Source organism: Pipistrellus hanaki (assembly GCF_964339955.1).
Source record: "Pipistrellus hanaki genome assembly, chromosome: 3".
In the NCBI taxonomy this organism is placed as follows: Eukaryota; Metazoa; Chordata; class Mammalia; order Chiroptera; family Vespertilionidae; genus Pipistrellus; species Pipistrellus hanaki.
This window is the reverse complement of record NC_140505.1, coordinates 160,152,788-160,224,876: the sequence shown is the minus strand read 5'-3', so window position 1 is coordinate 160,224,876 and position 72,089 is coordinate 160,152,788. Positions and strand designations below refer to the sequence as shown.

The window sequence follows — 72,089 nt, the reverse complement described above, 5'->3', positions numbered from 1 at the left end:
ATGCATTCATTGGTTGCTTGTTGTATGTGACCTGACTGGAAATTGAATCATCAATCTTGGCATAGGGGGAACACATCCTGTAACAAATTGAGCTACCCACCCAGGGCTTATTTTGGTTATTTGAACTGTTTCTTTGAGAGTCCACCCATATGTCAACACATTTTTCTATGTTGGTACAGATTATTTAAAAACATCTTTTTGATGACACATAATGTCCTAGCAAGTGACCATATTATAGCTAATATATTTTTCTTCTATTGATATAATTGAATTTCTGTTATTTCCCTTTTTCTACTATTTATAAAACTACTGTGATAAATATATCTGTCTCATAACTTTTTAGTTCAAAATATTTTATGGAAGGAAATGGCGGCCAGCAGGATGGCAGTGAGGGAGAGAGTGTGAGTAAGTGAGGAAGCAAAGGGGAGTACATGGATGTGTGAGTGTGTGTATGGGGGGTATGTGTGAGTGAGGGACAGTTAGATTCTGCACGACTTTTAGGGGCAGCCTCTGCTATTGCTACAATCTCTCCCAGGGTGGCCGCAGAGGCTGCACCATCTTCAAGGGGAGAGCTGCTGTGATTGGGAACCCAGCCTCACCTTCATCCAGGGTTCCCTTGGACACTATCCTAGACCCTACAGCCACTCTGGCCAGGGACCTGCTACCCCGGCTGTGGACTCACAAACACCAAGACTCCAGCCTCCATGACCATAGGTTCCTGTGGGTTCTGGAACACTCCCCTCCCACTGATCAGACACTTTTGCCCCAGGCGCTGCGACCATATGTGAACAGCCAAATCTTATGCAGCCAAGCCTTACACAGCAACCTGGATGCCACAACCGCACTAGCCACTGCCAAGCCCAATGCAGCAACCATAGGCACAACTGCTCGTGAAGAGCCAAGCCCTATGCAGTAACACTGGGTGCCTCATGCAGCAATCCCAAGTGCCGTGACTGCTGAATCACTCCCAAGTTCGACACATCAACCCCGGACTGGTGACCATGCAACCCACCGCCACACCTGCCACTGCAGTCACAGGCCCAGTGTGACTCATTGCCTAGATCCTTCAGTGAGAGCAAAAATGGGGAGACAAAGAAACAATCCCCAAAGGAAAGAAAAGGAGGGATTTCCAGAAAAGGAACTAAATGAAATGGAGGCATGCAATTTGTCAGAAAAATAATTGAGAATAAGGGTCATACAATTCATAAACTAAATGGATGAAAAAATCAACTTATGTAAGAATCAAGAGGAAATTTAGAGTGATATAGCTACAATAAAAAACACTATGGAAGGTTTCAACAGTAGACTAGAATTGGAGGATTGAATTAGTGAATCAGAAGACAGGGCTTCTTGTCAGAGTCTGGGGTGCACCACGGGATCCAGAGTCAAGTCCCCGCTCACCCACATGTGCCTCAAAATCGTGTGAGACCCATACCCAGCCAGGCCTCCCCCCCCTCCCACAATTGGGCTAGATCCAGACCTGTCTAGTCCCACCTTTCTCAAGCCCTGCCAGGCAGTGGACATAGCCTCAGGTCTCCTGGCCCAGTGCCAGGACAGGGGGCAGGGCCTGAGGTCCCCCAGCCCAGACTGGTGCGAGGGGCATGCCTTGAGTTCCTCCATCAAGCCCCACCAGTGGGGGGGTGGGGGGAGGAAGAGACATGGCCTGAGATCACCTGTCAAGCCCCGCTGGGTGGAGGGCATGGCCTGAGGTCCTATCAAGCCTCACTGAGGTGAGGGAGGGCATAGCTTCAGGTCCCTACTGATTGCTCATTAAGGCTCCTTATGGGAACTTGGCCTCAGTTGTGGGTGCAGCCATCTTTGTGATAAAGTGATGATCAATTAGCATATTCCCTTTTTATTAGATAGGATACCCATCATACTTTCATCAACATTGGGTTATTTCTTTCTCATGTGATTGCTTTTCTGATGTTTTTTAAGCTTGCCAGATCATATATTAGACATACTTCATTATTCTCATAAGAAAATAGTGACTATAACCTTAAATTACTTTGCATTTACCTCTTTTTAAAAATATATATATAATTGAATTTTTTACAGAGAGGAAGGGGTGGAGATAGAGAGTTAGAAACATCGATGAGAGAGAAACATCAATCAGCTGCCTCTTACACACCTTCTATTGGGGATATGCCTGCAACCAAGGTACATGCCCTTGACCGGAATCGAACCCTTTCAGACCTCAGGCCGACGCTCTATCCACTGAGCCAAACTGGTCAGGGCTGCATTTACATCTTAAAGAAATCTTTGATAATTACTCTTTATGATTTTTCCATTCTCTACTTCATCCTCATTTCTTTTTTTTTCATTTTCTCTCATTTTTTGGCAAGGCTGTTTTATATTTATTTGAGAATATATTTTAAAAGAATGAAACAGCCTGGCTGGTGCAGATCATTGGTTGAGCACTGATCAGGAGGTCACAATTCCATTCCCAATCAGGGCATATTCCCAGGTTGTGGTATTTATCCTCAATGTGGGGCATGCAGGAGGCAGCTAATCCATGATTCTCTCTCATCATTGATGTTTTTCTCTCTCCCTCGCCCTTCCTCTCTGAAATAATAAAAAAGTATATAAAAATAAAAAGAATGAAAGCAAACTCTCTACCCTGTTAACCTTGAGCACTTATTGCAATGGGAAGTGAAATAATTCACTCATAAAATCTCCTTCCCCCTTTAATTAATATTTTTTTTGAAGTAAAATCCAATATATTAAAAGGGTGATATGCAAATTGACCCCAATGGCAGAACAACCAGAACAATCGCTTGACCAGTCACTATGAGGCACACTGACCACCTCTTGGCCCTTCCCCCCTGGCTGGCTCCAATTGCCTGATGGTGAGTGGAGACCCAGGGGTGAGTGGCAGGGGACACGGGTGGCGCCAGGCCAAGGCCCCCGCCCCACAGTCACCCCACAGAGGGTGACCCATGGTGGGGGTGGGACCAGCAAGCAGGCAGGGAAGATTGACCTCTCAGTCCCTCCCACTGACTGGAAGGCTCAGATAGCTAGAGATCGGGGAACCAGGGGCACATGTGTCAAACACAAGGCCCGCGGGTGGCGACGGGGTGTGGGACCAGCTATGGGCAGCTGGGGAAGATGCCCCTGATCACAGGCCAGGCATAGGGACCATACCTGTGCACTATTTCATGCACCAGGTCTCTAGTAATAATTAAAAAATCTTATCTGTTCTGTACAAAATACCCTTTTTTAATACCTGAAGATAGATGTCTAACTATTCTCTTGGTAAAGAGCCACAGTTACTTTCATCTTTCTATAAGCAGTAACATTACAAAATGCCTCACTAACCTGCTCAACATTTCCTGGACACACTCTTGTTATTCTTTCCAAGAACCATCAGCAGAATTTCAGAAATGGCATTGTACATCATCTGTTAAGGTACAACTGAAAATAATTGCCCATTATGTTGGAAATATCCTTTAAAAATAGACTCAAGCCTGGCCGGCGTGGCTCAGTGGTTGAGCACCAACCTATGAACCAGGAAGTCACAGTTCAATTCCTGGTCAGGGTACATGCCCGGGTTGTGGGCTCAATCCCCAATAGGGGACATGCAAGAGGCAGCCGATTAGTGATTCTCTTTCATCATTGATGTTTCTATCTCTCTCTCCCTCTCCCTTCCTCTCTGAAATCATTAATAAAATATTTAAAAATATTCAATTGCCTAATATTTCCAAGTTTTAGTAAAAAGTTTTTCTCTTCTTGAAGAAAGCTATGTACCTCATTATGATTCTCTTTCACAGAGTATTTGTAAAAATTAATGATATTCGTAAAGTGCAAAGTACACGGGCTGGCCTTGGGTAATCTTCAATAAGTGACAGTAATTAACAATAAGTGTCAGCATATTAGTAGCTAACATATTACTTTAGCTCCCAGGAGGCACAGATGTAATCGGCCTAGATCTTTTGGTTATATTTATCTATTACTCATTAAAAGAGTATTATTCTTCTGTTTTTCTTTTAATGTCATATATTAATAGCAATCATCTAAAGGTCTTATTTGAACTCAGTTCAGTGCAACTACCCACTTTCCTTGGTTAAGGTAATACTCAACTATGTGTGTGAAAACATAGTTATGTATCAAAAAGAAAGAACATTATATAATTGCTGTTCAGTTTAAATACTCTGAGATTGTAAAATAATTAGTTCAGGGATTGGGGTGTCTTTTTTTTTTTTTTTTTTTTACCAAGAAACAAAAGATACTTGAGGAAATTTTATGTTTACATTAGATAGATATAAGTATCTACTATATTATTGCTATGCTGGAGTTTCATTTAATACTGTTCCTGAAAATATTTCATCTTTACTTGAGGAAATTTTATGTTACAATAGACACTTAACCCAAGTCAATGATCAGAAGATACCTACAACCAGACTTGTAAAAATGAAAAATAACCATATTAATGCCAATGCCTTTAGTTAGAATCTAAAAGATATATCTTCACATACAAGAATCTGAACAAAAAATACTAAAAATTTGAGCCCAGCTGGCATGGCTCAGTGATTGAACTTCAATCAAGGTTCAGTTCCTGGCCAGGGCCCATGCCGGGGTTGTGGACTCCATCCTCAGTGGTGGTGGTGGTGGTGGGGGGGATGTGGGAGGCAGCCCATCAAAGATTCTTTCTCATCATGGTGTTTCTAACTCTCCCTCTTCTTTCCTCTCTGAAATCAACAAAAAATATATTTTTAAAAATATTAAATTTGCTTTTTTCTTTAATTATAATCACTCTAGTGGTTATATAGTGACTCGTGGTTTTAATCTGCATTTTGTAAAAAAAATATATTTTATTGATTTTTTTTTTACAGAGAGGAAGAGAGAGGGATAGAGTTATAAACATCGATGAGAAAGAAACATCAATCAGTTGCCTCCTGCACACCCCTACTGGGGATGCGCCCGCAACCAAGGCACATGCCCTTGACTGGAATTGAACCCGGGACCTTTCAGTCCACAGGCTGATGCTCTATCCACTGAGCCAAAACGGTTTTGGCAAATTTGCTTTTTAATTCATCACTGCGTCACTGTGTTTCTTCCTTTGAATAATATTTCCATGCACATTTTCATTTGTATCAAGTTGAAAGAAAGTTCCATTGGTATGAGTCACAAAACAAAGTTCAAGGTTTTACAAACCCAATTGTGGAATGTTTGAAACTGGAATCATTAAACACAAAGGAAAAACTTGAGAGAATATCTTAGTGAACAGAAAGCCAACTCACAATCAGTCTAGTACCCTAGCAGTATAAAAGCATGAGGGGTTTTCCATTTCCCAAAACTATTATTAGTAATTTGGTTATTTCAGAATCATCATGAACTTCATATTTGCAATACAGGTAGTTAATGAGTTACTTGAAGAAGTTAAACACTCAGTGTAGAATTATAAGCCTTAGGTCATATTCCACCTTGTAGCTCACTATCACGTTACTGGGAAATTAAGCTCTTTTAGAACTGTTTATTGGCTTCACAGTAATAAATTCGTCACAGACTGAAGTAAACAGTGATTTTTAAAGAGCCAACGCAACTTAGGTGTTTTCCATGATTTTAATAGCTATGTGAGTGTCAGTAATTTTGTGAACAATAAATTTAATTATCAGTTCTGTTAGGTAAATCTCCGGTAACCTTATGAAAAAGGGTCTCAGTAACCTAAACTCATTCAGTACTTCAAGTTCAGGAACATAACGACTTCTCCAAAATGTGTTAGTTATCAAAAACAGTCAACCTTTAATGATGAGAAGAAATACATAGGCCTTAGTTATAATAATTCATTAAGTCAACCACTTTTTAAATGACTACAATGTGTCAAGCATTGTGCTATGTAGAGGATACTAAAACAAAATCTAGTTCTTAAGAACATCCAGTTAGGGAAAAAAACATATACAGAGAATTATAACATAAAATGATACTCTTAACTTGACTAAAGGTGATACTATTTATACTGGTCTTTTTCCTTCCTTTTTAGTTATATGAAATTGAAATTATATAAAATTAACCATACAAAACAGTGTCATTTAGTACACATAATGTCATGCAACCACCACCTCTATCTAGTTCCAAAATATTTTTATTCCCTCTGCCCCCAGCTTTATTAAGATACTAGAGGCCTGATGCACAAAATTCGTGCAAGAGCAGGCCTTCCTTCCCCTGGCTGCTGGCACCGGCTTCCCTCTGGCACCCGAGACCTGGGCTTCCCTCGCAGCCCTGGCTTTGTCAAAAGGATGTCCAGTCTAATTAGCACATTACACTTTTATTATTATAGATAATTGACATATAGCATTGTGTAGTTTATGGAATACAATATAATGATTTGAGGTACGGATAGGTTATGCATTTTGGTTAGTTAACACATATAAGGTTGGTTAACACATCCATCACCTAACATGGTTTCGTGTGTGTGTGTGTGTGTGTGTGTGTGTGTGAACTTCTAAAACTTATTCTCAGCAACTCTCAAGTTTACAATACAGTATTGTTGACTATAGTCACCATTTTGTACATTAGATCTGCATAACTTACTCAGACCTGGAAAGTTGTACAACCTTTAACCACCTTCACTCAGTCTACACCCACTCCCTGCAATGACCAAGCTGTTGTTTCTATGATTTTTTTTTTTTTTTTTTGAGATTCCACCTCTAAATAAGATCATGCAATATTAGTCTTTCTCTGTCTGACTTATTTCAAACAGCATAATGCCCTCCAGGTACGTCCATGCTGTCACAAAAGACATGATTTTTTTCTTTGCTTTGTTATGACTGAATAATGTATATATCAAACTTTCTTTACCCATGGAACCTCAATGGACGCTTAGGTTGTTTCTGTTTTGGTTATTGTAAATAATGCTGCAGTGAACATGGGGGTGAAGTTGTCTCTCCTATTTCTTCAAGATGGTCATTTCATTTTTCCCCCTCAGATATATACACAGAAGTGAGATTACTGGATCATTTGGTAGCTTTATTTTGAATTTTTAGAAAACTTCATACTGTTTTCCATAATGGTTGTATTACTTTATACTCCCACCAAGCGTGTACCATGTTCCCTTTTCTCCACACTTACCAGCGCTTGTTATCTCATCTTTTTAATTGCAACCATTCTAACAGGTGAGAGGTAATATGTCACTGTGGTTTTATTTTGAATTTCTCTGATGATTAGTGATGCTGAATACCTTTTCTTGCAACTGTTGGCATTACTATGTCTTCTTTGGGAAATATTTTTCCAGGTGCTTTGCCATTTTAAACCAAATTATTTGACTTTATTTTTTCACAGTTGAATTGAAAAAATAAAGTCAAATGTGTAAGTTGCTTGCATATTTTGGATAGTAATCCCTAATCAGATATATGGTTCACAAATATTTTCTTCCATTCTGTAACTTGCCTTTTATTTTGTTGATCTGGACTGGTTTTGAAATCTGAGTAGGCATTTTATTCAGGCACAAACTGAAGGAGGGACATACGTCAGATGTTCTACTGTTTTTGTTATAAATTATTAATCACAGGTCACAAGTACTATTTCTAGCATGATAAAATTGAGACAAATACTGTGTTAGATTTGGCACACTGTTTGTTACTAATGTAAGTATTGAAAGGGTTAGACAGCTAGCTTAATTAGTCAGGTTTAGGTTAGGAATAAAAAAGGGGTCTATAGGCGAGGAATACATAATGGAGACATGAAGACACCAGGGTGTTTATCTTACTTGTACAGAGAATAAAGAAATGCCACAGGAAAATGTAAATATATCTGGCCTGTGCAGTTAAGACAGCCATAAACCAAGGACAGGAGTATCTCTGGCCTGAGCAATTAAAGTGACCATAAGTGAGGCCAAAAGTAGCCCTGGCCTGAGTAGCTGGGAGGCTATAAGATAAGGCTTTCTCTGCCAACACAACTGGGAGAGCTGTAAGATAAATCAACAGTGACTCCAACCAACAAGGTAAGGGGAGAGAAAATGGGGAACACCACATGTGCTTTGAGCTTTGAAAATGAATTATATGCCGTAAAATGACCAATAAGAAGAGGTCAGTTCACACAAACAAATGCAGCCTATTTAATGCCTCAAGACAAAGAAAGCAGTTGTCACCCTTCTCAGGGGCCCCTCTGTCCATCCAGGAGGGAATCTCAGGCTTAGAATTTAGAATTAGGTTTTAGAGGTAGTCTGTTTGCAATAAAGTTTCTGTACTTTTCACTTATCACCTTTTGTCCGTGGCTTCATTCTTTGAAACCATAGAGACAAGAACTGGGAATTCAGGACATTCCAGTTCAATTTTTGAGTTTCAGATGAGTCACGTATACTATACATTATTTTCTTCTGAAGTACCTTATGGGTTCTTAAAATCTTTAAGGGCTTTAAAAATGTTTCAAAGCTCCTTTGCCAGAAAAATACACATAAACCAGAGGCCTGGTGCATCACATTCGTGCACTGGGTGGGGGAGGGGTGGTGGTCCCCTCAGCCGGGCCTGCACCCTTTCACAGTCTGGGACCCCTTAAGGGACTTAGGCCCCCTCTCTGCCTAAGCTGGCAATCTTTAGAGCTGCCCAGTGGTGAAAGAGACTCCCACCACCACTGCTGTACTCGCCAGCCATGAGTCCAGCTTCTGGCTGAGAGGGGCTCCCCATGTGGGACCACAAACACTCCTGTGTTGAGAGTCTGCCTTCTGGTGGTCAGTGCACATCTTAGCGACTGGTTGTTCCACCGTTCGGTTGATTTGTATATTAGGGTTTTATTATATAGGATGGTTTAATAAGTAGTCTCCCTCTCATACAGTATAAACATAACACATATTTTTTTAAATTACTTCAACACTTCCATCAAATCCCTGACTCATTTCTTAATGACATTCCAGTCAGACTCCAGAGTTTTCCAGTCATATTCAGTTATTGAAAATTCAGCCTAGTTGGACTCACTTCGACTCACTAGAGTGGCCTAAGGGATTTGAAATGGGAAGGAAAGCTCTGAACTTTTACCCTTTGTTAGACATCTTGCCAGGTAAGTATGGTAAGGTCTTAACAACTATTGCTATATGGACTATGGACTCTACTGTTTACAGGAAGTCAGTGAACACATTAACATTCTTATCATCTGTCATTATCAGCTAAGGCTCTCTGGGATGTACATTTCACGTGGACTCAGAATCAACATTCTACAATTCGAAGCACGTGGTTGACTCTTTATAACTTTACAACACTGTTTATCAAGTGTTGTGATAAGAAAGATTTATTGATAACCTACTCAGTGTCAGACACTGTGTTATATGGATCAAACCATGGTACAAGAAAAAAATAGATTTCGTTTGGATATATTTTTAAAAGGTATAAACATGGTCCTAGGTAATTCCAATATACATTTTTCTTTTATTGATGCAAAATACAAATTGCTTATGTATTGTAAGTACAGTGTATTTTAAGGTCACCATTATGATTGATAGTTTAGGTTGATTTAAATTGACCAGAACTATTGATAGAAAATATATATTGAGTAGGAACTATGTGCCACTGTGCTGTGACTTACATGATTTATTTAATCCAGGTAATAATCTGATTAGTTTGTAATATTATTTGCATTTTACAATGAAAACACTGAGTATGAGTAGTCATTAAATGTGCCTGGTTTTACCTATCTGCTAAGCAAAGCTTGAGTTCTGATTCAAAAGCCAGTTTATCTAGTCCAGCTGTCTGATTGGAGCCAATATATTATCTAGAAACTGCCCCTTATTATCTCTGCAAGTTATTTCTCCTTTCTGCATGTCAGTTTCCTCATCTGTAAACATGAAAATAACCACTGTATCTTTATCATAAGTTTTGTGAGAAGAATTCATTTAAAAGAAATAAAACTTAGAATAACCTGGGACATAGTACACATTATTAAAAATCTTAACTATTACAAGTCTATGCCCTTATCAGAAACTAATAAACTTTTATGTATTTTGGAATTCAAATTTTTTCAGATGTTAGAAAGATAAATGAGAGCCTACCTATACCAAATTTTATCTTGCATTTTCATCAGAATCTGGAACCCTCTTTATAAGCAAAGAAATGAATGTATCTGATTTAAACATGAATTAAAAACAAAGTGGGATGTGGGGACCATAAGTAGTTTGATTTCAGTTCAGGTCTGAATTTTTTTTCTTTATTTTTATTGTTGACACTATTATAGATGTTCTCATTCTAGTCCCCTCTTCCCTCTGCCATCACCACACTCTGTTGTCTGCATCCATGGGATATGCATATATGCTCTTTGGCTAATTCCTTCACCTTTCATCCAGTCTCCCCTTCCCAACTGCTCTCTGACAGCTGTCAGACTATTTCGTGTATTTATTCCTCTGCTTCTGTTTTGTCTGTTCAGGTCTGAATTGTTGTCCAGTTCGTTTGTAGCAAATGTCAAAAATAACTTTGGTTGTTAAAGACTTTGACTCCAGAATTTTGGTAAAGGGTCTATTCCATATTGGTCAGAATCATCTTTACTTAGGCTCTAGAATTTCAAATGAGATTCAAAGGAACATTTCCCAAGTAAATTACCCTTGCTATTTACTTGGCAGCGTATAACACTCAGTGGTATTATTTGACATAACCAGTTTCATTTTATCTGCTACACAAAGTCTCTTAATTGAATTCCCATTTCAGAAGTACCAAAAGACATTTTAAATAATTATATTAGGGGACAACTGGAACACACTAAAAACCTACTGAAAATAGACTGATTCAATAAATTATGGCAATTGCTAAAAAAAAATTAGATACACATAAATAAAAAGTTATCTGTTTCCCGGCTGGTTTTGCTCAGTGGATAGAACATCTCCCTGCAGACGGGGGTCCCAGGTTCGATTCTGGTCAAGGACACATGCCTAGGCTGTGGGCTCAATCTCTGGTGTGCAGGGGCGGGTGGGAGTGTAGGAGGCAGCCAATTGATGATCCTCTCTCATCATTGATGTTTCTCTGTCTATGCTTTCCTCTCTGAAGTCAATAATAATAATAAAAAACGACATCTGTGTTCATGAATTTGGAGAATGAATACTGCTAAAATGTCCATACTACCCAAAGCCAGTTATATATTTGATGCAGTATCTATCAGGATATCAATGATTGTATCAAATCATCATGTACACTTAAATACAATTTTATTCATCTCTACACTGTAATAAAAATAATTTGAGAAATGTTTGCCACAGGTTTATAGAAGAATATGTTCCATAAAACAGGATTGGCCTTAATTTAATATTTTGTTTGTGTCATTTAGGGAGATATAAATAGTCCTCACCAGAGGATATTTTTTCCACTGATTTTTAGAGGGAATGGAAGAGAAAGGGAAAGTCAGAGAGAAACATCAATGTAAGAGAAACACATCTATTGGTTGCTTCCCTGACCAGGGTCCAGGCAGGGGAGGAGCCTGAAACCATGGTACATGCCCTTGACCAGAATCCAACCTGGGACACTTTGGTCCACAGGCTGACACTCTATCCCCTGAGCCAAACCGGTTGGAGCTGGACAGTTTTAATGATGCCCTGTAGTTAAGGATTTGTTTCAAGGCTAAAGATAATTAATGGGTTGGCTTATGACTTAGAAAGTGGTCAGGCAGGAGAGTTCAGTATAATTAGAGTATAGTAGGTTCCTGAATGAGACCATTATTCAGCATTGTTTTGTTTATACTATTGATGAGGGGGAAAATATATATGAAGAGAACAATCCATGTGTGTCTCACATCAATGTTTCTTCCTAGCACCTGCTCTCTCTCTCTCTCTTCCTCTCCCTTCTTCCCCACCTCTCTCCTTCCCTCTCTCCCACTCACTCTGAAAAGCAATGGAAAAAATATCTTTAGGTGAGGATTAACACACACACACACACACACACACACAAAAAAAAAAAAAAAAAAAAAAAAAAAAAAGGAAAGAAAGAAAAGAAAAAAGAAATGGGGGGAGGGGGTAAATCTATGAAAAAAATGGGAAAACGTAAATGCATATTATAAAGTGAAAGCCCTTCAGCTGTGCCCCCCTTCTCTCCCTTCCTAGTTCCTACCAAGAAAAGGATTGACCTGAAACTCAGGTACCTGCCTTTGACCAGGATCGAACCCTTGACCTGTTGGTGTTCAGTCCGACACTCTTAACCATTGAGTGAACCAGCTAGGGCAAAAAACCCCCAGACATTTATAACCATTTTGTAATACAAAATAATACTGAATGAAAACTGCAATTGAAAACAAAAAACAACCTTATATGTTTTTTAAATTTTGCATATCACATTTAGGTTTTTAATTTTCTATAATTAATTTTTACACATAAAAGAATAAAAAATTTTCCCATATGAAGAGCTATTGTTCCAGGACCATTTATTGACTAGTCTATCCTTTCCTAATTTTTGTCAATGTGAGAAATGTCTAAACTTGTAGAGAATTTTTATGAGTTTATTTGAGCCAAATTTGAGAACAATTGCCAGGAAACCAGACCTTAAATGCCCCAGATAATGAGTTTTGCAGTTTTTAAAAAAATGCTTTTGACTACCCACCATGACCAGACAGGAATTTATAATTTATTACAGCACCTCTTTTTCATCCATATTTTTACACATTTATTTTTTTTTAAATAGGCAGCACTTTTTTTTTTTTTAAACATATTTTATTGATTTTTTACAGAGAGGAAGGGAGAGGGATAGAAAGTTAGAAACACCGATGAGAGAGAAGCACCGATCAGCTGCCTCCTGCACATCTCCTACTGTGGATGTGTCCACAACCAAGGTATGTGCCCTTGATTGTAATCATCGAACCTGGGACCTTTCCGTCTGCAGGCTGATGCTCTATCCACTGAGCCAAACCGGTTTAGGCATATACATTTATTTTTATTGGTTTCTGAGAGGGAAGGGCAGGGAGAGAGAGAAACATCAATGATGAGAGAATCATTGTTCGGCTGTCTCCTGCATGCCCCACACTGGGCATCAAGCCTGCAACCGGGCATGTGCCCCGAACCAGAATCAAGCTGTGAACTCTTGGTTCATAGGTTGACCCTCAATCACTGAGCCATTCTGGCTGGGCTCAGATCTATCCTTATAATAGAGTAATATGCAAATTGGTCTGGGATGCTCTCACATAAGGACCAAACAGCAGGAGAGCTGGGCAGCGAGCTACAAACATTCGAGAGCTACAAGCAGTGGTGGGCAGGGCTGCTATATTATAAAAACTAGAGGCCAGGTGCACAAAACTCATGAATGGGGTGAGTCCCTAGGCCAGCGATCAGGGCTCATTTGGGCCTTCCTTTGTTCTGCACCGCCCCTTAGTAGTCAGCACACATCATAGCGAGTGATCGAACTCTCGCTCTCCTGGTCGAACTCCCAAGGGGACACTTTGCATATTAGCACTTTGCATATTAGCCATATTTTTTCTTTCCTCTTTTTAGTTTATGCTATATACATTCATACACATACATATATATGATATATATACACACATATATACACACACATATATATGTATATATATATAGAGAGAGAGAGAGAGAAAGAGAGACTATATTTTCTCTTTCCTCTTTTTAGTTTATGCTATTTACCATTATGGACAGTGAGCCGTTTACTTTGTGATTTACAAAGTACGTTTTTCTGATCAGAACAACTCACGCTTGTGAGGTAATTAAACATTTTGAATATTAAGCTGAATCCAGTTAATGATTTAATTTACCTCTAACAAACCTATTCACCAAGTCCTCAGTGCTATAGGTAAGATATAGACGGAGATCAAATCTCAGTCCATTTTCATCAATCATAAGAAAAACTTGGTCCCAATAAATTACTTGTGGATTATTCAGTCTCCAGTTATTCCCCTAACAGGAATCCGATAGACAGCCTAGCGCCGAGCCTTAAAACTATTTTCCTTTCCTTTCCTTTCCTTTCCTTCCTCATTCCGCACTATAACCCGATTTTCCTGGCTCTGAATCAATTCTCAACTATGGTAAAACATCTGACATTAAAAATAAAAATAGCCGAAACCGGTTTGGCTCAGTGGATAGAGCTTTGGCCGGTGGACTGAAAAGTCCTGGGTTCGATTCTGGTCAAGGGCATGTACTTGGTTGCGGGCACACCCCTGGTGGGTAGTGTGCAGAAGGCAGCTGATCAATGTTTCTCTCTCATCGATGTTTCTAACTATTCCTTTCCTTTACTCTCTATAAAAAAATCAATAAAATGCATTTAAAAAAAATAAAAAAAAAATCTTAAAGCGCTGTCCTTGTCTTACCCAAATATCTTGCTTGCCTAGACCATGAACTTAGTATCCATGGGAATTTAGTCGCCAACCCAACTAGGGTAGGTCCCCAGTTACACAGCAGCTCCCGGGTCACCGCGAACCTGTTAGTCCAGTTTGCCTGGATTCAGGCCCAATCCAGAGGCTGGCCCAGGGGTTCTTTGGGGACCTGTCCCTGCTTCCCAGGGGGACACTTTACCTCAAACCCAGACCCCAAACCAGACTCTCTCCTAATCCGGGGAGCTGAAGCTTCAATGCCTTTTGGGGTCTGGGCCGGGCTCAGGCTCAATTCCGGAGGAGGAGCCCCGAGTTTTTGTCAGATCGGCAGTGCGCAGCCCAACTGAAGAGCCAGAGGGTGGGGGTGGGGGCGGGGGGCCCATTGTGTCGGGTCCGGCTCTGACGCAGCGAGGCCCCGCCCCCCGCGCGTGACGCCAGCGTCAGGCCAGTCCCGGCATGCTCCGCGGCCCCCGGCGCTCGGAGGGACGCAGGCGAAAGGAATTTTTCCCGAGAGCAGCCTCGGCTTCACTTCAGTTGTTGTCCAGACTCCCGGCCGGACTCGTCGTCGTCGCTCTCAGCCATTCCTCCTACTGCACCCCCGATCCCCCCCCGCACCCCGCACCCCGCACCTCCTCCGTCGGTCCGAGCGCCCGCAGCCCTCCCGCGAGGGCGCCCCGGGAACGGAAGGACCCAGCAGCCTGTCGGCGCCCGCCGCTCTCGTGGTCGCCGTCGCGGTCGTCGTCGTGGTGGTCTCGGCCGTCGCCTGGGCCATGGCCAACTACATCCACGTCCCGCCCGGCTCCCCGGAGGTGCCCAAGCTGGACGTCACGGTGCAGGACCAGGAGGAGCAGCGCTGCCGGGAGGGGGCCCTGAGCCTGCTGCAGCACCTGCGGCCGCACTGGGACCCCCAGGAGGTGACCCTGCAGGTAACGCCCACCCCGCCGCCGCCGCCGCCGCCGCCCGCGCTCCAGCCCGGCCCCGCGCCAACGGGGGCTTTCACAACGCTTTCCGTTCCCGGAGATCGTGTGTGTGTGTGTGTGTGTGTGTGTGTGTCCCTGGGAACTGGGACCCCGTGTTTCCTCCCCCCGCCGAGGAAGGTCACTCCCCCTTCCTCCTCCTCGCAGGTGGAAGCAGCCCCGAGGGCACGTTTTCTGGGCCTGGAAGCGGCCGCCTTCCGTGACCGTCCCTTTCCGCCCCCGGGGGATCCTTGTGGATGGCCGCCCCTCCCCCCACTCCGGCGTCCGTTCTAAAAGCAAAATGAACGGCGTTTCTCTCTCTCCCCCTCCCCCCCTGTACAGTAGGGATCCTCGCGCCCGGCGGCCAGGCCACCCTCGCTTCTCCTTCCGCCGGTAAAGGCTGTAAATTAATCCTCTCTGATCCCTTCCTCCCCTCCTCCCCACCGCGGTTCACTCCCATTGATCCCTCGCCCTGCGTCTGGCCTTCTCAAATCCTCCCATTGGCCAGACTGCCGGACCCCAGGGTGACCACTAGGTTGGATTCTCTCAGGTAACGCTACGCACGTTTGTTGTATTTGGATCGATATTTATTTTAAGTCGCCTTAGTGACATTAACAATGAGCCATCCGTATCTTGGGAACGTTTTTTTTTTCTTTTTTTCTTTTCTGGAGACACTTGTATTCAGAGATGGACAAAAACTGGAGGGGGGGGAATACATTATTCACCTATTTGTTTCCTAGTAATTTCTAAGTACGTTATGATGTAGTAATATACATGGGATTTATTTTGACTGGATTTGTTTTTAACTTTTGGAGTTTCAGGGACTGTATATGAAAATGAACCTCCTTTTTTTCCTTGAAGACACCATTTTAAAGGCTAGGATATTCGGAGTTTGTTTTCAAATTTGAGCAGTATGGTTTAAGACCGTTGAAGTAGCCAAATCACCTGCCTTTGTTTTATTGACTAATTTATTCAACGATGTTGTTGACAGTATCTCAGATTCTTTGCTAAAGTAGCCATCTATAATACAAAGATGAATAAAACATGAACAGCACACTTCCTGACACTCAAGCTTTCTTGAGTGTTAGTTTCAGTTCTTATTGCCTAGAAGAGTTTTTGAGCAGATTAAAAAGACTCATATGTTTTTGGGGGAAAAATTTATTAGACAAAAATTTTGAAATTATAAGGAAAAATTTGTTAGGCAAAAATTTTGAAATTATAAGGGAGGGTTTATTAGCTAACTATGTAGAACAGTGTTAATCCAAATAGTTTTCATGTGTGATTTAAAAAAAAATTAATGATATATTTCCTTTAAGGAATATCTTAATGAAACCCCAGACTTTTTTAGTTAATTGTTCATTAACTTATTTGTAGTTTATTGTAGGTTTTTATATTTATTGAAATGATTTGTATTCTGTCAGTCAGTTATAAATTAAACAGGTATTAGTTGAAGCCATGATACCTCCTAATAAACTCTGGTGCTGGCAAACTAGTTATTTTTGAAGCAGAGATTTTAAAGTTTGAAGCATTGAAGACTGGAGTTTCTGATTTGTTGAACAGTAATAATAGACACCCTGAGGTATTATGTGCTGGTTTGAGTTAGATGATCTATATTTGTTACCATTTAATTCTCCAAACAATCATTTAGATAGGCTCTTTATTTTTCTTTTTTAATTAAAAAAAAAAGATATTAGAGAGAGAAAGGGAGGGGGAGGAAGGGAGGCAGGGAGACAGACACACACACAAAGAAAGAGAAAGAAATATTGATGTGAGAGAAACATTTATTGCTTGCCTCTGATAGGATTGCTGAATAGGGATTAGTGTCTGCAACCTGGGTAGGTGCCCAGACCGGGATTTGAACCCTTGATCTTTTGGTGTACAGGAGGATACTCCAATATACTGAGCCACAGGGGCCAGGGTCTCCCTTTTTTCTCCCCCCCACCCCCCTCGTCCTCTCTTCCCCTCTCTCTCCTTCCCCCTCCCTCTCTTAAAACCAGCAAATATGTTAAAAAGGGACAAAAATGTTGTGACGTCAAACTTTTTTGTTGTGGGCAAGTACTTGTGATTGAACATTCTGTCTCTCTAGTAAGACCTTTGGAGCCATAATCCAAACCTCTAATATACTTATTTGTAAGTGAAGGTAAATACCACCACTTGTTTTGTTGTAGAGATGATGATTAGAAATACATTTCCTCATTGTGCAAGCAAAGCTTTTGATATAGAAGCTGGAATCATCAAGCTGAATTGATGGTTATTCATCTCTCAATTTAGGTTTGACTTCCACATTCTTTTGTGATGCTTCAGGATTTCCCTAGTAAGTCTCATTGGGAATATATATTGTTTAATTTGCTTTTATTTTCTTTGAGGTACAAAATAAAAATCATACCTCACATTTCAGAATTAGAAGAAGTATGTATCATGTGCTCAACAGATTAAAACAATGTCAGTAATATACATAGTTCAATTCTTGTCAAATATTTTTTTCTAAAATTCTTATATGATTTAAAATATGCTTTACACACACCTTAGAAACTTACTCTAGTAATATTCGTTTTACTCCTGCCAGCTGAACAATTCAGTACATACCCAGAAATCCAGAAGCAAGCAAAAAAGACTTTGATGCACTCAGAATGATAGAGGGCTCATTCTTTGCTCAAAACTTACAGACACATGGAACAATACATCTCATTTAGATAGGGTTTTAACAAATGATATGGTTTTTCTACTTGTATAAGATTAAATAATAAAGTGCAAAAAGGGTAGTGAGCTTTTTGGAGTATAAATATCTGAAAAGTTTAAGGTGCAGTGCTTTCTAATAATATTTTACTGTTTATAAAGCATTTTCAAATACATTTTCCCAACAATCCTGTGAGTTAGATATAGACTATTAACATGTATTTTATAGTTCATGAAATTGAACTTGCAGTTTGTAAGTAGCATATCTGGGATGGGAACTCATGAATTACTGCTCTTTGATTAAGACAAGTTTGTTTGTATTTTATGATTAAGGCAAGGAAGCCATTTCTGTAAGATTAATTTCTTAAAAATAAAAGCTTTGCCCCCCCCCAAAAAAAAAAAAAAATTCTGCTTCAAGTTCTTCTAAACATAAATTTGCATTACTTTTTAAACCTGTGACATTTTAGAAAAGGGATTCACTTCAGCTTCTCTTTTGTTATGTAACAACTCCCTATCTTATATGAAGATGTGGAGTTTTGACTTCATTTTTTTTTGGAAGATCCTTGAAAAAAGCATAAAGAATCAAGTGAGATCTTTTCGGCCTAATGGAATAATTCTAGGGTGACTCTTAAAATTGTTTTTCTTCTAAAAAAATTGATGAAACCTTGTTTGGAATATTCTGGTTTCTGAATTTTTCTCTGCAATGTTGGATAAGGTTGTTTCACTAACTCGTGATTTTTTTCTGTTGATAACTTGGTACCTATAGTAGATGATGGGAAAGATTGGTTAGGATAGAAAGGCCTTAATTATTACGTGGCATTGTAAGTAAAGATATTTTTTCTTATTTTAGTGTCTCAATGAGATCAATTGCTATGCAGTACTTGTATTAACTTAATTTTGTAATAAGTAGTATATTATAGTGGTCAAGAACAGGGGTTTGAACATATTGCTGTTTCTGAGTCCAGGCTTTTTGCTTAACTAGATGTGTTATCTTGGTCAAGTTACTTACCTTTCCTAAGCCTCAGTATCCTTAGTTATAAAATAGATCCAAATGTTCTACTTCAGGGTTGTGAGAATGAAATAAATGCTACCTTTCATGACAATTATTAACCACTATTGAGTACTATTATATAGTGGATGCCTGAATCAAAAAAACAAACAATATATCTGTTATTTGAAATTCCCACTTTGATGTACAGTACAAATGGAAAAAAATTAGTATAGTGTTTTTGGAATGAATATTCAAATTTTCACTTGTAATGATTACATAAAAGTACTTAAAATATACAGTTCTGCTGCATTTAAAAATATTTATTCTTTTAAAAATATATCATTGATTTTTTTTTTTTTTTTTTTTTTTTTACAGAGAGGAAGGGAGAGGGAGAAAGAGAAATATTGATGAAAGAGAAACATCAATCAATCAGCTGCCTCCTGCACACACCCTACTGGGGATGTCCCTGCAACCAAGGTACATGCCCTTGATCAGAATCGAACTTGGGACCTTTGAGTCTGCAGGTCGACGCTCTATCCACTGAGCCAAACTGGTTAGGGCTACATTTTTAAAAATCCTTACCTAAGAATATTTTTCCATTGACTTTTTTTTTTTTTTTTTAAGAAGGAAGAGGGAGAGACTCAGAGAAACATCAATTAGAGAGAAACATCAGCATTGATTGGCTGCCTACTGTGCCTCCCTGCATGGACCCTTCCAGAGATCGAGCCTGGAACCCTGGCATGTACCCTGACTGGGAATTGTAACCAATGAATATTTTATTTTAATTTAATTTAATTTAATTTTTATTATTTTAGAGAGGAAGAGAGAGACAGAAACATCAGTGATGAGAGAGAATCATTGATTAGCTGCCTCCTGCACACCCCCTGCTGGGGATCGAGCTCACAACCCAGACATGTGCCCTTGACTGGAATCAAGATGTGTATGCGTATGTGTATGTGTATGTAGAATATAGAATATAGACACATTCATTTGCAATGTAAAAGGTAGACTGAGATGTAATTAATAGCTATCAAAAGTTGTGTAGAAATACTAGTTGCATAAGGAACACAAATTAAAGACAATGCTATAAAAAGTTCAAGATTAAACAGTATAATTGATATTATCGTTTCTAATAAGGAGGGAATATACTAATTGACTGCCATGCCCTAAAAGATGGTGTTGCCCACAGCCAATAAGGAGGGAATATGCTAATTGATTGCCCTGCCCACAAAGATGGTGGTGCCCACAGCCAGTAAGGAGAGAATATGCTAATTGATTGCCCTGCCCACAAAGATGGTGTTGCCCACAGGCAATAAGTAGGGAGTATGCTAATTGACTGCCATGCCCTCAAAGATGGTGTTGCCCACAGCCAATAAGGAGGGAATATGCTAATTGACTGCCATGCCCTCAAAGATGGTGGTGCCCACAGCCAGTAAGGAGAGAATATGCTAATTGATTGCCCTACCCACAAAGATGGTGTTGCCCACAGGCAATAAGTAGGGAGTATGCTAATTGACTGCCACGCCCTCAAAGATAGCAGGGCCTACAGTCCCCCAATCCCCTCAGCCTGCCAGCCTGTATTGTGTGCCCCGTACCTCAGTTTTTCAGCATTTGTGCATTGAAGGCTCCTCTCTTTTTCCATCTGGTTGTAGAACTTCCACTCAGCCAGCCCTCCCGTGGCTCTGGGTGATAGATGTTTTGTCTTTTAGTTGTAGTTTTGAAATTGTTGTGCATGGCAGCAGTTTAGGTGTGTTTACCTATGCCGCCATCTTGTGTTCCCTCTACTTGCTATTTTTTAAAATCCAGAATTAAAATTATAGACATGTTAGGCAAAATTATATTCAAAAGTTCTTTTATATTAAATATTTGCTTTTAATTGGTATTTATTTTCATGTTATCTCTTATTTAGTTCTTTGAGTGTATATAATGCCTTTCTTCCCATTTCTTTCTTTTTTTTTTTTTTTTTTTTTGTGTGCAGGTCTTCACAGATGGAATCACAAATAAACTTATTGGCTGTTACGTGGGTAATGCAATGGAGGATGTAGTTTTGGTGCGAATTTATGGCAATAAGACTGAGTTGTTAGTCGATCGGGATGAGGAAGTGAAGAGTTTCCGAGTATTACAGGCTCATGGCTGTGCACCACAACTCTACTGTACCTTCAATAATGGACTATGCTATGAATTTATACAGGGAGAAGCATTGGATCCAAAGCATGTCTGCAACCCTGCCATTTTCAGGTACATTTCTTTTTCTAAAAGTTTTCCTTTTGAAAAACAGGAGTATTAAGTGCATTAAGAAAATACCGTATTTTTCGGACCATAAGACGCACCGGACCATAAGACGCACCAGTTTTTAGAGAAGGGAAATGAAGAAAAAAAGATTCTGAAACAAATAGTGTCCTAAAATATTTTATGTGCATTAAAACCCAACATCACAGTCATAAACACATGTAATCAACCCTGTAAAGTAAACAGCAGCATTTAGAACCATTTTAGAGCCGGGCAAGCACACAGAGACCACACAGAGCCGGGCAAGTAAAAAAACTTTTTTACAGTATATGTGTAGGCTATATTTGGACCATAAGACGCAGGGACTTTTTTCCCCCACTTCTGGGGGAAAAAAAGTGCGTCTTATTGTCCGAAAAATACGGTATATGTTAAAACTGCCTTTTCTTTGAGCAATTATTTGTAGGGTTTTCTTTTGGTAAAGAAAAGATATTATTTGTCTGCCCTGCTAATTATTTACTCTTTGCAAAAGAAAGAACTACAAGAGATTTTGGATTAGACTGTAATTGAGGTATGTGCCCCACACTGGAATTGGACCCATAACCTTTTAGCCCAGGGGCCACCATTCCATCCAACAAACCAAACCAGCTAGGGCTCCTTAATTTTTTAAAGCAGTGCTTAACTCAAACATTTCTTACTACCAATTTGCGATTAGTTAGACGTCATATTTTATTGTTTATTTATTTATTTTTTTTAATTATTCATTGATTTTAAAGAGAGAGAGAGGGGAAGAGAAAAGGAGAAAGAGAAACATCAATTTTATTGTTCCCTTTATTTATGCATTCAATGGCTGATTCTTGTATGTATGTGCCCTGACCAGGGATCTAACCCACAATATTGAGAAATGGAGATAATGCTCTAAACTAGCAGTCACTAACCGGTAGTCAGTCCATGGGCCACTGGTGGTCTGTGTTGTCCAAAAAGTTGACCACCACTGCTCTAAACAACTGAGCTATCTGCCTGGGCCTAGATGTCACATTTTAAGCCTTCGTTTTTAGGTTATCTTACTATGCAGCCAACAATCTGGACTGATTAATCACAGCTTCAGTAAATGTTGATTTAATCTTAGATCAAAGTCCACAGTGCTCTGTTTATTTTGACTCATTCAGACATATCTACTTCCTATATTATGGTTATAACAAAGAATATCTACTTTGAATATAAAAGGCGTTGGAATATATGTTTATATTTGATCTAGTTTAAGGGAGGGAAATGAATTTAAACAGTCCCTGCTCTTCTAATAATTTAGAGTCTGTGACAGACAGTAATCTTGAGGAAAAAAGTGAAATGGTGTAACCGGCATAAAGGAAAGGTTTTCAAAAGAGTACAGATAGTTTACTGTGGTATACTTGGGAAATTAGGCAGTGTTTCACTGAAATTACATTTAAACTGGGCTCTAAAAGATGAAGCAGAATCTGGAGGAGGCTGAGGGAATGGGATGATAGGTAAAGATGACTTGTACCAACTTAATGTTTAGTAATTCAACTGTGGAAAGTTATCACAATCTGTTTTATTTGAACCATTCTGTAACAATCATACTTGCAAAGGCCTTTAAAAATTTAAACATTTAATTGTGTTTAGGAATTTTCTCTTATCAGGTATTTCTCTAAAACTTGCCTCTTGCTGGTAATCCTGGCTGAAGTTTAATTAAAAACTACCCAGCAGCAGACATAATGGAGAAATGTACTTTAAGATGAATTTGTACATTTTCAAGAAGTGTAATTAAAAAACACTGATTTATAGTGCTGAGGGTATCGTACTGAAACTAGTTCATTGTGGGTTGCAAGTAAAACTGGTAAAGTTGAACCAAAGCACACATACCTAAAAAGATTACAGATTTTAATATTTTGGTAATGCATTGGTACTCTTGATTGAGGATAAATTGAGAATTCAAACTGACTTATGAAGGAATTTAATGATACGTATAACTGAGAATGAGTTCAAGCATGGATGGATTCATGGGCTCTAGAACGTTATCATAGAAATATCACTCTCTTTTTGAGAAAATTCTGTGTTTTTTGTTTGTTTTGTTTTTTTTAATCCTTAACTGAGGATATTTTTTCCCCATTGATTTTTAGAAAGAGTAGAAGGGGATTGAGGAAAGAGAGAGAGACAAGGAGACCGAGAGCTATGAATCTGTTGACTCTCGTATGTGCCTGGACCCACTGGGCTGGGAATCAAACCTTCAACCCAGCTACATGTCCTGGATCCCACAACTCTTCCGTGTGCAGACTGATGCTGCATCCACTGAGGCACATGCTTTTTTTCTGGTGGACTTTGTGAAGAAGTTTTATTTTCTAGCATATTTCCTTAAGAGTGACAATTACAGTGATCAGCAATTGCAGGCTTACCTATTTAGTAGTATTGCCACTCCAGGTTGTGGAGTAAGGAATTCCTCTTTTTGTAAAGGCTTCAACCAAAGTCAAAGCTTCAACAAAAATTCTGGGATCAAGTCCTTTTGGCCTAGCTTGGGTAATATGCCCTGAACCAATTATTGTGGCCTAAAGGATGGAATGCCGTGGGCAAATGTGTGTCATATCTTTACTCAAGTTACTGTTGCAGTCAGGACAGGGAGTCAGGATTGAGATAAACTCTGTATGAATCACATGAACTAAAAATGAAGAGGGTGGACGTTTTTCCATAGGAAAAAATCAGAACTGGGTAGATAAAAATATTCACTATAGTAATAAAACCATTATAAAATTATGTTATGTAATCACAGATTGGTGAAGAATTACTACAATGTTAGATTTCTGTGTGCCTTAGTTTGAGTGGTTCTCGACCATTTTTGCATATTGAAGTCATCTGGGAAGCTTTTAAATGTCCCGATGCCCAGACCAATTAAATCATAATTTCTGGGGGGTAGTAACCAAGGCTCTGTATTTTTTTTCTTTGAAGTTGCAAAGTTTGATTTCAGTACACAGCCAAGCTGTAGAGCATTATATTAGTGCCCTTCAGACTTTACAGTGGTTTAAGATTATTTGGAGATGTTGTTTAAAATGAAGTGTGTTGGGGGCCCCCACTTTCAGAGATTGTGATTGAGTAGATCTCAGATATTTGTACATGGTGCTATGTTGTAGGTTGTAGAACTGATTTGAGGAACATTAGATGATTAGCATTTTGAATTAGACAGTTTTAAGTTCTTTAATTTGTGAATTATTGTTTATATATATATATATATATATATTTTTTTTTTTATTGATTTTTTTGTACAGAGAGGAAGGGGGAGAGAGAGAGAGTTAGAAACATCGATGAGAGAGAATCATCGATCAGCTGCCTCTTGCACACCCCCTACTGGGGATGTGCCCGCAACCAAGGTACGTGCCCGCAACCAAGGTACATGCCCTTGACCGGAATCAAACCCGGGACCCTTCAGTCCCCAAGCCGACGCTCTATCCATTGAGCCAAACCAGTTTCGGCTAATTTGTGAATTATTGTTAAGTCATTTTTTTCGCCTGCTAGTCTGTAGGCTGTTCAGTAACTAATTTCTGTTTGATATGCTTATTCCTCCATCAGATTTGCTGTACTGGTTTCTACAGAGACAAACAGCATGGGCACAACATTATGCAACTTCAAATTATTTTGACAATTGATTGTGACATCATAAAATCCAAATATTTGTTCAGAGAATTTGTCTTTAACAATAGTTAATGAAATGAACTCATAGAACCCATTTATCTTCCTGGTTACCTTTTTACTGTAGTCCCTTTTTGCCCCTTAACCTTGAGGCTCAAAATTAAAGTGACTCAGTATAATTCAAATGTATGTATCTCTGATTAATTTCTAATATGTGTCTTGCTGTAATTTATAATTGTGTATTGTTCTGCTAGTTCCAAACATTGTATAATCATAATAGGCCATCTATTTTCAGATACTCAACCCCTTTTGGACACTATTTAATTGTCATATTAATTGTAATTTTCTTCCTTCTGATGCTTTAAGCATTTGTTTTCCTCTCCTTGTGGGAGTTGACTTGCCAAATTATTTTTTGAATCTTACACATTTATGGTAAAAAATAAATTATGTTATAAAAAATGTTCACTAGTCGTTTTAGTTTACCTGTGTCTAGACCTGAAGTATGATGATTAACATTTTCTTTCTATGCTCTTGTTTTTTAACAGGCTAATTGCACGTCAGCTTGCTAAAATTCATGCTATTCATGCACACAATGGCTGGATTCCCAAATCTAATTTATGGCTGAAGATGAGGAAATACTTCTCTCTCATTCCCACAGGATTTGCAGATGAAGATCTTAATAAAAGGTAAAATTACTAAAATTACTAAAATTACTTTTACATTTGAAATGATGTTTTACATTGCTTTGTTCAACATACTAGTTTTCAAAGGTAAGGTTTCTGTATATAAAATCTGGTTTGGTTTATCTCTGCGTTGAAATAAAATAGGCATTGATTCATTTGACTTTCAGATGGTACTATAGAATAAAAGCCTCTCTCTTCCCTCAGTGTTAAAACAAAAACAAAAACAAAAACAAAACAAAACAAAATCTTACAAAAGCAAAGGGGTAGGGAAGTGGGCAGAGATAAGGGAACAAAAAATAAATATAGATCTTTTATTTGCAAGTAACTGAAATATAAAGGTCACTATGAATAGGTATGTTTTTGCATAGTGTGAGTTGGTCATTGAGACTTTAAAAAATTTTTTTTGTTCAAAGATGTTTTGAATAGGGCTAGAGATTACATTGGGGCAGTGAGGTAATACTAGAATGTGAAAAAGCTTGAGTTATCTTAGTTTACTATGGCTATTGAAATCTCATATAATAAAGTTGAAAATTCATTTACTACAGTATTACTTAGACTTTGTAGGGCCAAACTAAATGTAGTATTTCATTATCCTAATAAAAAGAAGCCCAGGGTTGTAATGACTTATCACAACCAAAGGCTGACCAACTGGAAGTCAGTCCTACAGTCAGCACTGTGTTGCCCTGGCATCCTTCATAGCTGCTGCCACATGCTGTGGTATAAAACACAGTGTGCAAGTGACCAGAAATTCTGGCATCACTTCTATGCCACCCCCACATTTCCATCAATCCCACTGGGCCTGAGGTGCCCTCCCCATTTCTCTCCAGGTCTTTACTGGGGCTGCTAATCAGCTCTGCCTTTCTGATCAGGCCCTGTTGATAGGTCTAGAGATGCTGACTGGCATAGAAACTGACCAATGAGAACCAAATCTGGGTGAATGTAAGGAGCCAATGGCTGCCTTGGAGGCAGAGTTTTTGATGCTGACTGGCATAGAAACTGATCAATCAGAACCAAATTGGCCCGTAGAGGAGGGTGATCAGGCTGGCAGGGGAGGGCTGTTGGGGCAACCAAGCTGGCAGGGGAGGGCAGTTGGGGGTGATCAGGCAGGCAGAAGCAGTCGGGGGTGAGATCAGGCCAGCAGTGGAGAGCAGTTGGGGGCTCGATTAGGCTGGCAGGGGAGGGCAGTTAGGGGTGATCAGGCAGGCAGTCAGGTGAGTGGTTAGGAGCCAGCGGTCCCAAATTTTGAGAGGGTCTAAACTGGCCATTTTGTCACACTACTTCTCACCCTTCCTGGTCTGACTACTATGAACCAGTTTCTATAATGAATAATATGAAAACTCCATAGTGTGATTTTCACATGGTAATATAATGATCATATGATATCATGTAATATGAGTCCATTTATTTATGGTGGTAATATATATTGAGTTTGAAATGTGAATTTAACGGATTTATACTGTAATTACCCTTCCAAACTTGAAGTAAATGTTTAGATCTTTAATGGACTATCTTTGTAACTTTAATATACTTAAACCTGTTTTTATTAAACTCTTTGTGTCTTGATTTTCCCTCTATAAAATGAAGTAAGTATAAAATATTTAGCTAACACTAAACAGTGTTAGCTGTTAGCATATATTTTTTTTCTTCAATTTTGTAGTGATATATTGATATTTTTTACTTTTCTGCCCTACCATTTAACTCTTGCTCAGTTTCTTTTCATGTTTAATTTCATTGTAAAGATTTTTCTTTATTCCAGCTTTTGGAATAATTGGCTTGTTTTAATTCAGAAGTCTGTGCTATTGAATGGAAAGAACTTATTAAATTATTAATCCTTAATCCAACTTAAAAAAATGTCATTAAACTAAGCAAGATACAACTCTTTTAAAATTAAAAGGTTCCTAAGTGATATTCCAAGCTCTCAGATTCTTCAGGAAGAGATGAATTGGATGAAGAGGATTCTTTCCAACCTGGGCTCACCTGTTGTGCTTTGCCATAATGACCTACTGTGTAAGAATATAATCTACAATGAGAAACAAGGTAGGTATTTGACTTTAGCAGTAAGTACAGATTAATTCTTTGATGTTCTTTGTGGTCTTTTGATTTTTGTCTCAAATTTAATTAAATGCAAGGATTGCAAACTTGCATGAAGTCTTTAAATATTTTCTTATAGGTTATAAAGTCATGGTAACTGCTAATTAGGAATATATATTTTCTATTTTTTTGTATAAACTGTTTCCTAGAATTTATTTAATAAAAACTGATTGGTTCCTGTTAAGTGAGTTTTAAATGAAACATAATAAAAATGCCTTGTTTATAAAATTTAACTATAAAACATGTTTGATAACTCATTGTTTGAAAATACACCTGCTTATATTGGCGTTTATTGAAAAAAACCAACTGATACTATACTGCTTTATAAATATAGAAATTTTCTCAGAATTATGAAGGACAACAGTATTAAAAACATGTTTCCAGGTTTTCTGTTACCTATTTATTATGCTGATTTGTTAGGTAGTTTGATGCTAAGGAGAGGGCCACAGATGGAGGAAATATTTGTACCTACTAAAGTAATAATCAAGAAGATCTGGCAAATAATTTTAATATATTTTTGAGATAGACAGTGATACTTTCTGGTGAAATGTTTTCTTTGATCATATCTATATTCAAATTCTCTTTTATATTTAAGAAACACTTGGTTGTATTATTATTGGATAGAGTGGTTTGAGGTTTGGTTGCTAAACAGATGAAATTTAAAAATACAATTTTGATTGAAAGATTAGAATGGAAAAAGTCTGTTTGAAACTATGAAGCTATTGAATTTTATAGAAAATCAGTTTTGAAGATAATCATTATAGTTGGAAGATTGTTTTGAATAAAAAATGTGTTGTTGTAAAGATACTAAAGCCCAAGAATTCTGATTAAATGGTCATAGTTATATTACATTAATATTTGTGACCATTATTAGTGGATTATAAGTTGAGACTATTCTAATAAGAGGTGGTGGATATTTGTAACTTGCTTTACTTGAGAAAACCAAGTAAAGAACACTGTCAAGAGTGGTAGCCTGAAGCATGTATTTTCAAAAACATTTAAGTAACTTTTATATTTGCTATTTTTTGCAGTTTAGAGATTTTCTTATTTAAAAATATACTAAGCTGACATCTTTAATTTGAATGTCTGGAAGTTTTTGTGTAGAATTCTATTTTTAAAACTTTAGGAGTACCTAAAACATTAAGTACTTGACAGTGTCCTTTAGTTTATTATTGTCCATTTATTATATATCATTGCCATAGAATATATGTACTACATTATATAATAGTAACCAAATCTCAATTCCATTTGTGAGACAGGTATTAGTTGTGCATTAAAGGGAATGTATTAGCTTTTAAGTTCAGTGTAAGACTGAATAACACATTATTTTATGTAATGAAATTTCAAGTGAGGGACTTCATCTTGCGCTTCAAGTGGACACTCAGCTTTATTTTTAACTGCAAGTTAATCAAAGAGTCTATTTCCTTTGGAATATAATTTTAACTTTCATACTTTTATGTTTCTTTTGCATATTCATTTCATAGAACCAATTTATTTATAAGACTAAAACAGAAGGGACCAAAAAAATCAGATTACTTTGTCTTAGTTTTTAAAGTACATTTTTATGTTTTAATTTTACCAGTTGCCTATCTAAACTATTGATCAGTGATATGAAAAGTTCTCATATTTTGAAATAAATATTTATGCTTCAGTTTGGCTTTAGGAATTCAAAATTGTCATTTGTTTATATTTACTAAGAATTATCTAAATCATACTTTTATGTCTAATTTTTTGTACACAGAATAAAGTTAGACAAATATTATTTTGATATATATTTTATAGTTTGTCCTTTAGAAGTCCATTATATACCATTTGTTTCTTGTCTTTGAGTTTATTTGTGTGTTAGTTATGGAGAAGTTTTGTTGTTTTTCCTTACCAATGGTTTTATAGTGTTTGTTAGAAAGGCTAGTGTGAACTCCATGACATCCACTTAAAAAAATAAATTCTTATATGATTAATTGATAAGCATTAAGAAAATGTGGTTGGAATTTTGTCCAGGTAAAATCTAAAACTCATGAAAGAATTTCTGGCCTTTTTTGTTTATTATCTCATTTTGTTTCAAAGTAGGAGCTAATTTTTTTAAAGTAACATTATTCTATGACTTATTTGTCATTATAAGGGTAAGATACCATGCCTCTGGCTTCAAAAAAAATGTAAATTCTATAAATTTAGTAAATTTAATAGCCAAAAACAGACTTTAGCTTAGCATTAGTATTTACTTATAGCTGCAATCAAAAGGAGGATAATTAAAGTGAGAAATATGTATCTCAAAGTTCTTTACCTTAACTAATCACCTTGTACAGCATCTAAAAGCTGAGTGTTGAATCTTTTGGGGTTAAAATAATTTTTACATAGAATAAATTATTAACCTGCATATTATATTCAAAATGAGTTTGATTTATTATTATTTGTAATTTGAGCTCAGGACCTCACCATTTTATACTCACCTATGAGATATAAATCTAAAAATAATAAGATGAAAGCCAAGGGACTGGCCTTGACATCATCAAGCTTAGTATCTCTGTTGTATGTTTTAGATCCTCAATATTGCAGAAGTGCAAATTTTAGTTAAACTTTATGAATTTAAACTGGATCATCGATGCTTCCACATGTATATTCCAACCATAATAACTTAGATTTTGTATAATGTAAAAATCTTTTAAGTTAACTCTTAAAAGCAGATATATTACAGCTTAGTTATAACAGGAGGAGTTAGAACATAGACTTTTGGAACTTAGCACACCTTGGTTCACATTTTTTCTCAATCACATATGGAAGCAAGTGATAAATCAGATAAATCAGGGGTGGAGAACCTTTTTTCTGCAAAGGGCCATATGGATATTTAGAGCATCATTTGCGGGCTATACAAAATTATCACCTTAAAAATTAGCCAGCTATATTTAGTCAAACATTTAACTCACCCCTAATGCATTGACTGGGCCATACCCGGCCCCCGGGCTGGACAATCCCCATCTCTGAAAGAAGTCATTTTATCTCTTATTCAGTGTTTATATTCAGTTCTGTCCCAGAATCATCTAGGTTACTGGGGGCGGGGGGAGGGAATCCAAGACCAAATAAAGAAACATTTTTATAGATGAGCTTAGTAATCTGTATGCTTAACAGATTTCCAGGCAGTACTTATATTGTTGATAGTCTAGAACTTTAGTTTGCTTCATTTTCAACTTAGATGATAATCAACTTCAGATGGTTTCTGATCATGCTTATCAAGTATATAGCACTGGACTAGGTACTGGACTAGGTACTCAGTTACAGCTATTTATACCACAAGAGGGGTTGGCAAACTTTCTCTAAGAGGCTAGATCCAGCATGTCAAACTCACAGCCTATGGGCTGCATGTGGCCCACAATGAATATTTTTATGGCCCAGCCAACATAACAGTATGTAAGAAGCATTTTAATAAAAATTTCATAACTTTTTTACAGTATCCTCTTATACATAATTATTAATAATGAACTATAATTTCTGCTCATGACTGATTACTGTAATAGTGTTGCATTCATTTTCCTTACATGTCTTAAGCAGAGGTGTGCCATTTCTCTCCACTTATACTAGCAGTGAATATTTTAGCAGTTGATTGCCACGTCATTAGTCTTGTACTGATTTGTTTGGTGTGTGAAATAGGAAATATTTTGCTTTTGGAGAAGAAGAAAAATAGGTTTATTTGCCTTACGTGTATTAATTTGTGCAGTCATTCAGTGTCTGGTAAGTTAATGTTTAAGAAAACAATTTCTATTAAAATGTTCTATTGTTTTATGCTAATGATTACTCATTTATTTGAGCCCTTTGTATTCATCAGGCGCCTTATCTAAATAAACCTACATTTCTATGAAAATTGAAGCTTTTGTTTTTATGTGGCCCACATAAATTTAAACTTTGTTTATTTGGCTCTTGTTAGCATTTGAGTTTGACATGCTTGGGCTAGATAGTACTTTAGACTTTGCATTCCATATTATAGTCTCTGTTGCAACAGTGCAACTCTGTTGTAGTGCAAATATAGCATTAGATAATACATAAATATGTCTGGTTGTATTCCAGCAAAATTTCATTTACAAAAACAGGCAATGGGCTGACGGATTTGGCCTCAGCGTACATGGTTTGCCAACCCCTATATTTTGTGTCTAGGATCCATTTTACAAAATGTATCTGACCGTGAAAAAGTTGAAATGGTTACTGTAAGTAGGAAGGTTAATTATGTATACTATAACTAGAAGAATTTTGGCTTCTAGGTATGCGATGACAATGCAGTTTGTCTTTCGGTGCAACTTACAGATTCTGTGGTAACTGTACCTTGAGCGATTAATTTAAAGTTTAAGATTGTATATATGTACGTGTGTATGTATGTATGTATATACTGTATAAGTACATATTCACATAGAGACACACACAAAGACTATGAGCTCCCTGCAGTTTATAGGCATTTTCACCTGTGAATGTTAAAGGAATGGTAGGCATTACAGGAAGAAATACTGCCACTGCCTCTTTTCACCATGTCAGTTGACAGGACTCAGGAATATGAGAGAAGAGTGAGCTTCCTTTCTGAAGTTGATGGTAGCTGTCAAGATTTTTGAAAAGTTAGTCCCAGAATTTAGGTGGTTTTTAAAAACAGCAGCCCATTTCTCGCCTTCAGTGACATGACTTCTTAAAAAGGTAAGAAAAGACTACTTAATGATATGATGATAGGATTGTTACATAGTAAGAAAATCAAAAGCAGTGGTTCTTGCTCCTGAACTGTAAGATAAGACTTACCAGTCCATAGTCATCTTTTAAATTCATCAATAATTAATTTAAAAATAGTTTATACTAAGTAGAATAAACAATAATAATGCTTATTGCCTCATTTTAAATCTAATATTTTAATTTCAAATAAAGCTGTATTTAGTGCTGACACGTTAGAAATAATTGCTAAAGTTTTTTAGTTTGTTGCTTTGTCATACATAGTGTTAACTGGAGGTGGTTTCATTTTCTCCTCCCCATTTCTTCATAAAAGCTCATAAAGATCTAATATATAATTTTAAGTTTCCGGAATGGCAATTATTATTTATTTGCTATGTTTACAAAATATAAGAAGCTGAGTTTACAGCTATGTAAGGAAATGCAAATGAATGGAAATAAAAGATTTTTTTCTGGGAATTACAGTGTAAACCAGGTTTTTCTTTAGTTTTACATAGTAAAAATTGAAAATGGGTGAGTTACTATTCTTTCATCACTTGATTGGCTCTAAATTCTATCCATTCTGTTATTCATGAAAAAGCATTAATTGTGGTTGTTTTATTTACATTTAAATAACTTAGGAGAGGAGTAGTTTTTTGTTTGGTTTTATTTTAAAATTTAAATATAAATTTACTTTTGTATTTGGCAACGAATTTATAGGGTGGAATTTTCATGAAGGACAGTTAAACTTTGTTTTAACTTGTATTTCAGATCATAATTGGCGTAAAATAAAATATCCCTAAATTAGGTAATAAAAAACTTAAATGGATTGTAAAAATAGCTACCTAAAATAGTAGTTTAATGTTTTCTGTACATACATTCAGTCCCATTGTATAGTCAATCATATACTTGAATATGAACGTGAAAAATGACACCCTTTGTTCTTTCATGCTTATTCTCCCCACACTTCATTTAAATGTGTGTTATCATTGTGTCTCCATCATTCTCTGAAATACCTTCATTTATTCCACTAGCATTTTAATACTTCCTGTGTGCTAGGTATTGCTCTGTGGATTGCATGATGAAAGATGAGAGGGACTTACTCATTGCCCTTTAAGGAAGCCATATGCCCTGTGATGAAGGAGTCAGATTATGAAACAAATATTTACATTCAGAATGATGAGTGCTATGATAAAGCTACTACTGGATATTAGAGGGATAGTTTCCCAGAGCAGAGTATTCATTTTTTCTGTGTAAGAGAGAAAGTCTGTTGCTAACATTACTATAATCATACTACATACATATTATATGTATAAAACTACAGACAAAGTAGAGTAAGTTCGAAAGATTTTCAGGGTCTTACATTGGTTATTTTATTTTTTACCTTTCCTCCTTCTTAATAACAAAATAAAGGAGTCCAAATGAATGTCATGTGAATTATAGTCTTAGATAATATATATATTTTTGGTTTTAAAGTACTTTAAAATTGGGCTATTTTCAGCTATACTGAAATTTGAACAATTTGTTTAGGTAGTGTGTGGATTTTATTACTATGAAGATATATAAGAAAAATAGTAATGAAAAATGTAGCTTTTAAAAATTCAGAGTATATTTTATTTAATAATCTTATGCTTTACTTATTATGTGCTAGTCAGTGTGGTAATTAATAAAGATAAATAATATGTAGTCTTAGCCTTTAAAGCATACTCTTTTACTTTACAGAGGTCAAGGATCCCTTGGAGACTTGAGAATCCCCTCAGAAAATGCATATACATATAAAATGTTATAAAAATTTAAGGAGTATTCTCATTTTTTTTTCATTCTTAAAATCCTATTAAATTTGTTTTAAAGAATTAAGATAATCATGCTATATAAACTATTGATTGTTAATAGTGATGTCAATGTTCCTCTAAATAATTGGAAATTTTAGAAGTCAGAAGTTAAATTTGTAGAAGAAAAAAGGCTTAGTATATTTTCTGTTAGAAAACATTTTGTAGTAATTTGATTTTTCTGGCACCCAAAGTAAGGGAAGCAGGCGTCTTTAATTTTACTTTGTTGCAGAAGATTAAATTTAAGGTTGAGTTCCACTTTGTTTGCAATAGTTTGAAAAAGAATAGTTAATGCGGATTTAAATTTTTTTTCCTTTTAAGCTTTGTGTCTTGTAAAATGTGAGTTTGCCAAATTTTCTTCATCTGCTACAGATTAGGTATGCCATTGTTGCTGCCATGTGGCGGCGCACCCCGTGCTTCTTAAACGCACTGACTGGAGGTTTATCGCATCACTTGTTCACATGCACGGAGCCTGGTAACAGCCTCATCTGTATCTTCTTAGCTTCATTTTCTTATTTTTAAAATTTCATTATTTATAAACTCGACATAGCATATAAAAATAAAGGATAGTTTTAATGAATTAATGCTACTACAAAAAGTCATTGCTAAAACATTCATACTGAAACAGATCTTAACTGTTGTTAAAATGATCTATGCTTTATTTAAATTGTATTTATAAGCAGGCATGTTTTACCTGCCATTTTAACTTATTTGCCAAATTCTAAATATAATTTTGAACATTGAAATAGAAACTTGTTTATGTGGCAAGTAAGCTTCAGGACTGGCTGTGTATTTTTATTGGCATGTAACAGTTTAATATGAGCTTTACAAGAATTTTATGTTAAAGAGCTAAAACAATCAACAGCTACAGTGAAAACATTTTTGTATTAAAACTTTCGTTAGTTCAGTTGTGCCACTTGGTAAATCTTGAATCCTGATTACTTGTAGACCAAGTGGATAGGCATCTCCTAAATCATTGTGTTTTAGTCTCTTAACTAGCTATAGTTTTGTAGAGAATTCATCTTAATTTTTTTATCTCCTTCCCCTTCTCCCCCCCTTTAAAGTATGTTTATTGTAAAGGACTTAAAGTATAAAGGAAAAAGGGTCATTTGTCACTGGTAATGAAACCAGTTGAAATATTTTATTTTGGTTTTATTTCCATTCATTTCTCCCCTCCCCCATGTATTATTTGTTCCTTTTTTCCACTTTAGGCATAATATTTTAATAAATTGGATTACTGCATTTATTATTTTGTATCTTTTTCATATAACATTTCTAATTCTCCTGGTCATTAAATCATCTTTGAAAAATGAAAAAAAAACTTTTTCATGGCTGCAAAATGTTTTATCATGATAGTGATCTTCATTCTCATTCCCAATGGTAACCAGAAAAAAATTTAAAGTGATTGGTTGAAACACACTCTGTCTTCTCATTCTATACTTTAGTAGAGTGATTTGGTTAACTTTAAGACTTTCCATGGGATTATTTTTTATGTGAATTCAATATAATATTTATGGTGTTTGAATTGCAGTGATTTATTGTTGTTACCAACATTTTAAAATCTTATTTTGTCAATATGTATCTAGATTTTGATAACTGAACTTTGATACTTAGATTCTCACTTTACTTTAGACTTGACTATTATTTATACAAGTTTAGAATGATGTATTAAATACAGTTACATTAAAATTTTACTTTTATGTAAAATACTTCATTTGCTGTGACATTTTTTGTCATAAATTCTGTTTTTCTGAGTTTAAATATGATCAACATATATCCCAAATTAATATATATATATATATCTATATCAAGACATTATAGTTCAAAAGGTCTTTTTTTGGGAGGGAGGAAATGCCAGAGTGCATAAGACCAGGAGCTTGTTACCTTAGTATGATCTATCTTTAAAAGACAGGGTAACCAGGCAAATGCTATTTATTTTCACAATTGCAACTTACAAACTCTTCTTACAGTGTCTCTGTTTTTGTATCCATTTTAAATGTTGGCCCTTGTAAGCCTTTGAGTTTGTGATATCTGGTGTAGACACTGTGACCCATTTAGATTGATATTCTCGCTCTTGCTCTCGAACTTGCGCGCGCGCGTCCTCTCTCTCCTCTCTCCCTCCCTCCCTCCCTCCCTCCCTCCCTCCCTCCCTCCCTCCCTCCCTCCCTCCCTCCCTCTCTCTCTCTCTCTCTCTCTCTCTCTCTCTCTCTCTCTCTCTCTCTCTCTCGTCAGTGTACCTTTGTTTTTTTAGAAAAAATAAAACAACCACTTTAATGCTGCTCAGGTATGTTATATGGCATTCTAAGACAATCTAAGAGCTTGATTGCAACTAAATTCTTTAATTAGGGATATTGTTAAGTTGATCAGCAAATGTTAATAGCATAGCTGCAGGATTCATAGAATTCAAGTCTTTGAAAGTTTATATTTGATTCCTATATAAGTTAGTTCACTGTTGAAGTATCAGATTTTTTAAAAAATTGCTTAGATCATAACAATTTCCAAAGTTAGTTTTCATTTCTAATTAAATTTGAATTTTTAAGTAACTGATGCCCCCATGTGGTGAAAAACATTTTGCTTTTGTTTGAATTTGGAGAATGACTATATACAGTGTTTTGATGTATCTTAATTATAGTGGATATTAATGTTCATAAATGTGCTGTTGACAAAGATACATAATTGAATTTTGTAAAGCTCATTGCCATAAATTCACAGCCTTACCCTGTATTGTCTCAGAAGTGCACGTAACCAAGCACGTACAATGAGACAAAATATTAAAAGCTATTTAATTACAAATAGCTTAGGGATTTTCTGGTCTTATATGTGATTTCTTATGTCTTTGTTTTTGTGTCTCACATAGGTGATGTACAGTTCATTGATTATGAATATTCTGGATACAACTACCTGGCATATGATATTGGAAATCATTTCAATGAATTTGCAGGTAAAATTCAGGGCTTAACTAGTGGAATAGCATAATGTAACTTTGATATGGCACTTTTAGAATTTTTTTTCTTTTTTTTTTCTTTTTTTCTATTTTTTATAATATATTTTATTGATTTTGTACAGAGAGAAAGGGAGAGAGATAGAGAGTTAGAAACATCGATGAGTGTCATCAATCAGCTGCCTCTTGCACACCCCCTACTGGGGATATGCCCGCAACCAAGGTACATGCCCTTGACCGGAATCAAACCCGGGACCTTCCAGTCCGCAGGCCGACGCTCTATCCACTGAGCCAAACCGGTTCCAGCCATATATATATTTTAATATACTTTAGGTAATTGGCTGGGGAAAAAGTTTCAGTTTACATGTATTCAATAATTTCCCTACACTATGCTTATCATATGCATGTCATATCTCTACATATATACTTGACATATTTCTACATCTCTGTAGGAAGGGAAAGCAGCTGTTTATATAATGAATAATCATTGTGTTAGTATTAAGGAAGCCACTGCCATGGATATGAAAGAGGAAACTTTACTGATTTTAGTAAGATTTTGTGTAGAAAAGAAATTAAGCTAACAGTTGAAAGGTAGCATAGAAAAATGGTAACACTTGAGAGTTAGGTAGCATTTGCATGTGTAGATAGAATAGAAAGGAGGGTAATATAGGAAGAAGGGAGAAAACTTCCAAGATGAGTGTACTTATCATTATTTTTTAAACATGTTTTATTGATTTTTTTTTTTTTTTTTTTTACAGAGAGGAAGAGAGAGGGATAGAGAGTTAGAAACATCAATGAGAGATAAACATCAGCTGCTTCCTGTAACTATAATATTTGTAAAACTTAATATCAGGTGTGTGTATGAGGTTTCAATATAAAGTGTCTTTCTTACCCTGTGAGTAACAGTCAAGAAAGATTTAGAGCCACAGTTCTAGGAAATACTGTAGATATTAATGTTCACAAGGATCTTCTGGGCTGCTTAGTGAAAAGATTTGGTGCTTCTGATGTATGTAGTTCAAGCTTCACACAGGAATAATTGAAGCAATGTGAAATGATTATGGTGGTCAACTGTATTGGGCATTCAAACTTAAGAATACATTATGATTGGTTTATTTTAATACATGCTGATTAGTATTTTAGCCAGATGTTTTATTTTTTTCTCTGAAAATTATGTAGATAGTAAGGTATACTAGTATATAAGAAAATGTGTTTTTAAAAGTTTCATTGCACTTTTTCCCCCCCACTTTAGGTGTGAGTGATGTAGATTATAGTCTCTACCCTAGTAGAGAACTACAGGACCAGTGGCTGCGTTCTTACCTTGAAGCCTACAAAGAATATAAAGGCTTTGGGACTGAAGTTACTGAAAAGGAGGTAGAAATACTCTTCATTCAAGTCAATCAGTTTGCTTTGGTAAGTTTAAATTTTAACAAAAGATTCTTCATATGATTTAACAACTTTAAATTTTCATCTTAAAAAACAGTTTTCTGTTTTGAATTTTGTGAATTTTTGTTCAAAATAATGACAAAATGCGATTCTTTACAATTTTTCCATTATCTTATTTTTGAGGACAAAGATTTTGTTTTATTCACAACCATATGCCTGGCTACTTGATAAGTGCCCAGTAATTATTTGTTTAACTAATGGATTCCAGTTACAGTTAGGATTATTTGTGAATTAGTGTTTGTATATTAATACTAGAGGCCTAGTGCACAAAATTCATGTGGGGTAGAAGGTCCCTCAGCCCGGCCTACATCTTCTCACAATCCAGGACCCCTTGGAGGATGTCCGACTGCTGATTTAGGCCCCATCATGAGATTGAGTCTAAACTGGCAGTCGGATATCCCTCTCACAATCTGGGATCTCTGGCTCCTACCTGCTCGCCTGCCTGCCTGCCTGCCTGCCTGCTTGCTTGTCTGGCTGCCTGATTGCCCCTAACTGCCTCTGCCTCGGCCCCTCTGCCGTGGCTTCGTCAGGAAGTTTGTTCAGCTGTCTGGTCTAATTAGCATATTATGCTTTTATAATTATAGATGTCCTGTTTTTTCTTAGTTATGAAAACATATTCAAGGACAGATTTATGGGAAACGAGGTTTTCACAATGCATTCATCATTACATCTTAATGTTAACATGACAAAAGTTTATTGGTTTTATAACTTTAGTTTATCAGTTGTTTTAAGTAAAATATGGTTTTCCATTATACATGTGCAAGTTGAGCTCATAACTCCAACTCATTTAAATGCTTTTCTTGAGACAGTCTCTCCATTTTTTTGGGTATGTAGTAGATGTGCTTTATGTGTACTTTCTACGTAATTTCATAGAATGTTAGAGTAGCATGCAGTGCAGTTCGCAAGCCACATGCGGCTCTTTGACCCCTTGAGTATGGCTCTTCCACAAAATACCACGGCCTGGGCGAGTCTGTTTTGAAGAAGTGGCATTAGAAGTTTAAGTTAAAAAAATTTGGCTCTCAAAAAAGAAATTTCAATTGTTGTACTGTTGATATTTGACTCTGTTGACTAATGAGTTTGCCGACCACTGCCATAGGGTATATGTACCACTCTCTTATATTTATTTGAATTTTAGAGAGAGAGATGAAGGGAGAGAGAGAAATATCCATGTGATATCTTAACATTGATTGGCTGCCTCCTTAACATTGATTGAGCCTGCAATCCCAGCATGTCCCCTGACTGGGACTTGAACCTGCGTCCTTTTGGTGCATGGGACAAGGCCCAGTCAACTGAGCCACACTGGCCAAGGCTTTATCGCTCTTTATCCAGTCATCTTTCAGTCTGCAGGCTGACGCTCTACCACTGAGCCAAACCGGTTTGGGCTTTTATCCAGTCATCTTTCGAAGGACACTTTGGTTGTTTCCATGTCTTGGCCACCGTGTGTAATGCTGCAATGAACATACAGGCTTCTCTGGGATCTCTGGCTTTTTACATATGTGCACCCCTATGTAAGGATAGACAGGGGTGCATATATCTTTGCCAATAAATGTTTTAAATGTTTTCAGGTAGACATTCAGAAGAAGGGTTGCTGGGTCATATGGTAACTATATTTTCAAATTTTTGTGGGACCTTCTTAACTGTTTTCCATGGTGGTTTTACCAGTTTACATTCCCACCAGCAGTGAATGAGGTTTCCTTTTTCCATACCTCCAACACTTGGTATTACTTGTCTTGTTGATAATAGCCATTCTAACAGTGTGAGGCATTACCTCATTGTAGTTTTGATTTTCATTTCCCTAACAGCTAATGAAGTTGAGCATGTTTTCATAAATCTTTCGGCCACTTGTATGTCTTCCTTGGAGAAGTGTCTGTTCTAGTCCTCTGCCCAATTTTTAAATGGATTGTTTGTATGGTATTGAGCTGTATGAATTCTTTATATATTTTGGATCTTAGCACCTTGTTGGAGCTGTTGTTTTCCAGATAACATCTTCCATTTGGTTGGTTGCTTTTTTGTTTTGATGGCTATTTCTCTTGCTGTGTAGAAGCTTTTTAGTTTTACATAGTCCCATTCATTTATTTTTGCCTTGACCTCTCTTGCCTTTTGGGTCAAATTTATAAAATCTACTCTAAGACCAAGATCATAAGTGTAACACCTATGTTTTCTTTTATGCAGCTTTGGGTCTTATATTTAGGTTTTTGATCCATTTTGAATTAATGTTCGTATATAGAATAAACTGTAGTTTCATTCTTTCCTGTGAGTGGCTTTCAAGTTTTCTTAGCACAATTTGTTGAAGAGGTCTTTTCCCTCCATTTTATGTTTGTGGCTCCTTTAAACTACAAAGCATTACTTTTATTTATTTATTTATTTATTTATTTATTTATTTTAAAATATATTTTATTTTTTACAGAGAGGAAGGGAGAGGAATAGAGAGCCAGAAACGTCGATGAGAGAGAAACATTGACCGGCTGCCTCCTGCACACCCCCCACCGGGGATATGCCCGCAACCAATGCACATGCCCTTGACCGGAATCGAACCCGGGACCTTTCAGTCCGCAGACTGACGCTCTACCACTGAGCCAAACCGGCTTCGGCTACAAAGCATTAAAAGAGGTTGAAAAACACACACAATGAAATGGAAAGATATTTTGTTTATGGATTGGAAGAATCAACAATATGTCCTAAAGCAATACACAGATTTAATGCAAGCCCTATCAACATTCCAATGAAATTTTTTAGAGAAATAGAATAAAAAAATCATCAGATATTTATGGAATTACAAAAGACCCCGAATAGCCAAAGCATTCCCGAGAAAAAAGAATGAAGCCTGAGGTATCACATTTCCTAACTTCAAATTTTACTACAAAGCGATAATAATCAAAACAACAGGGTATTGGCTGAAAAACAGACACAAGGACCTATGGAACAGAACTAAGAGTCCAGAAATAAACTTACATGTATTTGGGTAAATAATTTACAACAACTCATTTTTTAAAGGAGATCTTTTTAGGGTAAAAGTTTTTGAAATAATATTTCTATAATAGTTAAAGTATTTCTTGGAAGTTTTATTGGTGTTATCAGAATCTTCAAATACCATGTTTGACAATGATCATAAAGCATGCACACAATGATTTTACAGCTCCTAATTACACAGCTATTGGTTTTCTCCTAAGATCCATTTTTCTCTGACATAAATAACCTCTTATTTTATGTTGTGATTGGTGTGCAGAATTGTTGGATCAGTACAAATTGTTTCCAGATATTTGTTACTCCTAGAACATTCTTCACATTAATTTTTTCTTTTTTTGGTTTAAGATTTGGATTTTTTATTTTGTTTATATTTTTATGTCAAGTAATGTATTTTATATGAGAGGTTATCAATTAATATCATTAAAAACACTTTGCCAAAAAAAAGAAAAAAAAAGAATAAAAGAAACTTGAATAAAAACACCACTTAACCAACACCTATCAGTGCTGATGCTGAACTCTGCCTATATAAAACAGATTATAGAAGTTGGGTTACAGTTTTTAAATGACTGTAGTTTATTATAGCCTCTTATGGTGTAGATATAAGTGATTTATAGCCATCTAGATGACTGTACACTCAATTATTACCTTATTTTAGATATTTTATATAAAAAAGCATCAACATATTTTTTATGGATTAATGAAAAAGAGAAAAATTAAAAATATGACGTTTGTTTTACAAAGAAATGAATTGTCGCCTGGCCTGTGTAACTCAATGGCAATGGTTTGATTCCAGGTCAGGACACATTCCCAGATTGCGGGCTTGATCCCTGGTAGCAGAGGCAGCTGGTTGATGTTGATGTTTCTCTTTCATCAATGTTTCTATCTCTCTTCCCTCTCCCTTCCACTCTTTCCAAAAATATAAAATGAAATAAAAAAATCAAAAAGGGAAATTAATTATTGTAATTCTTGTTTTTTCTGACTTTCTTTTTAGGCTTCTCATTTCTTTTGGGGATTGTGGGCTTTGATTCAAGCCAAATACTCCACTATTGAGTTCGATTTCCTTGGGTAAGTTTAATTTTACTGTATGCATTATATTTATCTCTACTTTTGAATTAACATTGAGAACTCATAGGGGACATTGTAGTTATTCTTTTCAATCAAATGTTATAAAGTTTATATACATTTAATACATGGTTTGAGAGGAAATCTGGTTTAATCTGTTAAATGTACTTAATATTAGAAAGGTGTCCAGTAGATGGTGCAATAAACTAAAAATATATTCTTTGAAAAAATCGTAAAATTTAAAAAAAAAATTTAGTTGAGAAGGGGTGAGTGGAAATAAAGGGGAGGATTAAGTTTTCAGCTCTGACTAATTTTGTTATTCTCTTTTCTCACTAGGTATGCAATTGTTCGTTTTAACCAGTACTTTAAAATGAAGCCTGAAGTGACTGCATTAAAAATGCCTGAGTAAAGATGTAATTATTCTCAAGTAGCTGAACAATGCTTGTGAATCTTTTCTTGAGAAATTCCGAAAAGCCAATTATTTGTTAAGATTCTGTTATTTAATTTGGTTATCTTGCTTTACAAATTATGCCTCTATCAACCAATTTGTTTTTTAAATGGACTGAATGATGTAAAAAAGATATATATACCTACTGCTGTCAGTATGCAGTACATTAGAAATTTGTTAAATCTACAAAATAGGTATAAAGATGTCAATTTAATCTTTTTGATAATTTAATCTGCTATATGTGAATTATTTATTATAAATGTGACATGGTTCTGTGACTGCTTTAATCTATCTCATCCATTAAGTGTAAGCAATGAAAATGTTCCAGAAGAAACTTTTTTTTTTTTTACTTTAAGAAGATTAATTTTAGTTAAAAGTTCTAGATGTTCATTGTAACTTTTTTTATCTTGATACACTGTAAGTAAAATAGATCATTTACTCTTGAAATGCCAGATATAGATTACTTAGGATGTTCTTGGAAAAATACCTGTCTAGGAGTGTGAGATACATTCACTATCTATGGTAGTGGAACATCTTTTTGAACTGAATATTGGAAACTGTTTCGTTGGGGGGAATTTACCTTAGAATTTAATTCTCCTCTTCCTACAGAGTCTGGCAGTATAAATATTTACTGTATAATCCTAGAATAGATATGAGATTTTGTGTCACCAAAATTTGTATTTAACAATATTCTCATATACTAAATGTGGTCATTTAAGTTACTAGTTTACTTTTAAGATTTTAGTGTATCAAGTTTTTTTCTAACCAAATGTTTTGTTTTACATATTGAGATGTTCTATGTCTTTGTTAATAAATAATAGTAGAACAATTGCTAATTAAAAAAAAAAAGATAGAACACTTGGGAACAAGAAAATGTCAGTTAGATTAATTCTGTTTTACCCCTGTAGATTCATTTTTTACATTTGGTTTCATGTTTTAGTTTGACTTCATATCTTTGGAATGATAGCATATGATTGCTTGATAGATACATGTAGGTTCAGAGAAGTTGAAGTGTTAAAATAATTAAATAAGGAACATTTAAGGTATTGATCTTGTACACTTAATCTGATATATCAAAATGTGAATTAAGCAGAAATACTCCTTGTAGGAAGGATTCTGTTTTTATTACTCTTGATTTTGTTTGTGTATTTTTTATTTTATTTTGTTTTGAAGTGAGGATGATAATTATTTGGAAGGGAGTTAGATCTTTGGGATAAGTAAGCTTCATGTTTTGAAGACTGCCATATGGAGCTGAGTAGTCATGGTTGTCTTTACTTAGAAAATTAGTCTGACAAGCTTTTCACTTTGGTCACATAAGTGCCCATGTACAAAGTTGGCTTAATGGATCTGCATATTCAGAATATGCAACTACACATTATCCTCTGAGAAATCTTCTGAGGAGTCTGATATATTATTCCAAATGACTTATATTCTCAGATAAGTGCTTTAAAATACTTGGGTTATCTCAAGATGTTTAAAGGTAATCAAGTAGAAACACTTACAGGCCATTTTAAATGGTAAATTCTAGTTACATAAATAGAATATGAAAATCTGTTTATATCTATAACAGTGTTAGACCAATATTTGTTTTCTACCTCCCCAATGTTAAAAATGTTCACTTCTGTTTTTATAAACCACATTGTTGTAGAATCAATAGAGTTTTACTTAATTGACTGAATGGAACCAATTAAACAATGAATACCTTTTTATATAATGTTAGAGTGTACTTGAAAAATTGTTTTTGGTGGGATTTTCATCTGTGGTTGGAATATTATTTTCAATGATGAAGAATATGTAATACTCTTGATTTTTTTGCTTTCTGACTTAAAGTGCAACATTATATATCTACATCAGAGGGGAGAAGGTCATTTTTCTACCTTATTTCATATTCTTCAAACTATTTTGAATAGAGATTCACTGAGTCATTGTTGATAGACTCTGCATACTAGTTGTGACACTATAAAAAACATTTCAAAAAGGTCATATAGAAAATGTAAAGGTTAATAAAGGCTCTCACTCTAGTCCTAGGAGTATCTAGTAGATCTTGGGAACATAATCAGATAGTTAAAATATTTCCCTCATTCTTTGGTTAGGATTTAGATGTGATGATCCCAGTTCTGTACAGATTTTTTTTTGGATCAATTATCAAAATTAATGCTGTGCAGGCTATTAGGGTTCTAAATTGCTTTCCTATTTGTTGACCATTTAAAAAATTCTAAAGGAAAGACAGCTCTCTAAAATGTGTCCTGTGGCTTCTTGACATGTCTGTTGCCTTTTTATGTTAAGCTAAGGAACTTGAATGCCTTACCTAATAACTCGTAAGCTCATTTTGTAAATATGAAACTGATTGTTAGAGAAGTGGCATTCATGTACTACGCCGGAAAATACGGTATACTCATTGTTAGTCAATAGACCATAGTGGCCTGGATGCTTTAACAAGCAGAATTCCACAGTTATTTCCCTCTTTGTTCTTTACATACTTGTTTAGAGCTTACCTGACCAGTAATATTTGATTCCCCCACCTTCCAACAACCAACCCCCATGCTACCACCATTTTCTGGAAATCAAAGAGATGTGGTAGTAAATCACACTGTTCACATGATCATTTTAGATCAAAATGAGCACAAAACTCATCAACTAGGTCTGCCTGGAATGTATATAAAACAGTGTAAATAAAAATTTGTAAATTAGTGTGAATTGTATCTTGCATATGAGATTGTGTATTGTTTTTCATTATTTTCCCTTTTAAAGAAAATTTTCTGTAAAGAACTGATCCAGTTCTTTGGTTTTATACTGGAAACAGCCAGCAGTTCAGGCTGCATAGCAGGATAACAAGAGGAACTGGAGATAGGGTTTATCAGTTTTTGTTAATGTCAGTACTTATTTATGTAGCCTCTCAGTGCCTAATATGACTTCTTCATTTTTTAATTGTTTTTGTGAGGTTAGATTCCTGCAAGTGGTCAATTAATATACACAGAATTTCATTCCATGATTTCAAGCTAAAACAAATTAAAAATATAATTTAATGATTGCAAACTGAAGTATTATCTCTTCCTATTTTCAAGTTTAACTTTTTTCCTAAAATAAAAATATGAAATTTTTGATATCTCAATGAGAATCTAAATCCCATGTGTACAAGAAATATGGTAAATAATAGCTGTTAGTTTAACCAAAGCATATCTCATGTGGCTTCTCTAGACATAAAGTTGTTTATTATGGGATTGTAAACAACAAAAAGATGTAATATTTTAATGACTGCTATTTACTTTTTTGCTGGACTAAAAATGTTTGAACTTCATAAATATGTTACTGAAACTTCCAGAGTAAAAGAAAAAAGCCTCCCCACACACTTTGTTATAAGTTAAAAATCTCCACTTTACTAATCATACAGGTATTTCATTACACAAAGCTTTCTATATAATTTTTAATTGCTTTATAATATAAATGCGAATACTATCAGTTTGATTTTCTGCTTTAAATTACCTTTAATAAACATTGATAATGCATTCTAAAGTGATACAGATTTCAGTTGATAGACAAAGTTAATAGTGCTTTGTGCTAGGAGAGTTTTGTTATTGGCAGCAACTTGCACAACTTGCACAAAAAGCAAATGCTAGTAACTGTTAATGCACAGATGAAAATGGAATTATAAGTATGTGATTAAAGAAGTTTTATCTTTATTTGAAAGTTAATTTCCTCTGGTTTTTCTTCTGTTCAGTAGATTTTAGAATGACCTTTGACTGGAAACTTAGTTACATAAGGCAGTCTGTTTCTTCTTAAAGAAATTAGTTATATTGAACTGCCTTTTTATTTCTTCTTATATAACACCTTATAGCGTTACATTTTGGGTTTAATATCTTTGGACAGAAAAGCATATCAGTTATTTTAAATGAACCTCCCCCTATCTTTGAAGCTTAGTCTCCAAAATATGTTACTATAAAAGAAAATGCTTTGGATTGCATTACTTGAAATCTTGAAAACTGAAATTAATAAGATACATAATGAATTAGATTTTTCTGAACACAACTTTTATGCTAAAAATTCTATTTCAGGATCACAACTTGAAATAGAAAGTTTCACTATTTCAATTAAAAACTATACAGAAAATCCATTTGTGTTGGGTATCCAAAATTAAAGCTTTAAGTAGATTTCTGTGCTGAAATCTGCTTTCTCTTTTTACCGATGCACTTACTGTGCTACTGATGTTATATCAAACTGGTTAAAATAAAATGTGTTCATTATAAATCCTATAGCTTTTCTAGTTACAAAAAAATTGTGTAAAATACTCAATATTTTTGTTTACATCTTAATCCATTAAAGGTATAATTACCCATTAATCATTTTAACAAATATAAGATACTTATAAAAATTGAAAAGGCTACATAGTGTATTTAAACTAGTTAGTGATGAATAAGAAAAAGCTGGCTAATTTAAGTTGTTACATAAATATTAAAACTCTAACAGGAACTTTCAAAGCTAGGTTGAGATTTGATGGTATCTATGTAAATTAGTTCATGTGACCTGGAAAAGACCCCCAAAAATTGGTGGAGAAAATGTGAATATTTGCTTGCTATGGTTGAGGTGTGCTGCTACTTCAGTTTTGGTAGTGACACACTGACATTTTTATTGTCCAATAATCTGAAGAAGTTTCCTTTTGTTTGTGCTAAAGTAACTATAAATTGGTGGGATTTGCGAAGGGAAAACTTTTAAACTATATCTAGGAGCCGTTGTACAGCTGGATGAAGAAGTTTCCATGATGTGAAATATTTGAATTTTAAATATTAAAAAAAAAGAAGATATGGCATCATTCCATGTTCATAAATGATAATTTCAGATGCAGGAGGAAAAAACCCCAGCGAATAATTGTATGCTAAATTGGGAAATTGGTAGAAAGCTTAAATTTATGTTTATCAAATGTGAACCATAGTAGTATAATGCTGCTTTGTATATACTGTAAGTGCTACAAATAGTCTCAGCACTGAAAATGTATTGATACCTCTCAAACGAATGCAACTTTTGAAGGAGGTGTTTTGATATGCCTCAGAAAGTATCTGAGAACTTGTTAATTTGGTAATGAAGATACTTCCTGTTTGTTGTTGCATACTTTCATGTTTAAAATTTAATTTTTACATTTTTACTACTGTTAATTTAAGTAAAACTTGTTCTGTGGACAAAATGGGGTTGCCAGTGAAGAAAATAAAAGACAGCCTCGTTCATGTAACTGCTTACGTAAAAATATGTTTTTGCTCTTTGTTCGTAAATGTTTAATGAAGCTGTTTGTGTTTCTGTTTAAAATATAAGTGATGTTTAGGCTTTATTTCTGTTTAATAAGACCTTTTACCATTGATTAAATGAAGGAATGTATCTTTTTGAAGAGATTTATATTCTGTAAATAAAAAATTGGTTGTAACAATAAAGTTGGGTTCTAGTTGCAGCGTCTCCATAAATCTTGTCACTTTTGACTAATTTTTGTGGTTTGCTTTTGTGGAAAAACAAAGTACTTTAATGTTAGTGTATAACTATTTGAAGTCATTTTTAAGTTTCTACTTCTCTGATTTTATAATAAAGTGTTGAAAGATTTTTAAAAAGTTACAAAAATTTGGCTGAGACAAGAGTATAGAATATTATATAACTTATAAACAAATTCTGTTTACCTAGTGTAAAAATTCATTATTCTTTAACCATTATACTTTGTGTCTTCACTATGGGTGGTGCTGGAAACATGACACTGTCTTGGACTTAGCATCTACAGTCTAGGAAGGGAGTATCCATTCAGCTAGCATTTATTAATGTCAGGTAATGTGCTGGATGGAGATACAATCTCTATCTTCCAATAATGTTTATCATGAGATCAATTCTCTGCATAGTAAAGTCAGCAGTGAGTGGCTGTGTGTGGGTGTGCGAGTGTTTTACAGAATGCTTTCCAATTTGGGTTTATGTGGTGGTTTCTAATGATTGGATTGAGGTTATTTCCAGCCAAAATACTAGAAAGGTGATGTGTCTCCTTAGGGCACATGTGTCAAACACAAGGTCCGCGGGCCAAATCCAGCCCGCCAGGCCTTGCAATGTGGCCCGCACCGCGCTGTCATCACTGCACTCCGCTGTCAGTTTATGACATTGTCAGTTTATGACTGTTCAGTAAACCATTCGGCCCGCGATTTAGGCTGGATTTTAGATTTTGGCCCCTTCTCTGATTGAGTTCGACACCCCTTAGGGTATCACATCTGAGGAACTCATTGTTGATACTAGTTTTGATCACTTGATGAAAGTACTGTTCTGTGTTTTCACTGAATATTTTCCTCGTAAATAATAAGCAACCTTTGAGGAGATACTTTAAGATTATGTAGTTATTTTGATGTGTTTTGTCTGTTGTTCAACATTTCCTCTTTCCTGATTTAGCAACACTTGATAATTGCCTAAACCAATTTTTATTGTGATGGCTAAAAAATGTTTATTTTTCAATTCTACTCCATACTCCAAACACTGTATCAATCTACTTATTATATTCCGTTGATGTAGCTGTTTTTTTAAGTATAAACTCTCAGGTTTCTATTTTCAGTGGATTATGTTACTGGACATATTTGTATTGATATTAAAATTGTATGAGAGTTGGCTTTGGGGAACCTTATCAGATCTGGTTCCTGTGACATTTTGATATGTACCAATATTTTTTGCACATTTTACCCCACTTTCTAATTTTATACCTTTCCTTCCTGAGCCCTGGAATCAACCATTTCTCCAAGGAGCCTAGTTCTTTTTAGAGGGAATAGTACTCAGAAACTTAGGTCTAGAAACTATGCTTATTGTTCCTGAGATATCACTGATCCTACCTGGCAAAGCAAGAAAACACCCAACCTCTTACATTTTATGTAAATTTATCTTTTAGAAATTGAGATCATATTGACAACTTCAATTTCTAATTCAACTTCACAGTTTTTCCTTTCCTCCCATTTCATAATTTTTTTTTCTTACTCTGATAACAAAGATATGTATTTTTGTTAAGAATACCATACAATTGGTGTGCCCTTAGCTCTGGATTAAAGTGGTGTCTCCCCATTTTCTCATTTTAATTAAGCATCTAGTGGAAAGGGATACTTTGAAACTGATTTTTAAAAATTAATTTTAGCATCTATTTGGCAGTTTTGCCTGCAACAATCATTGTGATGTTTACTGGATGTTGATTTCCTATTCCCTCTTTACTCCTGCACTCATAAACTGGACTTTCACTGTAAGAAAAAGCCGTACCTTCCTTATTCAACTCAATCAGTAAGGACACAAAGGCATTTAATTCTTTGAGCCAAACTCTGTAACAGTCATTTTGTTGCTCAGTTTGTCCCAGTTTGGTGATTGAGAGCTCCTTTAATTTGGCTGCTATATCGTTTCATCATGCCCACATTATTTTTTGAGCACTTTCCTTTCCTGCAACATAAAGACATTCCTGGCTAGGCTTGTTCCTTCCTTGCCCTAACAACTCTCAGCTCAACTATTTCTTCAAGGAGCCCTGACACTTAATCTTTAGAGAATATTTAGAAACACATCTAGTGCCAGGTGTATTCATTGTTCCTAAATTCATTGCTTCTAAATTCTGTCATTTGACGAAATTAGGAAATTGCATGTAACAATTTTTAGCATACATAACACCTGTATCTATATATCCTGATCCATCTGTTTTTGTAACTTTATTTTGATCATTTTAGACTTCTAAAAAAGTCAGTAGAATAGTTAAATACACTTACATATATTCTTTTTCACAGTTCTCTAATATTTTTACTTAGCTTTATTTTATTTCTTATTTCTTACTGTGAATTATTTAAGAGCAATTTGCACACAAATATTCTTTGCCCCTCAAAACTTGTATTTCTTCTTACCTCCACTGTTTCTGATGAGTTGGTGATTATATATTTTTATTGATTTCAGAGAGTAAGGGAGGGGGAGAGAGAGAAACATCCATGATGAGAGAATCATTGATTGGTTGCCTCCTGCACAACCCCTACTGAGGATCAAGCCCACAACCTGGGCTTGGGCCCCGATGGAATTGAACCTCCTGGTTTATGTGTCAACACTCAACCACTAAACCACACCAGCTGAATGTTTTGCCAATTATTTCAGTTGTAGAATTTTTATTTGATTATTTTTAGAAATTCTGTTTTGCTTTTCCAATTTCTAATTCCTGATGAGCAGAGTTTTTATATCTTTGAGCATGTTGTGATTGGTGCTTTAAAATCCTTGTCTATTATTTTCAACAGCTGGGTCAATCTCAGGGACCTTCTATTGATTTTCTTTTGCGTATACATTTTCCTCTTTGTATATATAGTAGTTTTGTTTTGTGTCCTAGATAGACATTGTGATTGATATATTGTAGATATGCTTGATTTTGGTATGATCCTCTGGAAACTATTGATTTTGTTTATTTTAACAGGCATGTATCTTGGCTATACTCAAACCTCAAATGCTCTGGCTGCTGTTAGTTGCGGAGTAGCTAAATTTTTTGACAATGCATATGCAGATTTTAGTGCCATTTCTCTCTGGATCCTTCTTGGAATTTCTTTTCATACTTTCCAGCTAATGAGGTTGCTTTCAACTCTGTTCTTTAGTTCTTCAAGTAAGGCTGTATGTTTTCTGAGTTTTAGCTGTTCCATAAACCTCTGACTTGTGGCTTAATGTTAACAAAATGGGCAACTTAATGCTATTGTCTTTTTCTAAGTGTAAAATCTGCTCTAGTTATGTTTTGCTGTTGGTTGCTCTCTAGTGCTTTTAGGTAGTTCTATATATTACTATTATAGAAGCCTGTTGCACAGATTCTTGCACTGGTAGGGTCCCTCCACCTGGCCTGCGAGGATTGGGTCCCAGATGGTGGTTCTTGGGTGATGCACCCAGAATTGGGCTCCCTCCTCTCTTCTCCCAATATTATGTCACTTTCTCTCTATCTGTCTTGCTTCTTTCACTTTACCCTAAGTTTAGCAGTAATTGATGACTTGTGGGCACTAATTTAGCTGCAAAATGCAATTATTATTTTTTAAAGTATATTTTATTGATTTTTTACAGAGAGGAAAGGAAAGGGATAGAGAGTCAGAAACATCGATGAGAGAAACATTGATCAGCCGCCGCCTGTTACACACACACCCCCCTTCCCCCCCCCACTGGGGATGTGCCCGTAACCAAGGTACAGGCCTTTGACTGGAATCGAACCTGGGACCCTTCAGTCCAAAGGCCGACGCTCTATCCACTGAGCCAAACTGGTTTTGGCAAATGCATTTATTTAGCAAATAGGACTTACTTAGCCTGGAATCTAGTTGGCCTAGGGCAGGACCCTGCTCAATGTCAGGCTCCTGCCCAGACCCTTCCACCCAGGTGGAGTCCTGTGGCAATAGGAACCTCCTTCCCACCTGAGCTGCTCCTTTGCCTCCTTCCCTCCCGCTGGTGCTACTGTCTGCCCAGAGGGAGGGAAGCTGCAGCCGGTTTCCCAGCCGATAGTGGTAGTGGGAAAATTTGCTGCCTCCACTGGAAATTGATATTGAGTGGATGGGCCAGCAAGGGCACCAGATGTTGGGGCCCAGCCAGTAGGTCCTACACGTCTCATCATTTAGCTAATTGAGTTGAAAAGTTTCTGTAAGGGCCAGACCCATGACCTCTGAAATGGGCTAGAGGCCTGGTTGGGAGCTAGACCTGAAGTGAGGAGCTAATGGGCTAGAGGCCTGATACACGGATTTGTGCATTGGGGGGTCCCTAGGCCTGGCCTGCAGGGGTCAGGCTGAAACCAGCTCTTCGACATCCCTTGAGGGGTCCTGGATTGTGAGAGGGCAGTTCTTGGGTTATGCACCCTGGAATCAGGCTCCTCCTTCTCTGGTTCTGGGTGCATTACCCGAGAACAACAGCTGCCAAGTCACCACAACTCAGCAGCTCCTGCATTGAGCATCTGCCCCCCTGGTGATCAGTGCACGTCATAGTTACTGGTCAGCTGGTCTGCCAGTTGGCCAGTTGCTTAGGCTTTTATATATATAGATATCACAAGTTTTATCTATGAGAACACTGATACAATATGAGCTAGTACACCATCACTCAAAGTATAACCTTTTTATTGTAGCTTTTTTTAGTTGGCAATATAATTGACTAGAGGCCCAGTGCATGAAATTTATGCACTGGTGGGGTCCCTAGTAGCTGCTAACTGGGTACTCCCTCCCCTCTGCTGGCCCCAGCCCGTGGTTGAACTCCCAGACAAACTCCCAGTCAAGGGGACAATTTGCATACTATACACTTTTATTATATAGGGTAGGATAGTTTGAATTGTTATAGATGTTAAAGCTTCTGAAAATTGTACCTCTTTAAAACAAATACCATGTATTTTAACTTGTAGAGTTTTAATTATATTTCAGAATTTGTATTTTCTTTTGACCCAAGAATTGCTTGTTTAATAGAAAGTTAATTTTTAGGTAGAAGGATCTTTTTTATGTTTGGGTTTTTAATATTTTGTTATTTCATTCTTATCACAAAGTGTTGTTTACAATATTTCTGTCCTATGGAAATTGATGTTTTGACCTAATATGTGATCCTCTTTTGGGAATGCTCCATGCTTGTTTCAAAAGAAGATATATTCTCTATATCAGGGTGTAGTCTTTTATATACACATATCCACAACCACACAGTCTATCCTTATTATTCATAGATTTCATATTTTTTAACTTGCCTACTTACTAAAACTTATTTGTAACCTCAAAGTCAATTCTTGGGGGCATTTTTGTGGTCATCTGTGGACATGCACGTTGGTGTTGCTGGAAACGTGCATTCTCACCGAGGGCTGAACAAGTGGACTCTGCCCTCTTGTATTAGCTTTCATTCTGTAAACAGATGCCCTTTTCACTGTACATTTGTTTAGTGTCATTTTTTTTTTCTTTTTCGTTTTTGTTGGTGGTTTCACTATTTAAAATGGCCCCCAAACATAGTGCTGAAGACTTCCTTGGTTCAGTCTCACCTCTTCAGCTTTAAGACTCACTCCCTGCCCTATGCTTTGAGATAGAGCAACACCCAGCTGCTTATAGTTCTGAGACATATCAATCTTGTACATATCTCTGCTTTTTTTTTTCATGCTGCTTATCTTTTAGACCGGGTCAATTTTTACTTTGTTAAAACTTTAAAAAGCTTTGCTCAAATATTTTGAGAATATCATTTCCAGAAAACCATCTCTCTCTTCTTGGCCAATTATCCCTTCTGGCCCTCTTCCCTTGCCTGACTGCAGTGGCCAGGATCACCTCTTATCAGTGAATTTATCTCATCTTATTTGTCTTTATGAGTTTGCCTTCCTGAGTAGATGTTATGCTCATTAAGAACATGAGTTTGATAGTATCATAGGTATGTAATGGGACTTTATGTTTAGCAAGTGGAAGTATTAAATTAGTTAAGAATTACTGCCAATCAAGCTAAAAATAAAATAAGAAAGCAGTATTTGATCTTGGAGAGACACAAACCCTGGAAATGACAATCTAGAATAACTTGAGTTGATAGGATTTCATTGGAGAAGCTGTACTTCACTACTTCGAAAGTTAGAAATTCATTTTATTTTTTACCACATACTTATGCATATTTTGTTTTTATTTAGTTGAATCTCAATTTAGAGAAGTATGTAGATGCTTTGTTAACTGCCATTGATTTCTGATGTGACCAGAATTTAGTGTTCTTATAATCTAGCATCCCAGTAGTTTGTCAGGCCCTATTTTTAAAATGTATGTCCATAACATTGAAACAGCAGTGAAAAAATGTTTCCTCTCTAGACGAGTTTCAGTAAAAATCTGTATAAACGTCAATAAAGCCCAAGCCAATCGTCATTTATTTATACCAGAAATTAATATTTAAAGTGGCCATCATTACTTGGCTGGTGCTGCTAAGTAGTTGAGTGTTGATCTATGAACCAAGAGGTGACAGTTAGATTTCCATTCAGGGCACATGCCTGGTTTGTGGGCTTGATTCCAAGTAGGGGGCGTGCAAGAGGCAGGTGATCAATGACTCATCATTAATGTTTCAATCTCCCTCTCCCTCTCTGAAATCAATATAAATATATATATTAAAAAAAAAAAAGGCAAAGTGGCCATCCTATATAATAAAAGCCTAATATGCTAAGTGTCTAGTTGTCCGGTAACATAAAGTATTAGGTAACATAGGACAAAGAACTCTTGCTTGCCTATCCAAAAAAGAAAACTTACTGCCAAATCTCCGCTCAGCCAATAAAGTATAATATGATAATGATATGCTAAGGCCACTCAACTGCTGGCTATGATGTGCACCTACCACCAGGGGCAGATGTTCTGACTGTAGGTTAACTTGCTGCTGGGGTCTGGCAGATAGGGACTGAGCCAGACAAGTCCTGGAGTCCTCCCATGGTCCCTCCCCCAGGCTGGCCCCACCCTGATTGGCTCCCAACAACCCAGTTGGGGGCAAGGCTGACCTGCAACTGCCCATGACCCCTCCCCACAGCTGGTCCTACCTCCAATGGGCCCCTATTGGGGCAGGCCAGCTGGACCCCACCTGTGCCCAAATTTGTGTACTGGGGCTTTAGTCATTAATAATTCATTATGCAGGAAATAACTGTTTTCTAAAGATTTGTCAGTTACAGGTATTTCTACTCTTATTTTAATTCAACACAATCACGAGTCAAATATGCTAGTTTCTATTGCAATGTCTATGGTCTGTTTTCTCAACTATATTGTGAATCTTAATAGTTGAAACATTTCATCTCACAAAAACTATATATTTAGTAATTAGCTGACAGTCCCTTATCTGAACACTAGCTACTTCGTCTTTGTCTTTGATTTTAATCTCACAACATTTTAACAATCTAACTCAAACTGTTCTCTTTTTCCCCAGTTTTGTAACACTTGGGAAAAATTTAAAAGTTTATTGTGCACTTGCAGTATTTTTTCACATGTAAGCAGAAGGCTGTGTAGGTGCCTTGTAAAAGGCTGTCTTGATGACATCCCTAACAAGAACCTAAAGCAATCCTGATAAAAATTATTTCTGAGTTCCAGCTTTGAAATATTCTGAAAAGAAAAATCAACAAGAAATGTAACCACTTGACCACATTTGGCACTAAGTTTTCTTTCTTGGTTAGGCAAGCAGATTTCTTTGTGCTATGTTATCTGATAATATCCTATCTAATAAAGAGGGAATATACAAATTGACTGTCATGCCCTCACAAGATGGTAGTGCCTACAGCCACAAGATGGTGGTGCCCAGTCTCCTCAGCCCTAACTCATCCAGCCAGAGTCCTCTAGTCCTCTCAGCCATGCCTCATCCAGCCTCAGTTCCCCAGTCCCCTCAGCCCTGTAGGGGAAATCAGTTGGGGTGATTGGGCCAGCAGGGGAGGGAAGTTGGGGATGATCATGCCTGCAGGGGAGCAGTTATGGGTCAATCAGGATGGCAGGGGAGTGGTGAGGGGGCTTATGAGGCTGGTAGGCAGAGTGGTTAGGGGCAATCAGGCAGGCAGGCAGGCAAGTGGTTAGGAGCCAGCAGTCCTGGATTGTGAGAGGGATGTAACCACAGCCGGTGGGATCGGGCCTAAACCGGCAGTCAGACATCCCTTGAGGGGTCCCAGATTGGAGAGGGTGCAATTTGGGCTAAGGGACACAACCCCCCCCCCCCCCGCCCCATGAATTCTGTGCACCAGGCCTCTAGTATGTTTATATAACAACATTAACTCATTTATCTTTTGTAATTAAGTGAAAACTAAGCCGTGTGTGTGTGTGTGTGTGTGTGTGTGTGTGTGTGTGTGTGTGTGTAGGGGAGATGAGGGGGTTAGGAGGGGGAAGATGGTGCTAAAAGCACCAATCTTTGTAAAGGAGTTGAAAGGAGTTTAGTTTCTGCTCTTCTTTGTTTTTTCAACTCAGAATATCTCTTTGGAGAAACCCATAAACTAGAGTATTATATAAGGCAGGAAGTTTAGTGGTGACCATGGGTTTTGTGGCTTCGTTTTTTTCATTTGTACAGATTAAGTAGTTAGCTCTAGGGTTTTCTCTAGTTTTAAAATGCTAGAATACAGTAACAAAAATACAGTAATCTTTGAAAAGATTTCATATAAAAATCGAGACCCTTTGACATTCAGTCACTTGGGCACATCACCTTTTCTTTGTTATGCTCCTTACTTAAAATTCCAACTCACTCAGAAGGCACATTAGCTGACAGTCCCTTATCTGAACACTAGCTACTTCGTCTTTGTCTTTGATTTTTACTTCTTCCTGTCTTTTATCTCTGAAATGTTATGTGGCTACTCCTTTTATGGGGGCCTTTTTCACCTAAACTTTTGGATGGTGTTTGGAATATGTTCCAAATTTATTGTGTTGTAGACCTAAACTCCAGTGTGTCTGTATTTGGAGATGGGCCTTCTAAGGAAATAATTAAAGTTGAATGAATTCAGCCTTACCAGGTGTTTCCATAATATTAGTGTTCTTATAGAAAGATGTCAGAAAGTTCTTTCTTTTGAATAGTGAGTAAAGGTCAGGTGAGTGAACAGCCTTTACAATCCAGGCATAGAGCTCTCATCAGAAACCATTTAACTGACACCTTGATCATGGACTTCTAGCCTCTAGAACTGTGAGAAAATAAATTTCTATTTAAGCAAACAAGTCTGGTATTTTGATATGGCATCCTGAGCTGACTAATGCAGTTGGTGGGACTGTGGACTCTTAGGCCTTTTGTAATGTAAGTACATCAGGGAAGAGGTTTGGGGTTTAAGGAATAAGAGTATATAACTACTAACTTTGACAAGGTATTTTTTTTCTTCTTAATTGAGATGGAAACAGCCTTCCTCCTAAGGATACCACCTTAGTCACAATGAAGTGTTATTTATATCATTCTTGTTCTCACTTTTCTCTACAAGTATTTAAGATGAATTTGTGTAGCTATATGAATATGTACCTCTAAAGTACTGTTTCTATCAGTTGCATACTATTTTATAATGTGCATGCAACACTTTTCATCTATCTTTTCTCCCAAGGATGGACACCCAGGTTGCCTCCAACTTTGCTACCACCAATAATACAATAAATGAACTTCCTCATTATATATACTAATGGATACGAGAATATTTTCACTGGGGCATATTCAAGAAGGAAAATTTTGGAGTCATTTATTCATTTTGACAAATTTGTGCCAGAATGCTCTATGGATTGTTCTAATGGCCCTTTTATTAGTAAGTAGGGCTTCTTTTACATGTAGATCTATCATCTATTTCAGATATTAAATCTGCTGCTTTAAGTTTCCTGACTTTATTTTGGTTCATATTAGCCTGATATATGTATTTTTCCCACTATTTATGTTCAACTTTGTGAGGTTTTGTTTGTGTGTGTTTTTTCTCTGAGTGGCTATTAAAGACAACATTTTATATTTTTTAAATTCAATCTGAGAGTCCTTTAATTGGAGAGTTAAAACATTTAGTGCAATTATATTGAAACCAATTTGACCTCACTATTTTATTGTATTGTACCCCGTTCCTTTTCCTCCCTATTTTCTATTGTAGATATAAAATTTACCATTGCTAGATTAAAAGTTATATATATATCTATTATTTTGGTGATTTACCTTAATTTACAAGTCATGCACATATTTATTTATCTTAACTTATTGAACTTCATAATATTGTATATCTATCAATATCTATGACAAATTTGGAAAAGCTCTGCTAAAATTGCCAAGAAAGAACTTGTTTTGTGTGGCGTGTGATTAGCTGACACAGCTGTTAGCTTCTTTAGGCTCTGCCTCATCACTCAAACTGACATCACACTCTTTCCAGGGTAGCTCCCCATACAATCATACAAAGACCTAGCCATTTCTGCCCCCTTTGGGACTCCCCTAGTGGTGAGTCCTTGCCTTGAACTCCCCATTGATCTGACAGAGCCTCTGCCAGGTCTGCCCTGTGGTCTGGAATTTCCCCCTGACAAATACTGCCTCTTCCCCTTTTCTTTCATAGCCTTTTTTCTTGGCATCTGTTTCCTGAGAAACCCAATGTGCATCAATTAATGACAGGAGTGTTCCAAGAAAGCAGCAGTCAGGTGGTGCACGGACAGATCCTGGCACTACATGGCTGACTAATTGATAATACTTTCACTGCTGATGACCTAGGACAGTGAGCTCATGGATGGAATGCGTTGGTCAATGTGTCTATTCAGGAGTTTAAAATAACAAGAGGAATGACAAATACGGAGATAACAAAACCGAATTGTTGTTTTATTGACATCTTGCAATTGAATAATGAAAAGCAGGTCAATTCACAGATGACCTGAAAGCTAAGTAATAGAGCTAGTCTCTGGTAACTTAAGGGGTTATTGACTTGGGGGCATTCTCTTGGGATGTGCAATTTAACATGTTAGTAAAGGCTCCAGGGAACGATGCAAACTTGTTTCAAGGATGGCCCCTGGGAGTGAAGCTGATATGCCTGTACTGCCATGACCGGCCTTCGGAAAAGCGTTCTTGGGGGTCAGGAGAGTAGACATACTGAAATTGGATATTTGAGGCCAGAAGACTCACCAGAGGATTATGTTTTAAATGTAGAACACATCATTTACCATGACCATCCAGCATGAGCAGCTGAAGGGGTCTCCAGCATCATCAAGGAGTTCAGAGAAGCTACCACAGAACTTGTTGCAGTGACAGCAAGGATGGTGATAGTGCTCCGAAGAGTAGAGGCCAAATGGTGGTGATGAAGTGCCAAAACCCAGGCGGGCATAATTATAAAGTAACCAAAAAACATGGGGAAGCAGCCAAGGGACTCTCCATTGATGTGACAGAGCCTCTGCCAGGTCTGCCCCATGATCTGGAATTTCCATATTCTGACCAGTTCAGAATATATGGAGATCCCCTTCACCATTAGGTGTGAGCAAGCAGAGGCCTTACTGTGGAGTACTTTTCTGGTGACTTAAAAAAAAGTATATATATATATATATATATATATATCAATCATTGATTTTTACAGACAGGAAGGAAGAGGGATAAAGAGTTAGAAACACTGAGGAGAGAGAAACATCGATCAGCTGCCTCCTGCACACCCCCTACTGGGAGTGTGCCTGCAACTATATGCCCTTGAATGGAATCGAATGTGGGACCCTTCAGTCCACAGGCCGATGTTCTATCCACTGAGTCAAACCAGATTGGGCCCTGGTGATTTTTTTAAAGTCTTCCTCTGGTGCTATGACTAGCTGGACTGCGACGGCCATCCAGGCAGGATACCCTAAGACTGGACAAGGGCCCTCTGGGATCCAGTTCCCATTTCTCCCTTTTGAGAACTCTTTGGCCCTCTGTCCTACATAAGGCAACCAGATGCCTCAAGACATTTGCTCAGAGCCCTACACACCTAAGGACTAGCCCTGGCAGAGATGGCTAGCCATCACAACCTTCAATAATTCTGTTCATCTATTACAGGTTTAGTGGTTTGTTTTTGTTGTTGCTACAAAACAATGTTTAAAGTAAATATTTGCTGTCTAATGAGAGCAAAGATTTTTTTTTTTTTACTGGTTTTCTTTGTAAATCAATCAGTATGCTCTTTGATGGAACCTAAACTTAAATAAATTTTAAGCACTTGGAAGAGGATCTATCTGTCCACTGAGCTCTGATTAGTGGAGAGAAGACCAAGTTTAATGAAGCAGATCCAGGTAGACAGGGCAGGATAGGACCCTAGGCATTTTTTTTTTTAACCCTAGGTATTCTTTGTGTACTACTTCCACAGATATCCTCTTGTTCTGCATAAATGGAGGAAGTTGTTAGTGTTGTCCAAGTTACTGTAGTAAGGATGGAGGCATAGTGAAGGGGTGGAGGTGGGACAACCAAGAAAAGGGTTATATGAATACTCTGACCCATAATATTGGCAGATATCACCTCTTTCTCCTAAGCTTCCTCCTCTCCAGATCATTTTCTTTCACTGGCACTGACCTCAAGCACATATTGATCAGAGAACTTGACATTAAGGCACACATGACCAATTGGCTTAACCTTCTGTAAACTTTAGTGGTCTTTTCATTTTTAAGATTCAGATGGTCTTTTAAATTCAGGCCAGCTACCTATGTTCTTCCTTTAATGGCCTCAGGGACTCAGCCTCCTTTTCTTCTGTTTCTCTTAAGAAAAAAGGACACCTTTATTATTTCCTTGTTATTTTAAAGATAATATCTACTTACTATAGAAAAATCAGAAAATATAGACACCAATAATTAATATACAAATCTATTTCATTTTGGTATATATATTTGCAAGCTTTTATTATGAATAAATATAAAAGAATGTATGTATATAAGTCTATTGCATTTAGTCCACTATAGACATATGAGCACACACATACGCACACATAAAATTGATCACAATTGTTTCATAACCAGCATTTGTTCTTTGCTTTTCAAAAGAATAATTTTTAATTTCACATTATATCATTTTTAATGACTGCCTAGAATTCCATTATATAATTATGCAGTAGTCTCCTCTTACCCACAGGGTTCACGTTCCAAGATCCCCAGTGGATGCCTGAAGCCATGGATTCCATCAATCACTATATACTATGATTTTCCCCTATCCATCTCTACATACTTGTGATAAAGTTAAAGTTTAATTTATAAACTAGGAACAATAAGAGATTAATGACAGCAGGAACACTATTATAATATAGTGTAATTAAAAGTTACATGAATATGGTTTGTCTTAACAAACTAGCACAAATTTCATGCACAATTTCAAGGACAGAAGATTCATTCTTACCATCAATTTTAACAACCTCAACATATGAATTTTTTCTTATTAAATCAAGAACTTTCACCTTTTCACTAACGGAAGCATTCTACAGTTTCTCTTTGGCATATCTAAATTGCCAATACCACTACTTCTGCACTCTGGGGCCATTATTAAACAAAATAAACATAAGCACTGCAATACTGAGACAGTTGGTGTGGTCAACGAGATGGCCACTGTGTCTGACAGGTGGGGAACATTTATAGTGTGGATATGGGGAGTGATGGCATGAGATTTTATCACACTACTCAGAATGGCATGTGGTTTAAAACTTGAATTGTTTACTTCTGGAATTTTCCATTTAATATTTTTAGACTCTGGTTGACCATGGGTAACTGAAACCATGAAAGCAAAACCATGAGGGGAAACTATAATACTACAATTTGTTAAGCTTCTATTGTGAACATTTTGGATTCCCAGATTATTTTTTGGAGGGGAGGGTTCCCAGATCTTTTTAAACTATATTAATACTGCTGTGACAAACATTCTTATGTCAAAATCTTTGTGCATATTAAAAATTTCAATCCCTACAAGTGAAATTCTGGGTCTGATGTGTATATTTTTGATGCATATGTATTTACCTCCAGAAGTCTTGAGCACTGTTTTACTCCTACCTGAAATTTAAGAGAGAATCCTTGCTACTACTGTCTATTTATCATCAAAAGATACCCAATCTGCCTTAACTGGTTTGACTCAGTGGATAGAGTGTCGGCCTAAGGACTGAAGGGTCCCAGGTTCGATTCCAGTCAAGAGCATGTACCTTGGTTGTGGGCACATCCCCAGTATGTGCAGGCAGTAGCTGATCGATGTTTTTAACTCAGTAATGTTTCTAAGTCTCTATCCCTCTCTTTTCCTCTGTAAAAAAAACCCAATAAAATATATTAAAAAAAAAAAAGATACGCAATCTGATAAGCCTGAAACACTATCTCCTTTTCTTTATTAGAGCTCTGGCATCCACCCTATTTGAGGTCATGTTCCCACAAATAGATGCGGAATAGAAGGCAACCAACCTTTATTCCATACCCATGCCATACTGGGCATCATGCTAAGTTCTGGTGCAGCTTAAACAAATACAGCACAGTTCCAGTTACTTTACATTTGTTTGTAAGGGGCCTGGAGGTGGGGTTTAGAGAGACCAGTAAACACCTTGGGATCACAGTAAGTGATTGAAGGGTAAGAGTGTGAAACTGCAATGGGAACACTCAGTTGGAAAATGAAGCCAGATGTGAGTGTTAGGTCTGAGTGTTAAACTCAGTATCTGAGTTAAGACAAACCAAGAAGGATTAGTAGTTAACCAGGTATAAAATGAGTTTTCAGACAATGAAAACAATCTGTGCCAAGCAAGAAAGTCTGAAACTTTTGAAATTGCCTTGTTGGAAGCAGTAAGGGGCCTGGAATTGCTAGGGCAGAGTGAATAAGGTGGGGCAACTGCACGGAGTATGAGTAGAAAGCTACCAAATTTGTGTTATGAAGAGGTTGGCTGTCAACATTTAGAATTCTTTCCTTGTGGGTGGTGAGAAATCCTGGAAGATATTAAGCAGGGAGTCACATGATTAGGTCTGTGTTTTGGAGAAGTAACTGGATGCTGTGAGGAGGATTAATTGGAAGAACTACCAGCTCAGTGATGGGAGGCGAGGTAGGAGTCCAGTGCCTTTGTTCCCTGGAGAACTCACACAGCAAAACTCACACAGGAGGAATGTGGATGGAGAATTTCAATGGTAATGTCAGTGATGATAACAGCATTTGGGCTATTAGGGTTGTCCAATATGAGAGAGATGTAATGTTCTGACTTGGGTCATTTGGCTGAATAGTGGGGTCATTTTAGCAATAGAATCCACATTCCCAATCCTCTTCTTTGTCTTAAGGTGCCACTCCTGTATGAATACATTATGATGCTTTGCCACAATCTGTGAGGAAAATAACTTATATGGAGTTGGATAAGATAAGGTAAATAAATTGCTCAAAGAGATGGAAGAGTTAGAAATTACAATTAGGTTGGAGATATAATGGTGAAAAAAGGATACAATAAATGGAGGTGAAGAATATGTTTATTAGTACAGCTACACAATGGGATACTATGCTGCTGTGGTTGACCATGGGTAACTGAAACCATGAAAGCAAAACCATGAGGGGAAACTATAGTAGTACAATTTGTTAAGCTTCTATTGTGAACATTTTGGATTCCTAGATTTTTTTTTTGGAGGGGAGAAAGAACTCTTACCATTTGCAATAGCATGGATGGAACTGGAGAGCATTATGCTAAGCGAAATAAGCCAGAGAAAGATAGTAAAACTATCACATGATCTCGTTCATTTGTGGAATATAATGAACAACATAAACTGATGAACAAAAATAGAGCCGGAGACATAGAAGCGTTGAACAGACGGTCAAACTTCAGAGGGAAGGCAGAGGAGGTTGTGTGTGTGGGGTAAGAGATTAACCCATATAAGCATAACCAATGGATGTGGACTCTAGGGAGGTGAGGGCATGTGCTGGGGGTGGGGGTGACTGGGGAGGGTCAATGGGGGAAAAAGGAGACATATAATACTATATGTAATACTTTAAGCAATAAAGAATTAAAAAATATGTTTATTACCTTGATTGCTGTGATGGTTTCCTGGGTATATGCATATCTCCATACTCAGCAAATTATATTCATTCAATATGTTCAGAGTTTAGTGTATCATTTATATGTCAATAAAGTTGTTTTACAAAAATAAATCATTAAGGATTTGGTTGGATGAGGTGAACAAGAATTTGTTAATCAAGTTCTGAAATACCAAATTAGGGCTAACCATGAATATATACAATGGGAAATTTAGGGCAATAAAGCTTAGTAAGTATACCTTGTGACAACAAGTGGAGGTACCCTCTGAAAATATTAAGAAAGTCAAAGTTTAACTCACAAATCAGGAACTTCCCTATGAAAGTTTAGGTATGACCTTTATCTCAGTTACACCAGGTGCAAGTGCAGGCACAATATCCCCACAAGTGCCTGTAGGTGTGAAAAGAACATCATGGTTTGAGTATTTAGGGGCAATATCCTAAAAGACCACAAGGTGGTAATGTCATTTCACAAGTCTGTCTTTCACTTGGGTTACTTCCTTTTTTCCTGTTTGTATTTATGCCTTTATTTCTCTACTTTTCAGTCCTTTTAATTTTTCTGTTGTTTCTTTTTATCTTTCCCTCCTCAGCTTATCTCCTTAACTGGACATTTGTTATAACTAATTCAATTTTTTTCTCATTATTCAGAGGATAGAATTTTGTTTTGACGCTCACCAAAATTTATAAAAGGAAAATTAAAACGCACATGAAAGTACCCAGAATACTAAAATAAAACCCTATGTACCTATTATCCCACTGAAAAGCTATCGATTCTTGTCCATTTTTGTTTTAATTATATCTCCACTTGCTTTCTTGCTTCCCATTTTCTTTTCTTTTAAAAAATTATTGATTGATTGATTTTAGAGAGAGGAGGAAGAGAGAGATAGAGAGGAATATCGATTTATTGCTTCATTTATTTATGCATTCATTGTTCGATTCTTTTTAAAAAAATATATTTTATTGATTTTTTTACAGAGAGGAAGGGAGAAGGATAGAGAGACAGAAACATCGATGAGAGAGAAACATCGACCAGCTGCCTCCTGCACACCCCCTACCGGGGATATGCCCGTAACATGCCCCCAACCGGAATCGAACCTGGGACCTTTCAGTCCGCAGACCAACGCTCTATCCACTGAGCCAAACCGGTTTTGGCTATTGTTTGATTCTTGTATGTGCCCTGACAAGGGACCAAACCTGCAACCTTGGCATATCAGGACAATGCTCTGATCAACTGAGCTACCCGGCCAGGTTCCTATTTTATTTTTATTTAATTAATTAATTTATTTTTAAGTTGTTACTGTTAAAAGTATTACAGATGTCCCACTTTTATCCCCCATTTACTTCCTCCAACCTGCTCCTGCCTGCCCTCGTCCCCTGCCCCCGAAGTATGTCATTCTGTTACATGTTTCCCCATTTTATTTTACAGCGAGTTCCAGTTCTGTAGCAAGTTTGTGTGTAACTGTGTCCTGTGTCTGTCTCTCATATGAGGACCCTTGAGCATAACCACATGCCAATATTACTCTTAACTTCCTTAATTCCTTCATGTTACAAAATCCATTTGTTCAAATTTCCAGTTACTCTTACTAGCAGTTAACATTATTTTATAACTAGAGGCCCAGTGCATGAATTCACGTACAGGTGGGGTCTCTCCGGGTGGCGTGGGCCCCAGTTCACACCCCAGCAGCTGATCTGAGGGAACCTTCACCAACCCAGTTGCCATTTGCCAGGCAGGAAGGAGCAGGCTCACAGCACGTGTGCCTTGGAGGGAGGAGAAAACACCAAGGATGGTGCTGGGAGGGCGCTGGGACATTTTGTGTGCATGTGGATGTTTAGATGAAATGCCTCGAAGGCCCCAAGATAGCGGCACAGGCTGTACATAGACAAGGGAGAAAGGCAAGAGGAGCGAGCGTTTCAATGATGAGGAGAGAGGCTGCATGTGGCTCGAACGATGCCGGGGTCAGCGAGTTAAAAATGTTAGCTCAAAACAGCATTACATGCCGAAACCGGTTTGGCTCAGTGGATAGAGTGTCGGCCTATGGACTGAAAGGTCCCAGGTTCAATTCTGGTCAAGAGCATGTATCTTGGTTGCGGGCACACCCCCAGTAGGAGGTGTGCAGGAGGCAGCTGATCGATGATTCTCTCTCATCGATGTTTTTAACTATTCCTCTCCCTTCCTCTCTATAAAAAAATAATACACACACACACACACACACACACACAAACAAACAAACAAACAAACAAAACCCAGCAGAGGAAAATCTTGGACTTGATGTTCCTTTCTGCTGCTTTTGACGAATGCTTCTAGAATGATCTAAAAAAATCCGAATGAATGAAGTCTGTTTCACAACATGAAGGAGGTCTGTTACACTTGTCTAAACCTCTAGTACTAGTGCAGAAAGAGAACTCCTATGCATTTTCGACATATTAATCGGAAATGGGGCTAGCATGGGAGTATCAGGGTGTGTTTTCTTAGCTTGATCAGATGACTGGTGCCGTGACTCGGGGGACGTGCCTGTCAGCACCTCCCGCAGACCTCAGATAGCGACTATTAATCACTCGCATTGATGTCACCCACTGGCGGCCAGCCTGGAAGGCTCCGTGAAAGGTTAATCTTTCAGGGTGTCTTGGGAATTGGAGGGCAGCATTCGGAAAGCCTAGTTTTAATTTTGATAAATGAATTCAGCAATAGTTAATCCAACCATATTATCAAAGGCCATGGGTGTGTGTGTGTGGTAGGCTAGAGGAAGGGGGAGTATGGATCTTTTTGTGGTGATAAGCTTTGTTCCTGGGCAGACAATATATGCTCAGTAATTATTTTTCTAGTTGGAGAATCTCAGGAGTCTGTCATAGCGTGTTGGGGGGAGTGTCTAGGGTTATTTTTGCTACTTTTGTCTCTCACACGCTGGCTCCAAAGAATTGCCCTCTTTATCTTCCTTACTGCCCCTAGAACTATCCTTCTAAAAGGCAGATCTGACCATTTCATATTAACATTTTTTTTTTGTTCTTATAATCTTTCAGTCCTTTAAGGTTTTCTAACTCTTAGGACGAGAGTTACATTTCGTATATGGTTTACAAAGTCCTGTGTGACTTAGCCTTTGTTTATTTATCTTTCTCCCACTCAGTGCCACTTGTCACTTTATGGTTCAGACATCTTTAAATCACTTATGATTTCCAGGTGAAATTAAAGTCCCCAGTCAGTTGAATTTGTGTTAATCAAAAGAGAGATTATTTTTAGGAAAGTCTGACTTTATTAGTGAATGCTTAGAAGAGGATAGAGAGCCCTCGTTGGTTTGGCTTATTGGAAAGAGCAGTGTTTTTCAACCTTTTTTGGGCAAAGGCACACTTGTTTCATGAAAAAAATCACGAGGCACACCACCATTAGAAAATGTTAAAAAATTTAACTCTGTGCCTATATTGACTATATATAAAGTAATTCTCTTGAATAGGAATCAAATAAACACAAAGAAAGTATTTTATAATTACTTTATTGTGAAATATTAAGTAAACAAAATAGTGAAAAATTATAAAATTCTTGTCTTGTCTGCACCTACGGCACACCAGGCAACATCTCGCGGCACACTAGTGTGCCGCGGTACAGCGGTTGAAAAACGCTGGGATAGAGCATTGGCCCATGGACTGAAGGGCCACAGGTTTTATTCTAGTCAAGGGCACAGGCCTCAGTTGCACAGGTTTTGGTTGCAGGATTAATCCCTGGAATTGGGAAGCAACCAATCGATGTGTCTCTCACATCAATATTTCTCTTTCACCCTGACCTTTCCATTCTTTCTAAAAATCAATGGAAAATATCTGTGGGTGAGGATTAACAACAACAACAACAACAACAACAACAAAAAGAGGTTAGAGAGATTTGAAGCATGAGATTCTCCTGATGGCTTTGAAGTACACTGCATGTTGTAGGAGTGACATGTATAGTTAGGAACTGAGGGCAACCTGGAGGAGCTGAAAGTGACCCCAGCCAGTAGCCAGCAAGAATACTACAATAAGAATGTGAATTTGGCCAACAACCTGCATTAGGTTGGATGAGGACCCTGAGTCACAGATGAGATCATAGCCTTGGCCACACCTTGCTCTCAGCCTGGAGAGACCCTGAGCAGAGGACGCAGTTCATCTGTGAGCCATACACCCAGTGAAATAGTACATTTGTTTTGTTTTAAGCTAATTATTTTGTAATTGTTGAGTAAAAATAGAAATGCAGAAGGAGGGAGAAAAGATGGAAGGAAGAGGGGAAAGTAAGAAAAAGGAAGGAAGAGAAGAAGGGAGAAAGAGAAGGGGGAAGAAAGGGAAGTAAAGAAGGAAAAAAGAAAGGAAGGAAAAAGGTATATTTGGTCATAATTTCTAGTCCCTCACTCTCTTTAAAATACATACCTATATCTATATAGATATATTTTATCTATATAGCTATATATCTATATCTCTATCTCTATCTCTATATCTATATCTATATCTATTATATATCTATATCAAATCTATATATCTATCTATATCTATGTATCTATTGATTTCAGAGAGGAAGGGAGAAGGAAAGAAAGATAGAAACATCAATGATAAGAAGAATCATTGATTGCCTGCCTCCTGCACATCCCACATTGGGAATTGAGCCCATAACCCAGGCATGTATCTTGACAGAGAATTGAACCATGACCTCCTGGTTCATAGTTGACCCTCAAACACTGAACCATCCCAGCTGGGTTCGTGTTCTCTTTCCTAGAACAGAAAGATAGACTTAGTCACAATTCACAGTCCGGGAGCCCTCAGGGACAAGAGAAGACCTGATGATCAGGGGAAGGCAACACCCTATCACACCTGTGCTGCTGTCACTGCTGGGAGCACAAGCGTCATCCAGCCGTGGTTACCTGAACCTTGGGCAGCCCTGGGTGGCTGTTCAGCCACCATCCAAGGCTTGCCTGCACCTCAGGCCAGCCCTGGATGTCTGGGAAGCTGCCATCTGAGGTTTGCCTGTGCCTCGGGCTGGCCCTGGAAGACTGATGTGTGTGTGGGGGGAGGTTTAGGGGATTGGGGGACTCTGTAGGCAGGTGCGCGGTATGGCTGGACTTGGCTGTGCTGTGCACCTGCTGCCCCAGCAGGACTGAAGGGACTGGGTACTGACATCTTGTGGCTGAGGATGTCACCATAGTTGAGGGTGTGACAGTCAATTAGCATATTCCCTCCTTATTGGCTGTGGGTGCTTTCATGTATGTGAGGGTGTGGCAGTCAATTAGCATATTCCCTCTTTATTAGATAGGATGCTATTCTTTGTCTTGCCTTATGTTTTTAAAGTTGAGGGCCACTAAAATGTTAAGATATCTAAGGGACTTCTGTCTTTTCACCTTGATGAACTTTTTAGATTTTTACTTCCTTATTGGGCTTTTCAGAATTCTTCTGTACTTGACTTAAATATTTTGTTTAATTAAGACATATATCTTTAATATATGTTAAAACATATATGATAGATTATATCATATATAAAATAGTATATATGTATCCAGTTAAATATTAATAAAATGATCATTTACATATATATCATCTATTTACAAAAATTTTATTGTGGTTTCAACTTATATTTCCTCTGTAACTAATTATTTGGACATTCTTTAATATATGTGTGGCCTATTTGTGCTTCATCTTCCATGAGATCTTTGTGCCTTTTGCCCATTTTGTGTCTTTCTGTCCATTGAGGTTATCTTTTTCTCAAATATTTATAAAAGTTCTTTATAAAATATGGATATTAATCTTTTCTCAGTTATAGGAGTTGAAAATAACTGCTTCCAGATTATAGAATGATCTTTTTCTTTCTTTTAAAAAAATATATTTTATTGATCTTTTACAGAGAGGAAGGGAGAGAGATAGAGAGCCAGAAACATCGATGAGAGAGAAACATCGACAAGCTGCCTCCTGCATACCCTCTACTGGGGATGTGCCCGCAACCAAGGTACATCCTGTTGACCGGAATCAAACCTGGGACCTTTCAGTCCACAGGCGGATGCTCTATCCACTGAGCCAAACCGGTTTCGGCTCTTTTGCTTTCTTAATGTCTTCTTTTATTGACCAGAAGTTTTTAATTTTAATGTAATGAAATTTATTAGTCTTTCCCTTTATTAGTTATGCTTTTTTTTTTATCATTAAAAACTTCTCCTTTGTAAAAATATTTAGAAAATATTCTTTGACTTAAAATTTTTTTTAAAGTTCCATCCTTAATATTTTTATTTTCCATATGCATAAACAATTTTTCTAGCACCATTTATTTAATGGCCCATACTTCACCCAGGATCTATGATGTCAGATATGACATAAATCAGGCTTTCATAAATGATTGCTATTTTATTCCATTGACTCATTTTCCTGGTCTCACACTAATACCATACTCTCTTAATTATTACAACTTTTTTTTTAATATATATTTTTTATTGATTTTTGTACAGAGAGGAAGGGAGAGAGATAGAGAGCTAGAAACATCGATGAGAGAGAGTCATCGATCAGCTGCCTCTTGCACACCCCCTACTGGGGATATGCCCGCAACCAAGGTACATGCACTTGACCAGAATCGAACTCGGGTCCCTTCAGTCCCCAAGCCGACGCTCTATCCATTGAGCCAAACCGGTTTCGGCAAATTATTATAACTTTTATTCAAACTTTTCCTGTGTGTTAAAGTACCTAATTCTTCCTATTCTTGGCCTTTGACCTTTCCATATGATTCCCCTCAAAATTTTATTATGAAAAGTTTCAAAATGAAAAAGAAGTTGAAAGAATTTCATGGCAAACATCCATGAGCCCACTACTTAGATTCTACAAGTAATATTTTATTATGTGGCTTTGTCACATAATTACCTATCTATTTATCCATCTGTTAATCTACACGTGATTAAAAATAACTTTTCATGTCTTATAAAACCTTACTGGATTGTGATCAGAATGAAATTGAATATATAGTACACATTAGTGATAACTGACATGGTTACAACACACACATGCACATATACCTCATACACATATTATAGCTTTATTTGTCATCAGCACCATTCTTAAGAATGTGAGATGACAAATCAAATGACACAAATACACTTAGTTCATCTACTTGTGTTACATATGCTAACGACTCATTAGTCAAAGCAAGTCACCTGGCCACATCCAACACCAGTGGGGCAGAAAAATACCCCTGTCCCCTAGAGGGCACTATAAGGTTACACAGCAGAGAGAAGTGTGTGATTATATGACATAAACTATATAAAGTGCTTAAAACATAGTAAATGGTCCTAACCAGTTTGGCTCAGGGGATGGAGCGTTGGCCTGTGGACTGAAGGATCCCAGGTTCAATTCCGGACCACGGCATGTACCTTGGTTGCGGTCACATTCCCAGTAGGTGTGCAGGAGGCAACTGATTGATATTTCTCTCTCATCGATGTTTCTAAATCTTTATCCCTCTCCCTTCCTCTCTGTAAAAAATCAATAAAATATATTAAAAACACACACACACATACACACACAAAATAACCATAGTAAATAGTCAATAGGGTTTCCTATTCCTATTGTTATCATTTTATGTAAAACAGAGATTAAACTAGTTGATCTTTAGATTCCTTGGTATATCTAATTTTTATGATTTTTACTTTCTAATTTATCATTTAAGAGTCCCCCCCCCCCCCCTCACCGCTTTGTCTCTCTGTTCTTTTCTATTATAATATAAATAATAGCTTCAGTTTATGTTTCCAGATTTTGGCTCTCAGTAATAAATCTCTTTGGTATCCTTATGATTATAGTCTTGTAATGTTTAATAATCTCAGAATCGTCATTTGTTATGAAATTCAGTGCTGTGCCTGGTTGAAGAAACATAGGCTGTTTATTTACTCTTCTGTGTCTGCACTGGCTGAATGTTATCTTGT

The 72,089-nt window shown here is 37.0% G+C and overlaps 1 protein-coding gene across 1 annotated transcript; it reads left to right on the top strand.

Moving 5' to 3' along the window:
- Window positions 1-14,673: 14,673 nt before the first annotated feature.
- ETNK1 (ethanolamine kinase 1) lies at window positions 14,674-48,284 on the top strand. The gene is made up of 8 exons (XM_084880397.1): window positions 14,674-15,143; window positions 20,819-21,078; window positions 25,248-25,388; window positions 27,280-27,422; window positions 36,834-36,917; window positions 38,167-38,327; window positions 42,319-42,392; window positions 42,726-48,284. Exons 1-8 carry the CDS (start codon window positions 14,988-14,990, stop codon window positions 42,796-42,798), a joined length of 1,092 nt encoding a protein of 363 aa, XP_084736523.1. The 5' UTR covers window positions 14,674-14,987; the 3' UTR covers window positions 42,799-48,284.
- The last annotated feature ends 23,805 nt before the right edge of the window (window positions 48,285-72,089 follow it).

Excerpts from the sequence above, each read along its gene's own strand:
- ETNK1 (XM_084880397.1), top strand. The coding sequence starts at position 14,988 with ATGGCCAACTACATCCACGTCCCGCCCGGCTCCCCGGAGGTGCCCAAG. Across the intron at positions 15,144-20,818 it reads CCCAGGAGGTGACCCTGCAG|GTCTTCACAGATGGAATCAC; the intron begins GTAACGCCCACC and ends TTTTGTGTGCAG. Across the intron at positions 36,918-38,166 it reads TCATTTCAATGAATTTGCAG|GTGTGAGTGATGTAGATTAT; the intron begins GTAAAATTCAGG and ends CCCCCACTTTAG.